Genomic DNA, 60,948 nt, shown 5'->3' on the forward strand with positions numbered 1-60,948 from the left:
GTTCATAATGCAAATAAAAATGCCAGGCTTTTCTAGGGTAGGAAATAATTTCTATTCAGATCATTGTTCAGTTTGTGCTTTGGTTGTGCCTGTTATAAGTGAGGAGCAGACATGGCTGATAGAAAGGCTAAAGACAAGGGGCAGAAGAGAGGGTGAGAACTAAAAAAATCCCACAAAGCACAGATGAGACTCCCACTGCTACTGTTGCATTTCTGTGACCCTTCAGGAATTCTACTCTCTCCCTGTGAGGAAAGATCAAAGTAAACACTGGGAAGCCTTACGTAAGAAGTACCTGAAGACAGCAAGGACAAGGTCGCCTTCATCAACAGCAAGAAGGGAAAGGGAACATCTGTGGAAGGCCCAGGTACCAGAAACCTTGTGAAACACGCAGTAAAATAGCATTTCTCTCCTCCAGAAGAGCTGAGCTTTGAAGGTCTCCAAGTCAGCATGGCATCATTGCTGCAAAATTGCAGGGCAGGTGACTCCTATCTGTCATGCTTGCCTGCTTATTACTGTAAGGGAGATGTAGTTAGAAAAAGCCAAAGGGCAAAGCCAGCAATCTGCCATGGTGAGCACATACACTGATCATCCCTCCCCCGAACTCAGACAAGCTCTGTTTCAGGTATCTGCACTTGCATTTGGACACATCTGTTCACAGTCCAATGACCTGAGCCATACCTAGACTACCTATAAGGCAGCTAGTTCTTTTATTTAGTCTTCACTGTACTGGAATGATCAGGAACATTATTCGTAATAGGAAGGCACATTTTCTGGAAGTTTAGTTTTTAACCGAAGCACTAGGATTTCCTTCCAAGCATGCTGACATTAAAAAAAGTTCTGCTTGTCTCAATGCACAAGGGATGAAGTCTTTAACTTCACTGGACAAAAAGATTTGAGAATGAGTGTTGTAAACATGCCTTTGCAGCACTACCGGCCTTCAGTGCTGATCAGTGGTATGGCCTCTGCCCACACTTCCATCTAAACTGCATGCTACTTTTTGCCCCTGGATGGTGGTAGAAACTGTATCTGTTGAGATATTATGGCTAGGTGCTGGATGAAATGGAAAGTAAAAAAGAGTTCTGCAAAACTGTGAGGGCTTTTGATTAGAAATTCCTTTAAAAAACACAAAACCACCACCAACAAAAAACAAAATCCCAACTCCTGGGGCAGGCGGAGGTCCTTCTTCTGGTTCCCCCTCTACTGCCACAGCATCCTGGCCAGAATTCACCCCGGGGATCTGTACGCTGGCAAACAGCCCTGTGTCTTTGCAGCATGCTTGTCTGAGATTCTCCCTTCCTTTGCAGAAACCCACTGTTTCTTGGGGCACCACGCAAATCCCTTCTGCCAGCATGAGGAGGAAGGTGACCAGCCCAGATCTCATAGAGGGAATGATGGGGAACTGGAAAGAGGATGGCGAATCATCCTCAGAGAAGGAGGGTGACAACTCACTGGAGATACCCCCAAAAAGGTAAGTATGGAGCAAGTCGTGCCAAGGCCTGGGGCAGCTGAGTAGCACTGACCCATCTGCAGGGTCAAGGATCCAAATCCCTGATCCATGGCTCTCCTCTGAGCTGTCAAGCCATGGGGAGACCTGGGGTCAGGAGCCCCCAACTCCAGGTGCCTTTCTGCAGCCCAAAGCAAATGCCTAAACCTCATGCTGTGGGCACCAGTGAGACTCTGTGTGCAGGGCCTGGGGAAGGTGAGAGGCAGGAAGGTTTCAGCCAGAGCGTGAGTGAGGGTTTCTTCCTGTTGTTCTAGGCCAATTTCCCCAGGGACAAGCCAGGCCCTGCTCGAGATAGTGCCGTGCATCCTGGGACAGGTTGACCGAAGTCGGAGGGGACACAGGCATGAAGAGAGGCATCGGGAAGATAAGCTGAAGTGGTAAATATATCCAGATATGGGTGGTGTTTCCCCTCAGGCAACGCCCTTGCTTCCACCCCCAGCAGCAGCAGGGGAAAGAAGGGCTGTTCCCAACACACACTTCCCCAGTAGAGCCACCTTCTGCTGCAGAGCGGGGTGCCCAGCCTGGGAGCAAAGGATGGCAATCTTCCCTGTGCTCCCACTAACTCCTCTTGCTGTGTGTCTGCAGTGAGCTGGCTGTTTTGAAGTGGAGAATGTGCAGGAAAAAGAAAAGCCAAGGCAATGACACTGCTGTGGCTGGACCCCAACCTGCACAAACTATTTGTGACAGTCATGAGAGAGCAGGACAGGTACCTGATAGACAGTGATGTAATTCTTGTCTCATAATTCATTGTAGAAAAGCACCGTTATATGGCTACAGAGTCTGAAATAGCTAATCTGTACTCATTTGAACATGAAGTGATTTCTTCTGGAGCTTCCTTTAAACCACGTATGTTCAGTTGTTTGTCTTTTTGGAGTGTGTTCTTTGCTCCCGTCATCTTATGCAACATATCAGACCGTCTTCCTTGGCACCATTCTTCATGGGGATAAAAAGGCACTGTTCATAATGCAAATAAAAATGCCAGGCTTTTCTAGGGTAGGAAGTAATTTCTATTCAGATCATTGTTCAGTTTGTGCTTTGGTTGTGCCTGTTATAAGTGAGGAGCAGACATGGCTGATAGACAGGCTAAAGACAAGGGGCAGAAGAGAGGGTGAGAACTAAAAAAATCCCACAAAGCACAGATGAGACTCCCACTGCTACTGTTGCATTTCTGTGACCCTTCAGGAATTCTACTCTCTCCCTGTGAGGAAAGATCAAAGTAAACACTGGGAAGCCTTACGTAAGAAGTACCTGAAGACAGCAAGGACAAGGTCGCCTTCATCAACAGCAAGAAGGGAAAGGGAACATCTGTGGAAGGCCCAGGTACCAGAAACCTTGTGAAACACGCAGTAAAATAGCATTTCTCTCCTCCAGAAGAGCTGAGCTTTGAAGGTCTCCAAGTCAGCATGGCATCATTGCTGCAAAATTGCAGGGCAGGTGACTCCTATCTGTCATGCTTGCCTGCTTATTACTGTAAGGGAGATGTAGTTAGAAAAAGCCAAAGGGCAAAGCCAGCAATCTGCCATGGTGAGCACATACACTGATCATCCCTCCCCCGAACTCAGACAAGCTCTGTTTCAGGTATCTGCACTTGCATTTGGACACATCTGTTCACAGTCCAATGACCTGAGCCATACCTAGACTACCTATAAGGCAGCTAGTTCTTTTATTTAGTCTTCACTGTACTGGAATGATCAGGAACATTATTCGTAATAGGAAGGCACATTTTCTGGAAGTTTAGTTTTTAACCGAAGCACTAGGATTTCCTTCCAAGCATGCTGACATTAAAAAAAGTTCTGCTTGTCTCAATGCACAAGGGATGAAGTCTTTAACTTCCCTGGACAAAAAGATTTGAGAAGGAGTGTTGTAAACATGCCTTTGCAGCACTACCGGCCTTCAGTGCTGATCAGTGGTATGGCCTCTGCCCACACTTCCATCTAAACTGCATGCTACTTTTTGCCCCTGCATAGTGGTAGAAACTGTATCTGTTGAGATATTATGGCTAGGTGCTGGATGAAATGGAAAGTAAAAAAGAGTTCTGCAAAACTGTGAGGGCTTTTGATTAGAAATTCCTTTAAAAAACACAAAACCACCACCAACAAAAAACAAAATCCCAACTCCTGGGGCAGGCGGAGGTCCTTCTTCTGGTTCCCCCTCTACTGCCACAGCATCCTGGCCAGAATTCACCCCGGGGATCTGTACGCTGGCAAACAGCCCTGTGTCTTTGCAGCATGCTTGTCTGAGATTCTCCCTTCCTTTGCAGAAACCCACTGTTTCTTGGGGCACCACGCAAATCCCTTCTGCCAGCATGAGGAGGAAGGTGACCAGCCCAGATCTCATAGAGGGAATGATGGGGAACTGGAAAGAGGATGGCGAATCATCCTCAGAGAAGGAGGGTGACAACTCACTGGAGATACCCCCAAAAAGGTAAGTATGGAGCAAGTCGTGCCAAGGCCTGGGGCAGCTGAGTAGCACTGACCCATCTGCAGGGTCAAGGATCCAAATCCCTGATCCGTGGCTCTCCTCTGAGCTGTCAAGCCATGGGGAGACCTGGGGTCAGGAGCCCCCAACTCCAGGTGCCTTTCTGCAGCCCAAAGCAAATGCCTAAACCTCATGCTGTGGGCACCAGTGAGACTCTGTGTGCAGGGCCTGGGGAAGGTGAGAGGCAGGAAGGTTTCAGCCAGAGCGTGAGTGAGGGTTTCTTCCTGTTGTTCTAGGCCAATTTCCCCAGGGACAAGCCAGGCCCTGCTCGAGATAGTGCCGTGCATCCTGGGACAGGTTGACCGAAGTCGGAGGGGACACAGGCATGAAGAGAGGCATCGGGAAGATAAGCTGCAGTGGTAAATATATCCAGATATGGGTGGTGTTTCCCCTCAGGCAACGCCCTTGCTTCCACCCCCAGCAGCAGCAGGGGAAAGAAGGGCTGTTCCCAACACACACTTCCCCAGTAGAGCCACCTTCTGCTGCAGAGCGGGGTGCCCAGCCTGGGAGCAAAGGATGGCAATCTTCCCTGTGCTCCCACTAACTCCTCTTGCTGTGTGTCTGCAGTGAGCTGGCTGTTTTGAAGTGGAGAATGTGCAGGAAAAAGAAAAGCCAAGGCAATGACACTCCTGTGGCTGGACCCCAACCTGCACAAACTATTTGTGACAGTCATGAGAGAGCAGGACAGGTACCTGATAGACAGTGATGTAATTCTTGTCTCATAATTCATTGTAGAAAAGCACCGTTATATGGCTACAGAGTCTGAAATAGCTAATCTGTACTCATTTGAACATTAAGTGATTTCTTCTGGAGCTTCCTTTAAACCACGTATCTTCAGTTGTTTGTCTTTTTGGAGTCATTTGAACATTAAGTGATTTCTTCTGGAGCTTCCTTTAAACCACGTATGTTCAGTTGTTTGTCTTTTTGGAGTGTGTTCTTTGCTCCCGTCATCTTATGCAACATATCAGACCGTCTTCCTTGGCACCATTCTTAATGGAGATAAAAAGGCACTGTTCATAATGCAAATAAAAATGCCAGGCTTTTCTAGGGTAGGAAGTAATTTCTATTCAGATCATTGTTCAGTTTGTGCTTTGGTTGTGCCTGTTATAAGTGAGGAGCAGACATGGCTGATAGACAGGCTAAAGACAAGGGGCAGAAGAGAGGGTGAGAACTAAAAAAATCCCACAAAGCACAGATGAGACTCCCACTGCTAGTGTTGCATTTCTGTGACCCTTCAGGAATTCTACTCTCTCCCTATGAGGAAAGATCAAAGTAAACACTGGGAAGCCTTACGTAAGAAGTACCTGAAGACAGCAAGGACAAGGTCGCCTTCATCAACAGCAAGAAGGGAAAGGGAACATCTGTGGAAGGCCCAGGTACCAGAAACCTTGTGAAACACGCAGTAAAATAGCATTTCTCTCCTCCAGAAGAGCTGAGCTTTGAAGGTCTCCAAGTCAGCATGGCATCATTGCTGCAAAATTGCAGGGCAGGTGACTCCTATCTGTCATGCTTGCCTGCTTATTACTGTAAGGGAGATGTAGTTAGAAAAAGCCAAAGGGCAAAGCCAGCAATCTGCCATGGTGAGCACATACACTGATCATCCCTCCCCCGAACTCAGACAAGCTCTGTTTCAGGTATCTGCACTTGCATTTGGACACATCTGTTCACAGTCCAATGACCTGAGCCATACCTAGACTACCTATAAGGCAGCTAGTTCTTTTATTTAGTCTTCACTGTACTGGAATGATCAGGAACATTATTCGTAATAGGAAGGCACATTTTCTGGAAGTTTAGTTTTTAACCGAAGCACTAGGATTTCCTTCCAAGCATGCTGACATTAAAAAAAGTTCTGCTTGTCTCAATGCACAAGGGATGAAGTCTTTAACTTCACTGGACAAAAAGATTTGAGAAGGAGTGTTGTAAACATGCCTTTGCAGCACTACAGGCCTTCAGTGCTGATCAGTGGTATGGCCTCTGCCCACACTTCCATCTAAACTGCATGCTACTTTTTGCCCCTGCATAGTGGTAGAAACTGTATCTGTTGAGATATTATGGCTAGGTGCTGGATGAAATGGAAAGTAAAAAAGAGTTCTGCAAAACTGTGAGGGCTTTTGATTAGAAATTCCTTTAAAAAACACAAAACCACCACCAACAAAAAACAAAATCCCAACTCCTGGGGCAGGCGGAGGTCCTTCTTCTGGTTCCCCCTCTACTGCCACAGCATCCTGGCCAGAATTCACCCCGGGGATCTGTACGCTGGCAAACAGCCCTGTGTCTTTGCAGCATGCTTGTCTGAGATTCTCCCTTCCTTTGCAGAAACCCCCTGTTGCTTGGGGCACCACGCAAATCCCTTCTGCCAGCATGAGGAGGAAGGTGACCAGCCCAGATCTCATAGAGGGAATGATGGGGAACTGGAAAGAGGATGGCGAATCATCCTTAGAGAAGGAGGGTGACAACTCACTGGAGATACCCCCAAAAAGGTAAGTATGGAGCAAGTCGTGCCAAGGCCTGGGGCAGCTGAGTAGCACTGACCCATCTGCAGGGTCAAGGATCCAAATCCCTGATCCATGGCTCTCCTCTGAGCTGTCAAGCCATGGGGAGACCTGGGGTCAGGAGCCCCCAACTCCAGGTGCCTTTCTGCAGCCCAAAGCAAATGCCTAAACCTCATGCTGTGGGCACCAGTGAGACTCTGTGTGCAGGGCCTGGGGAAGGTGAGAGGCAGGAAGGTTTCAGCCAGAGCGTGAGTGAGGGTTTCTTCCTGTTGTTCTAGGCCAATTTCCCCAGGGACAAGCCAGGCCCTGCTCGAGATAGTGCCGTGCATCCTGGGACAGGTTGACCGAAGTCGGAGGGGACACAGGCATGAAGAGAGGCATCGGGAAGATAAGCTGCAGTGGTAAATATATCCAGATATGGGTGGTGTTTCCCCTCAGGCAACGCCCTTGCTTCCACCCCCAGCAGCAGCAGGGGAAAGAAGGGCTGTTCCCAACACACACTTCCCCAGTAGAGCCACCTTCTGCTGCAGAGCGGGGTGCCCAGCCTGGGAGCAAAGGATGGCAATCTTCCCTGTGCTCCCACTAACTCCTCTTGCTGTGTGTCTGCAGTGAGCTGGCTGTTTTGAAGTGGAGAATGTGCAGGAAAAAGAAAAGCCAAGGCAATGACACTGCTGTGGCTGGACCCCAACCTGCACAAACTATTTGTGACAGTCATGAGAGAGCAGGACAGGTACCTGATAGACAGTGATGTAATTCTTGTCTCATAATTCATTGTAGAAAAGCACCGTTATATGGCTACAGAGTCTGAAATAGCTAATCTGTACTCATTTGAACATTAAGTGATTTCTTCTGGAGCTTCCTTTAAACCACGTATCTTCAGTTGTTTGTCTTTTTGGAGTCATTTGAACATTAAGTGATTTCTTCTGGAGCTTCCTTTAAACCACGTATGTTCAGTTGTTTGTCTTTTTGGAGTGTGTTCTTTGCTCCCGTCATCTTATGCAACATATCAGACCGTCTTCCTTGGCACCATTCTTAATGGAGATAAAAAGGCACTGTTCATAATGCAAATAAAAATGCCAGGCTTTTCTAGGGTAGGAAGTAATTTCTATTCAGATCATTGTTCAGTTTGTGCTTTGGTTGTGCCTGTTATAAGTGAGGAGCAGACATGGCTGATAGACAGGCTAAAGACAAGGGGCAGAAGAGAGGGTGAGAACTAAAAAAATCCCACAAAGCACAGATGAGACTCCCACTGCTACTGTTGCATTTCTGTGACCCTTCAGGAATTCTACTCTCTCCCTATGAGGAAAGATCAAAGTAAACACTGGGAAGCCTTACGTAAGAAGTACCTGAAGACAGCAAGGACAAGGTCGCCTTCATCAACAGCAAGAAGGGAAAGGGAACATCTGTGGAAGGCCCAGGTACCAGAAACCTTGTGAAACACGCAGTAAAATAGCATTTCTCTCCTCCAGAAGAGCTGAGCTTTGAAGGTCTCCAAGTCAGCATGGCATCATTGCTGCAAAATTGCAGGGCAGGTGACTCCTATCTGTCATGCTTGCCTGCTTATTACTGTAAGGGAGATGTAGTTAGAAAAAGCCAAAGGGCAAAGCCAGCAATCTGCCATGGTGAGCACATACACTGATCATCCCTCCCCCGAACTCAGACAAGCTCTGTTTCAGGTATCTGCACTTGCATTTGGACACATCTGTTCACAGTCCAATGACCTGAGCCATACCTAGACTACCTATAAGGCAGCTAGTTCTTTTATTTAGTCTTCACTGTACTGGAATGATCAGGAACATTATTCGTAATAGGAAGGCACATTTTCTGGAAGTTTAGTTTTTAACCGAAGCACTAGGATTTCCTGCCAAGCATGCTGACATTAAAAAAAGTTCTGCTTGTCTCAATGCACAAGGGATGAAGTCTTTAACTTCACTGGACAAAAAGATTTGAGAAGGAGTGTTGTAAACATGCCTTTGCAGCACTACAGGCCTTCAGCGCTGATCAGTGGTATGGCCTCTGCCCACACTTCCATCTAAACTGCATGCTACTTTTTGCCCCTGCATAGTGGTAGAAACTGTATCTGTTGAGATATTATGGCTAGGTGCTGGATGAAATGGAAAGTAAAAAAGAGTTCTGAAAAACTGTGAGGGCTTTTGATTAGAAATTCCTTTAAAAAACACAAACCCACCACCAACAAAAAACAAAATCCCAACTCCTGGGGCAGGCGGAGGTCCTTCTTCTGGTTCCCCCTCTACTGCCACAGCATCCTGGCCAGAATTCACCCCGGGGATCTGTACGCTGGCAAACAGCCCTGTGTCTTTGCAGCATGCTTGTCTGAGATTCTCCCTTCCTTTGCAGAAACCCACTGTTTCTTGGGGCACCACGCAAATCCCTTCTGCCAGCATGAGGAGGAAGGTGACCAGCCCAGATCTCATAGAGGGAATGATGGGGAACTGGAAAGAGGATGGCGAATCATCCTCAGAGAAGGAGGGTGACAACTCGCTGGAGATACCCCCAAAAAGGTAAGTATGGAGCAAGTCGTGCCAAGGCCTGGGGCAGCTGAGTAGCACTGACCCATCTGCAGGGTCAAGGATCCAAATCCCTGATCCGTGGCTCTCCTCTGAGCTGTCAAGCCATGGGGAGACCTGGGGTCAGGAGCCCCCAACTCCAGGTGCCTTTCTGCAGCCCAAAGCAAATGCCTAAACCTCATGCTGTGGGCACCAGTGAGACTCTGTGTGCAGGGCCTGGGGAAGGTGAGAGGCAGGAAGGTTTCAGCCAGAGCGTGAGTGAGGGTTTCTTCCTGTTGTTCTAGGCCAATTTCCCCAGGGACAAGCCAGGCCCTGCTCGAGATAGTGCCGTGCATCCTGGGACAGGTTGACCGAAGTCGGAGGGGACACAGGCATGAAGAGAGGCATCGGGAAGATAAGCTGCAGTGGTAAATATATCCAGATATGGGTGGTGTTTCCCCTCAGGCAACGCCCTTGCTTCCACCCCCAGCAGCAGCAGGGGAAAGAAGGGCTGTTCCCAACACACACTTCCCCAGTAGAGCCACCTTCTGCTGCAGAGCGGGGTGCCCAGCCTGGGAGCAAAGGATGGCAATCTTCCCTGTGCTCCCACTAACTCCTCTTGCTGTGTGTCTGCAGTGAGCTGGCTGTTTTGAAGTGGAGAATGTGCAGGAAAAAGAAAAGCCAAGGCAATGACACTGCTGTGGCTGGACCCCAACCTGCACAAACTATTTGTGACAGTCATGAGAGAGCAGGACAGGTACCTGATAGACAGTGATGTAATTCTTGTCTCATAATTCATTGTAGAAAAGCACCGTTATATGGCTACAGAGTCTGAAATAGCTAATCTGTACTCATTTGAACATTAAGTGATTTCTTCTGGAGCTTCCTTTAAACCACGTATCTTCAGTTGTTTGTCTTTTTGGAGTCATTTGAACATGAAGTGATTTCTTCTGGAGCTTCCTTTAAACCACGTATGTTCAGTTGTTTGTCTTTTTGGAGTGTGTTCTTTGCTCCCGTCATCTTATGCAACATATCAGACCGTCTTCCTTGGCACCATTCTTAATGGAGATAAAAAGGCACTGTTCATAATGCAAATAAAAATGCCAGGCTTTTCTAGGGTAGGAAGTAATTTCTATTCAGATCATTGTTCAGTTTGTGCTTTGGTTGTGCCTGTTATAAGTGAGGAGCAGACATGGCTGATAGACAGGCTAAAGACAAGGGGCAGAAGAGTGGGTGAGAACTAAAAAAATCCCACAAAGCACAGATGAGACTCCCACTGCTAGTGTTGCATTTCTGTGACCCTTCAGGAATTCTACTCTCTCCCTATGAGGAAAGATCAAAGTAAACACTGGGAAGCCTTACGTAAGAAGTACCTGAAGACAGCAAGGACAAGGTCGCCTTCATCAACAGCAAGAAGGGAAAGGGAACATCTGTGGAAGGCCCAGGTACCAGAAACCTTGTGAAACACGCAGTAAAATAGCATTTCTCTCCTCCAGAAGAGCTGAGCTTTGAAGGTCTCCAAGTCAGCATGGCATCATTGCTGCAAAATTGCAGGGCAGGTGACTCCTATCTGTCATGCTTGCCTGCTTATTACTGTAAGGGAGATGTAGTTAGAAAAAGCCAAAGGGCAAAGCCAGCAATCTGCCATGGTGAGCACATACACTGATCATCCCTCCCCCGAACTCAGACAAGCTCTGTTTCAGGTATCTGCACTTGCATTTGGACACATCTGTTCACAGTCCAATGACCTGAGCCATACCTAGACTACCTATAAGGCAGCTAGTTCTTTTATTTAGTCTTCACTGTACTGGAATGATCAGGAACATTATTCGTAATAGGAAGGCACATTTTCTGGAAGTTTAGTTTTTAACCGAAGCACTAGGATTTCCTTCCAAGCATGCTGACATTAAAAAAAGTTCTGCTTGTCTCAATGCACAAGGGATGAAGTCTTTAACTTCACTGGACAAAAAGATTTGAGAAGGAGTGTTGTAAACATGCCTTTGCAGCACTACAGGCCTTCAGTGCTGATCAGTGGTATGGCCTCTGCCCACACTTCCATCTAAACTGCATGCTACTTTTTGCCCCTGCATAGTGGTAGAAACTGTATCTGTTGAGATATTATGGCTAGGTGCTGGATGAAATGGAAAGTAAAAAAGAGTTCTGCAAAACTGTGAGGGCTTTTGATTAGAAATTCCTTTAAAAAACACAAAACCACCACCAACAAAAAACAAAATCCCAACTCCTGGGGCAGGCGGAGGTCCTTCTTCTGGTTCCCCCTCTACTGCCACAGCATCCTGGCCAGAATTCACCCCGGGGATCTGTACGCTGGCAAACAGCCCTGTGTCTTTGCAGCATGCTTGTCTGAGATTCTCCCTTCCTTTGCAGAAACCCACTGTTTCTTGGGGCACCACGCAAATCCCTTCTGCCAGCATGAGGAGGAAGGTGACCAGCCCAGATCTCATAGAGGGAATGATGGGGAACTGGAAAGAGGATGGCGAATCATCCTCAGAGAAGGAGGGTGACAACTCGCTGGAGATACCCCCAAAAAGGTAAGTATGGAGCAAGTCGTGCCAAGGCCTGGGGCAGCTGAGTAGCACTGACCCATCTGCAGGGTCAAGGATCCAAATCCCTGATCCGTGGCTCTCCTCTGAGCTGTCAAGCCATGGGGAGACCTGGGGTCAGGAGCCCCCAACTCCAGGTGCCTTTCTGCAGCCCAAAGCAAATGCCTAAACCTCATGCTGTGGGCACCAGTGAGACTCTGTGTGCAGGGCCTGGGGAAGGTGAGAGGCAGGAAGGTTTCAGCCAGAGCGTGAGTGAGGGTTTCTTCCTGTTGTTCTAGGCCAATTTCCCCAGGGACAAGCCAGGCCCTGCTCGAGATAGTGCCGTGCATCCTGGGACAGGTTGACCGAAGTCGGAGGGGACACAGGCATGAAGAGAGGCATCGGGAAGATAAGCTGCAGTGGTAAATACATCCAGATATGGGTGGTGTTTCCCCTCAGGCAACGCCCTTGCTTCCACCCCCAGCAGCAGCAGGGGAAAGAAGGGCTGTTCCCAACACACACTTCCCCAGTAGAGCCACCTTCTGCTGCAGAGCGGGGTGCCCAGCCTGGGAGCAAAGGATGGCAATCTTCCCTGTGCTCCCACTAACTCCTCTTGCTGTGTGTCTGCAGTGAGCTGGCTGTTTTGAAGTGGAGAATGTGCAGGAAAAAGAAAAGCCAAGGCAATGACACTGCTGTGGCTGGACCCCAACCTGCACAAACTATTTGTGACAGTCATGAGAGAGCAGGACAGGTACATGATAGACAGTGATGTAATTCTTGTCTCATAATTCATTGTAGAAAAGCACAGTTATATGGCTACAGAGTCTGAAATAGCTAATCTGTACTCATTTGAACATTAAGTGATTTCTTCTGGAGCTTCCTTTAAACCACGTATCTTCAGTTGTTTGTCTTTTTGGAGTCATTTGAACATTAAGTGATTTCTTCTGGAGCTTCCTTTAAACCACGTATGTTCAGTTGTTTGTCTTTTTGGAGTGTGTTCTTTGCTCCCGTCATCTTATGCAACATATCAGACCATCTTCCTTGGCACCATTCTTAATGGAGATAAAAAGGCACTGTTCATAATGCAAATAAAAATGCCAGGCTTTTCTAGGGTAGGAAATAATTTCTATTCAGATCATTGTTCAGTTTGTGCTTTGGTTGTGCCTGTTATAAGTGAGGAGCAGACATGGCTGATAGAAAGGCTAAAGACAAGGGGCAGAAGAGAGGGTGAGAACTAAAAAAATCCCACAAAGCACAGATGAGACTCCCACTGCTACTGTTGCATTTCTGTGACCCTTCAGGAATTCTACTCTCTCCCTATGAGGAAAGATCAAAGTAAACACTGGGAAGCCTTACGTAAGAAGTACCTGAAGACAGCAAGGACAAGGTCGCCTTCATCAACAGCAAGAAGGGAAAGGGAACATCTGTGGAAGGCCCAGGTACCAGAAACCTTGTGAAACACGCAGTAAAATAGCATTTCTCTCCTCCAGAAGAGCTGAGCTTTGAAGGTCTCCAAGTCAGCATGGCATCATTGCTGCAAAATTGCAGGGCAGGTGACTCCTATCTGTCATGCTTGCCTGCTTATTACTGTAAGGGAGATGTAGTTAGAAAAAGCCAAAGGGCAAAGCCAGCAATCTGCCATGGTGAGCACATACACTGATCATCCCTCCCCCGAACTCAGACAAGCTCTGTTTCAGGTATCTGCACTTGCATTTGGACACATCTGTTCACAGTCCAATGACCTGAGCCATACCTAGACTACCTATAAGGCAGCTAGTTCTTTTTATTTAGTCTTCACTGTACTGGAATGATCAGGAACATTATTCGTAATAGGAAGGCACATTTTCTGGAAGTTTAGTTTTTAACCGAAGCACTAGGATTTCCTTCCAAGCATGCTGACATTAAAAAAAGTTCTGCTTGTCTCAATGCACAAGGGATGAAGTCTTTAACTTCACTGGACAAAAAGATTTGAGAAGGAGTGTTGTAAACATGCCTTTGCAGCACTACAGGCCTTCAGTGCTGATCAGTGGTATGGCCTCTGCCCACACTTCCATCTAAACTGCATGCTACTTTTTGCCCCTGCATAGTGGTAGAAACTGTATCTGTTGAGATATTATGGCTAGGTGCTGGATGAAATGGAAAGTAAAAAAGAGTTCTGAAAAACTGTGAGGGCTTTTGATTAGAAATTCCTTTAAAAAACACAAACCCACCACCAACAAAAAACAAAATCCCAACTCCTGGGGCAGGCGGAGGTCCTTCTTCTGGTTCCCCCTCTACTGCCACAGCATCCTGGCCAGAATTCACCCCGGGGATCTGTACGCTGGCAAACAGCCCTGTGTCTTTGCAGCATGCTTGTCTGAGATTCTCCCTTCCTTTGCAGAAACCCACTGTTTCTTGGGGCACCACGCAAATCCCTTCTGCCAGCATGAGGAGGAAGGTGACCAGCCCAGATCTCATAGAGGGAATGATGGGGAACTGGAAAGAGGATGGCGAATCATCCTCAGAGAAGGAGGGTGACAACTCGCTGGAGATACCCCCAAAAAGGTAAGTATGGAGCAAGTCGTGCCAAGGCCTGGGGCAGCTGAGTAGCACTGACCCATCTGCAGGGTCAAGGATCCAAATCCCTGATCCGTGGCTCTCCTCTGAGCTGTCAAGCCATGGGGAGACCTGGGGTCAGGAGCCCCCAACTCCAGGTGCCTTTCTGCAGCCCAAAGCAAATGCCTAAACCTCCTGCTGTGGGCACCAGTGAGACTCTGTGTGCAGGGCCTGGGGAAGGTGAGAGGCAGGAAGGTTTCAGCCAGAGCGTGAGTGAGGGTTTCTTCCTGTTGTTCTAGGCCAATTTCCCCAGGGACAAGCCAGGCCCTGCTCGAGATAGTGCCGTGCATCCTGGGACAGGTTGACCGAAGTCGGAGGGGACACAGGCATGAAGAGAGGCATCGGGAAGATAAGCTGCAGTGGTAAATACATCCAGATATGGGTGGTGTTTCCCCTCAGGCAACGCCCTTGCTTCCACCCCCAGCAGCAGCAGGGGAAAGAAGGGCTGTTCCCAACACACACTTCCCCAGTAGAGCCACCTTCTGCTGCAGAGCGGGGTGCCCAGCCTGGGAGCAAAGGATGGCAATCTTCCCTGTGCTCCCACTAACTCCTCTTGCTGTGTGTCTGCAGTGAGCTGGCTGTTTTGAAGTGGAGAATGTGCAGGAAAAAGAAAAGCCAAGGCAATGACACTGCTGTGGCTGGACCCCAACCTGCACAAACTATTTGTGACAGTCATGAGAGAGCAGGACAGGTACATGATGGACAGTGATGTAATTCTTGTCTCATAATTCATTGTAGAAAAGCACCGTTATATGGCTACAGAGTCTGAAATAGCTAATCTGTACTCATTTGAACATTAAGTGATTTCTTCTGGAGCTTCCTTTAAACCACGTATCTTCAGTTGTTTGTCTTTTTGGAGTGTGTTCTTTGCTCCCGTCATCTTATGCAACATATCAGACCGTCTTCCTTGGCACCATTCTTAATGGAGATAAAAAGGCACTGTTCATAATGCAAATAAAAATGCCAGGCTTTTCTAGGGTAGGAAATAATTTCTATTCAGATCATTGTTCAGTTTGTGCTTTGGTTGTGCCTGTTATAACTGAGGAGCAGACATGGCTGATAGAAAGGCTAAAGACAAGGGGCAGAAGAGAGGGTGAGAACTAAAAAAATCCCACAAAGCACAGATGAGACTCCCACTGCTACTGTTGCATTTCTGTGACCCTTCAGGAATTCTACTCTCTCCCTGTGAGGAAAGATCAAAGTAAACACTGGGAAGCCTTACGTAAGAAGTACCTGAAGACAACAAGGACAAGGTCGCCTTCATCAACAGCAAGAAGGGAAAGGGAACATCTGTGGAAGGCCCAGGTACCAGAAACCTTGTGAAACACGCAGTAAAATAGCATTTCTCTCCTCCAGAAGAGCTGAGCTTTGAAGGTCTCCAAGTCAGCATGGCATCATTGCTGCAAAATTGCAGGGCAGGTGACTCCTATCTGTCATGCTTGCCTGCTTATTACTGTAAGGGAGATGTAGTTAGAAAAAGCCAAAGGGCAAAGCCAGCAATCTGCCATGGTGCGCACATACACTGCTCATCCCTCCCCCGAACTCAGACAAGCTCTGTTTCAGGTATCTGCACTTGCATTTGGACACATCTGTTCACAGTCCAATGACCTGAGCCATATCTAGACTACCTATAAGGCAGCTAGTTCTTTTTATTTAGTCTTCACTGTACTGGAATGATCAGGAACATTATTCGTAATAGGAAGGCACATTTTCTGGAAGTTTAGTTTTTAACCGAAGCACTAGGATTTCCTTCCAAGCATGCTGACATTAAAAAAAGTTCTGCTTGTCTCAATGCACAAGGGATGAAGTCTTTAACTTCACTGGACAAAAAGATTTGAGAAGGAGTGTTGTAAACATGCCTTTGCAGCACTACAGGCCTTCAGTGCTGATCAGTGGTATGGCCTCTGCCCACACTTCCATCTAAACTGCATGCTACTTTTTGCCCCTGCATAGTGGTAGAAACTGTATCTGTTGAGATATTATGGCTAGGTGCTGGATGAAATGGAAAGTAAAAAAGAGTTCTGAAAAACTGTGAGGGCTTTTGATTAGAAATTCCTTTAAAAAACACAAAACCACCACCAACAAAAAACAAAATCCCAACTCCTGGGGCAGGCGGAGGTCCTTCTTCTGGTTCCCCCTCTACTGCCACAGCATCCTGGCCAGAATTCACCCCGGGGATCTGTACGCTGGCAAACAGCCCTGTGTCTTTGCAGCATGCTTGTCTGAGATTCTCCCTTCCTTTGCAGAAACCCACTGTTTCTTGGGGCACCACGCAAATCCCTTCTGCCAGCATGAGGAGGAAGGTGACCAGCCCAGATCTCATAGAGGGAATGATGGGGAACTGGAAAGAGGATGGCGAATCATCCTCAGAGAAGGAGGGTGACAACTCGCTGGAGATACCCCCAAAAAGGTAAGTATGGAGCAAGTCGTGCCAAGGCCTGGGGCAGCTGAGTAGCACTGACCCATCTGCAGGGTCAAGGATCCAAATCCCTGATCCGTGGCTCTCCTCTGAGCTGTCACGCCATGGGGAGACCTGGGGTCAGGAGCCCCCAACTCCAGGTGCCTTTCTGCAGCCCAAAGCAAATGCCTAAACCACATCCTGCGTTGAAGAGTGCTGTGGGCTCCAGTGAGACTCTGTGTGCAGGGCCTGGGGAAGGTGAGAGGCAGGAAGGTTTCAACCAGAGCATGAGAGAGGGTGTCTCCCTGCTTTTGCAGGCACATTTCTCCTAGGAAAACGCAGGCATTGCTCACAGCAGTGACATCTCTGGTGGAGCAGGTCACGCAGGGACAGACAAGAGAGATCAGTAGACAGAGGGATCATGAAGAGGAGGCTCAAGTGAGTAAAGAGCTATCTGCTGCAATGGGGTGTCCCTCTCTCCTTCCACTTCCAGCAGCACCTAGAGGGACTTCTCCTGGCACCTCCCGTGGGAGGGACAGCAGCACACTTTTGAGTCTGTGGCCTTGGTCAGACAGTCCTTAACTGAAGGGGAAGTTGCTGATGACTCAGAATAAGATTTCCACTTTGGACATAGGTGGCTGAAGACATATTTGTCCAACGTTCGCCTCTCCATTTTCAGACTGGCAAGCCTGTCCTACCCTCTCAGAGTACAGACACCAAGACCCTTTGCCCTGGGAGTTGATACCTATTCACTCCATCGCAGGTACTGCCTGACTCAGTTCCCACTTGACTCAGCCCCCGACTGATTAGTTGCACTGGGGACTTCTCACAGGCTTGGGCAGGAGTGCCTGTGCCGTATCACAGAGACCACTGAAATGCTGCTCAAAGCGGCTCCATTAATACCTGGCCTGCATTAGGCCTGCTGTATTTCCTTGCTTTCTTTCTGTACCTAAAACTGAACTTCTTTTCACTTCTCAGGGCTAGAGAGCCAGTCCAGCACAATGTGAACCAGCAACTGCCAGCTGTGCTGCCAAAGCGTTCTTGTGTTGAATAAAACCAAATCTCCAAATTGTTGTGCATCTGTCCTTGGCAAGGTGTGCATTGCTCTGCACTGAGCAATATGCGAGCTTTGCAGGGTCAGGAAAAGGACAGCTCAGAGACAGGGAATGTGTTTCAGTCCCTGCTCTGGGGGCAGTTTAAAGGGTCATTACATAATTCTTCTGCTGGAGCCACATTCTTCGTGGTTAAGGAAACTCCCTCTCTTTCCTGCTCCTTTGCCCCAGAGAGGGGAGGAGTCGAGAGCTGCAACTGCAGTAGTGCAGGAGGGACTGTGAGGTTGGCATGAAGAGTGTGTGCGTGGAGGTTTCTTCTCCCCATACCTTCCTCAGCAAGTGAGCTCAAAGCGGAGCGGTGTCACTCGAGCTTGTGCAGGATGGGGCTTTCAGACCCAATGAAAAGGGTCTCTCCTCATGGCCTGTTCTGTGCCCCAGGAGAGAGCTGGAAGAAACATGAGCTTCTAATGGGAGTCAAGGCAATACAGATTGCCCTGCTCGGGGGCTAAAGTCCAGCTTCAGGAAGATAACCCAGGCTTGGAAAGGCTCTGGCCTCAAATAGCATGTCTTGTTTGACTGCAGCATCTACTTTGTCCCTAACATGACAGTCCTCGTGTAGCATCACATGGCAAAGTGTGGACATAGCTTTCCACAGCCTTATGGGTTCCCTTTTCTGGACAGCCAGCTGTGGAGCCTCCTCTGCTTGCCTCAATGCCTCTCTGCCTTGGGAGCGAAACAGAGGAACTGAGGGTGCCTCAGACTAACACCATGGAGTGCTGAGGAACACAAACATACCACTACCATAGGGAAGCTGCTTAACTAAATCAGCAGGTGTGTTACTGACACCACTGATCTGCAACTTCTCCGTGTTTGAAAGATGACGGAGCATCACTGGTATTCATCCTAGAAAGAGGTAAACTTAAGATTCGTGCAAGGCCAATAAACCTGCTGTTTTCATTCATCACCTGCCCAGCGTGCCGGGAGATGGTCTAGACAGTCAGAACAACAATCTAGAGGTAGAGATGGACATTACCAAACCGGATATACCTTTCACCATCAAATCATGCAGTGAAAGATCAGCTAACTTGTCAGCACTAACATCAGGAGCAATATGGATTTCCAGGTGGCAAGTGAGCTTAGTAGAACTCCCAAGGGGTAGGAGTGCACTACAGGCAGACTTGAGCGGCTGATTTCTGAGCAACAACCAGAAAAGTTGGAAGGTAATCTGGCAGAGCGATGGCCGCCCCAGGGGGCCTTCGGTTACCAGGAGCTAACTTTCCTGCGTCATCATTTGGAGGATAGGTTCCCCAGACAAATGGATTACTGGTATGTATGGGACGACTGGGCATTTGCTAGACGAAAAGAGGCGCCTAGGAAAGAGAGACTCTTTCCTCAGAATGCTGTAAGTACCGCAGCTGCTGAAACGCCTGTGGCAGTTATTCCACCCCATGCGCCACCCCCTGCTTCAGCTTCCCTATACGCCCCCTTGCCTTCCGCCCCCGCCCTTCAAGCTCCTCTGGAAGTCGTTCCTGTGCCAGGAGCGGCCCCACCCGATCCGGAAGGGGTACCTCGGGTCGCCACTACACGAGTCTACCGTCCCTGGAGACCCCAAGATTGAATTATATGGAGTCAAGGGCTCCCCAGACTTAGGGACGATCCAGGGAGAGTGTTACAAATCCTAAGGGGAATTGTGCGGGCGTATGACCCTACCTGGGGAGATGTACAAACGCTCCTTGAATCTGCGTTCACTCCAGATGAAAGGTGCTCAATTTTGGATGCAAACCGCCGTTGGGCAGCAGAGAGGGGTGTCGGGGCTGCTCGAACAGCCTGGCCAGCTGTGGACCCCGGGTGGAATCATAATGTAGATGCAGATTACAGGCAGTTGCAATTAGCCAGAGAGGGCTTAGAAGAAGCTATACATTTGGCAGGACAAAAGACTGCAAATTGGTCTAAAGTAAGGGAGTGTCAGCAACAGGCAGAGGAACACCCCTCGGCTTTCTTTGCTAGGCTAATTAAGCAAGTCAGAGTGTATGGGGGAGGACTAGACCCAGAAGCCGAGGCTAACAGGCCGCTAATGATTTCTACATTTGTAGACCAGGCAGCCCCGGACATTAAAAAGTATTTTTCCAAACATGTTCCTGACTGGCCAGGAAAGCGGATGGACGAAATATTACGTTTAGCCACATTTGTGTATAATAGTCGAGAGGAGGAGAGGGCAAAAGAAAAGAGACAGCAAAAAAGAGAGGAAGTTAGTGTGTTAGCAGCTGTGTTAAGAGACGGATTTAAAGGACCCAGGGGGAGGGGACGTGGAAGAGCCCGGAGAGATAGATGGAGTCAAGGTGAACGTGCTGTACAATCAGGAGTTAATGATGTTTGTTATTATTGCGGGGAACAAGGACACTGGCAGCGGGAATGCCCAGTGAGGCCCTGTGTAGTTAGGAACAGAGGAACCGGCTTGAGACTATCAAACACTAAGGAGGAGACCAGGCGATTCCCAGTCAATCCACAATGACAGGAAACAGGAGACTCAGAAAATACTGTGGAAATTGGAGTAAATTTATGGGATGTAGATTTGGATTTTGAGGGCCACGTAATGGCAAATATAGACGGTTTAGAAGTTCCCTTTCTAGTGGATACTGGAGCCACCCTTTCCCTTTTAAATTTTGAGCCTAAAGCATGCAAGTCATCAGATAAAATAGTGATGCAAGGAGTGACGGGAAAGGGCGAACGAATGTTATCTAAGCCCTTATTGCTCACTATTGGGGGTAAAACAGTGTGGGGACGTTTTATAATTTCCACAGACACACCTATATGCCTTTTGGGGAGAGATCTTCTGCAAGCCTTGGATACTCAAATCTGCTTACAGCCGGAAGGGATAAAGCTAATAATTATGGGTTCACGTGTTCTGGCTAAGACACCAGAACCAGAGTCAACTAATCTGCAAATTCCAACAGGTTTAGAATCAGTTTCTAAAAAATTATGGAGCTCTTCAGGGATGGATGTGGGACTACTGAAATCAGCTAGTCCAGTCTCGATAAAAACAAAGGGGGGATTGCCTCCTGCAGTTAAACAATACCCTGTCCCAAAGGAAGCAGAGAAGAGTATCCAAAAACAAATTGATCATTATCTGAAACTGGGTATCCTTAGAGTCTGTGAATCCCCGTATAACACCCCAATTCTGCCAGTTAAAAAGAACAGGCAAGATGCTGATGGTGATCCAGAGTATCGCTTTGTACAAGACTTAAGGGCTATAAACCAACATGTAGTTGCTCCACATCCAGTAGTCCCCGACCCATCAACCATTTTACTACAAATACCCCATTGGGCAACTTGTTTTACTGTGACTGACCTAACAGCAGCCTTTTTTAGTATACCGATAGCTGAAGATAGCCAAGATCTCTTTGCTTTCACTTGGAAGGGACAACAATTAACTTGGACGAGGCTGCCACAGGGATTTACTGGGTCTCCGACTATTTTTTCGCGTATACTTAAAAATGACCTCTCAGATATCGAACTTCCAGGACATTCTGTATTAATACAATATGTAGATGATTTGTTATTAGCAAGTAAAGATGATGAGACATGTTTAAAAGATACTGTTTTTCTATGTAACGCTCTTGCAGAAAAAGGGCATTGAGCATCTCTGTCTAAACTCCAGCTGTGTCAAAGAGAGGTAAAATATTTGGGTTTTATCTTAAAAGAAGGACACAGGTTAGTTGATCCAGAACGAGTAAAGACAATTCTTGATATGCCTCGTCCTGTAACAAAAAAACAGCTTAGGGGATTTTTAGGAGCTGTAGGATTCTGCCGACCGTGGATTCCTGGGTTAGCAGAATTTACTAAGTCTCTGGTACAGGCAACAAAAAAGGAGGAGATAGAGCCTTTGGCCTGGGGCCCAGAGAGGGAGAAAGCTTTTACCTCTGTGAAAAAAGCGTTGGTTTCAGCCCCTGCTCTAGGGTTACCAGATTACAGCAAACTATTTGCATTATTTGTCCATGAGCGACAGGGAGTAGCAAGTGGGGTACTCACCCAAAAACTAGGCCCTCACCGTAGACCAGTGGCCTATTACTCCACGCAGCTAGATGAGGTAGCTAAAGGCACTCCAGGATACATCAGAGCAATAGCAGCTACTGCAGTTCTTATTGAAAAAACACCACCTGTAGTTTTGGGTCACTCATTAACTGTGTATGTGCCACATGAAGTAGAACTGTTAATGAAACAATATGCAACTCAAGCACTATCCCCACAGAGAGCTCACCGCTATGAACTGATAATACTGCATGCAGATAATGTGACTTTAAAAAGATGCAATATTTTGAATCCAGCAACGCTATTGCCTCTACCGGAGGACGGAGAGCCACATCGTTCCTGTGAGCAGGTGGTCGTCAGCTCGAGCAAGCCCCAGAAGGACCTTAAAGATGAACCTTTGGAGAACCCGGACTTAGTTCTGTTTACAGATGGATCATCCTATTATTTGGACAGAAGATGTCACTCCAGCTATGCTGTCACTAACGTCTTTGAGGTACTCGAGGCCAATCCTTTGTCTCTGTCTGTAAGTGCTCAAGGAGCAGAATGAATACCATTGACCCAAGCAGCAAAAATAGGTAAGAGCTTGCGGGTAAATATCTATACCGACTCTAAATATGCATTTGGAGTATGTCATGCAACAGGGATGTTATGGAAAGAACGAGGATTCTTTTCGTCATCAGGAAAGAAATTAGCTAATGGAGAAGAAATACGTAATTTGCTGGAAGCAGTTCAACTGCCCAAAGAAATTGCTGTAATACACTGCCCAGCCCATACTAAAGACACTACAGACATTAGCAGAGGAAATGCTTTAGCCGACGCTGCTGCGAGGGCTGCAGCTCGACAACCTCTGAGAGAATGTATGGGGGCAGTTCCAAGGATGGACCAAAGTGAGTGGCCAAACTTAATAGACCCCAAAACTATGTATGAAAAAGACTGCTCAGTGGAAGAGAAAAAACAATGGGAGCAGTGGGAAGCAAAACAAAATGATGATGGAATATGGACAATTGGGGAAAAACCAATTCTACCAAAAAAATATTTAATTACTATAGCTAGGTGGTTTCACGATAAAGCTCACGGGGGAGCCGAGGCAATAGCTAAGCAGGTACAGAAAGTATGGGCTGCTCCAGGAATTTATGCAGCTGCTAAAAGAATAACGAATAGCTGCCCGACCTGCCAGAAGTTTTCAAATAACAAGCCAAGCTCAGATTTGGGGGGGGGCGACCATGGGCTTACTTCCCTTTCCAGAAGCTGCAAATAGATTATGCGGATATGCCATCTGTCTATGGGTACAAACACTTGTTAGTGACAGTAGATCAGTTATCAGGCTGGGTAGAAGCTTTCCCAACAAGAAAGGCCGACACAGGGGGAGTGGTAAAAGCCTTACTGAAAGAAATCATACCCAGGTATGGGGTCCCAGAAACCATTGATTCAGATAGGGGTGCCCATTTTACAGCAAGCATAATCAATCAGTTATATAAATCATTAGGAATAAAAAGAAACCTACATACTCCTTATCACCCACAATCTTCAGGACAAGTAGAAAGAATGAATAGAATATTAAAAGAGAAAATAGCAAGAATATGCACACATGCTAGCCTGAAATGGCCAGAGGCATTAAACTTAGCTCTATGGGCTGTTCGAAATTCTCCACGGCAACCCATAGGACTAACACCAGCAGAAATTCTTTTTGGGAGACATTTAGCGATACCAGGGACTTATATCCCTGCTAAGACCAGCCTATTAGATGGAGATGAACGAGTAACACAATATGTACTAGCCTTACAAGAACGGTTTCAGACTTTGCAAAATCAGGCTCAGTGGTTTCAGCCGGTGCCGTCAGACATTCAGGCACATGATATACAGCCTGCAGATAAAGTGTTGATAAAGGTATTCTCGCAAAAAACAAAATTAGAACCAAAATGGGAAGGACCCTATACTGTATTGTTAAGTTCTTACTACGCTGTTAACATTCCAGAAAAAGAGAATTGGATTCACTGCTCTCACGTGAAACGAGTGGCAGTCCAAGAAGCAAGCACAGCAGAGGTTGCAGCAGAACAATGAAGACAACCACGTAAAGCTCGATGGGATACACCACTTCCCCAGGGTAATCTGTCCGGACTCGCCTCACTAACACAAATCTCTTTTCCTTTACTGCGCCCTGCAGGATGGCAGGCAGAAGTGCCGTGCTCATGTTGCTGTTTCAAACCCTGGCAATACTACTTTCCCTAACCTGTGGTCAAAGAACCTCAGAGTGGCCGTGGTCCCAGGCCCGTGTTAAGTATACTGGAAGTATGGGATTAAATTCTGCTAAAAACTTAAACCTCTTAACCCTGGTCATGCATGGAACTGAAGTATACTCAGAAAATGAATGGAGCTGGGATAATACTAACCAACTTCCCCAACTCCTGGGAAGGACAGGAAAGGAAATAAAGATAGGGTGTCGAGTGATCAACGGGTCCACCCATGAGAAGGCGACTCAAATCTCTCTCACTAAAATCAAATCAAACGAAAAAGAAAGGAAAATTTGTGCCACTGAAAAACTGGATTGTTGGTACAATTTTACCTTAGAACAGCCTGTTCTTATAGTTTGCCTGTGGGCTCACCACAATGTGGGACTATCATTTAAATTTAAAATAGACATTATTGAGTCCAGTACAGCAATACCTACCCTGACTACAATTATTTTCACCAATATAAATAACTCTGTTACCATGAAGAGCAAGAAAACCTTATCCCCACAAATCTTTGAAATTGGACCGTATGTGATTAGAAATACAGGCCAACAACAAGTATTATTTAATCCATCACGGTCTCTCAAACGAGTAGAGCTATTAATGCAAATTAGTATCTCTACAATCAAACCGACCTGTTCACCATTCTTCGGTACATCCTATGTGGGATGGACGGCGTGGTTATATAGGTGAACCCTCACCTCTCCAAAACGAACAAAGAGAGATGTGACAGGATTGGGAGTCCTAAACAGTATAGATGCTGAAGTACTCGTAAATAAACTGAGCACAACAACAAGTGACTTATACAGATTAAAACATCCATTGAGGTCTTCTCTATTAGCACTAGGAACTAACCAGTGGCTTTCATCCGAGATATTACCTCAGGGGGAAAAAATGAATGAAAAAGATCACCAATTGATAGTGGATGCACTTGGGGAAGCCCAAATTAATATTTCCCTGGCCCTCAGTTGCATCCAAGCTCAACTGTGGATGCAATCTATGGTAGCAGCGATTATAAGGGAAGGGGAAGAGGGCACTTTACCCACTGAAATTCGAAAGGTAATTTGGGATAATGCGACTGAATTTGAAAAGGAATTCCAATCCTGGTGGTATCTGGTCAATTTTACTTATGATCCTATCAACACTAAGGCCACAGCCTTTGTTTTAACAATACGTAATGCTTCAACATACACAATATATCCAATCATTGCGTTAGGATTAAATCGCAATGGAGCTATACTCTATCCACTGGAACATAGAGTATGGGCCCAACGAAATAGAAATAAATGGCAAACTGTGGACGTTAGCGCATGTATTGTACAGGAACAGCAAGGGTTTATTTGTGAAAGTAATACTATCAAAGCCCAAGACATTTGTCTTGACACTGAGCAAAATGTTTGTCATTTTGAAATACACCCTGATGAAACAGCTGAAACTATACTTGTATATATTGGGAGAGGATGTGTATGTATGAGAACCTTTTGCAGTCTTGTAGTTATAGATGGCATTGTAGTAGATATAAGTAATCATTCAAATATCTGTAATTTTAACTTTACCAAAATCATGGGATGTGATTTTAATTATTCAGCTCCAATCACGTCTTATCAATTGTTACAATCTAATTATACATTAATTCAAAATTTACTACCTACCCCCATTGGGATGAATCTCACCCTGGTAAGGAAACTACTACAACAGGATGGTTTGCATCGACTGCTAGACCGCATCCGGAACAGTGGACAGATGATGATGGAATATGGACAATTAGGGGAAAACCAATTCTGCCTCTCCCCAAAATGCAGTTCCTACAGCTAGGTGGTTTCACGAGAAAGCTCATGGGGGAGCAGAGGTGGTAGCTAGGCAAGTACAGAAAGTCTGGGCCAGTGCAGGAATTTACCTGGCTGCAAAAAGAAGAACAGGACATTAGACGAAAGAATCACAAAGATATGCACACACAGTGGCCTAACATGGCCAGAAGCCCTAAACTTTGCTCTGTGGGACGTACGAAATGCTCCACAACAACCCGCAGGACTATCACCAGCTGAAATTCTCTGTGGTAGACCTTTAGGGACTTCTATTCCAGCTAAGAGCAGCCTGTTAGACGGAAATGAACGACTAAGCCAGTGTGATCTAAGTATGCAAAAAAGGTTTGAAAATCTTAAAAAATATGCTCAGTGGTATCAATCCCCACCACCTGAAATACAAGTGCCTGTTACACAGCCTGGGGATGAAGTTTTAGTTAAAGTATTTTTATGAAAATCCAAGTTAAAACCCAAATGGGACAGGCCATATACTGTCATACTATGTTCCAAGTTTGCTGTTAAAGTTAGACTGTACTTGTATATATTGGGAAAGGCTGTGTATGTATGAGAACCCTTTGTAGTCTTACATTCGTAGAGAACATTGCTGTAAAGACAAGTAATCACTCAAATAGTTGTGTTGGTAACTTAGTTCTTCAGCTCCTGGTACGTCTTATCCATTGTTACAATCTAATTACACACTGAGTCAAGCTTGACTGCTTACCCCCATCGGAATGGATCTTACATTGGTGGAGAAACTACCGCAACGTGATGAGCTGCATCAGCTGCTCGAATGCATCCGAAACAATGGACAAAAAGCTCTAATCACCACTCATCATGATACAGAGGAGATACAGGACGTCTTGGAAAGGGTGAAGCAGGACGGAGCACATCATGGTTGGGAAACTCCTCTGGGATGATCACCAACTGCAACAGGGATTCATACTCACGTGTTGTACCCAGGAGTAGTTGTGTTAAGTTTAACCATGTTATGCCTATTACTTATGATCATATTATACATAAGATTATGGAAAGTGATAGCATGCCTTGACAGCCTTTGAGAACTCTTGTCTAAAGGATTAGCAGGGATGCTTACCAGAAACAAAGGGAGGCCTGTTAAAGAATATTGAGCTGGAACTGTCTAGAGGTAACAGCTTAGCACAACTTCTATAAACCTTGCTTAGCATGAGTAGCTAAATGTGCTGAAGCCTTAGGCTGCACTCAGATAACGTGAGGAACTGTCAGCTAGTCCAGTAAGGAAGGGCGCCAGGGCCGGTGCAAGGTGGAAAGATAAGGAAGCTTACAAGGAAGCTAAGGCCATCAGCAGAAGCCACCACAATAAAGATAAGGCAAACCAGGCTGCCTAGAGACAGCAGTGGGAGCCACCGAAGAACACGAAGCCCCCAGAGCCAGATATGGTGATTGGTCTGAAGCTTTGCATGGGGTGTGGGGAGCTTAGCTTGTGAGGGTATAATTGCCCAGGGATTTCTTTGTTTGGGGTGCCTCTTGGGAGGCAGCCAGCTCGAGCTGTAATTCCTGCAGGTGCATCATTAAATTGTATTGAATTTACTTTGATTTGGCTCTGAACTTCTCAGCGGGAACCCAGGGTCGCACCCTGTTATGGTGGCTGGCAAGCGTAATTTTCCATAGCACTGTGTGCTTTGAAGAGGTGGGACACCTGTGGTTTAGTTAAGTGATGGCTTGGCTCTTGGCAAGAAGGTATTGGCCTGGACATGTCTGTCTGAGAGAGGAGTGAGTGTTGGTGGCCCTGGTGACACCCTTGGGAAGTGCAGGAAAGAGAATGGAAGGGCAGGGAGCTTCCTCCATTTTTCCTGTCCTCTGGTAGGTTTGGGATTCGTGGGCTGTGGTGGAGCAGCAGATCACTTCCCCCTGTGTTTCCCAGCAGAAGCACTGACCCTGTGTCTCAAGCACAAGCTCTTCTGTTCCAAGTCCATGGGCTCCATTTCCTCCTGTCCATTCAAGGTGATGTTGAGTGATTCCCGAGTCGCAAAAGCTTGGGTGCAGGGGAGGCAGGAAAGGTCTGCGAGGAAAGAGTCGGTGGCCCAGAAGAACGTGCACAGGCAGGGAGGCAGCTTTATGCAAACGGCATTTCTGTCTTTACTCATGTTTTGGCTTGTGTGTCCCCCGACTTCTACAATGACGTCACGGGAGCGTGAAGGGCTCAGTTGTGCAAGCCTGGCCATAACTAGCACGCAGGGGGGTTCTGTCGGTTCCCAGGCTCTGACCTGAATTGTCCTCCTGAACACGAGTTTAATATGCCCGAGGTGCAAATACTTCTCTTCCTGCAGGACCGAAGCTTCCAATGGCAGGGAGGTGGCTTTGGAAGAAAGCGTGGACGTGCAGGCGCTGGCACAGTGTTTGTTTCTTCTTGGAGCTTGTTGCCTCCTTCTTTGCAGAGGCCAAGGCTGCTCTTCAGCTCTGAGGTACTTTGCTGTGGGCTCTGTTAGACCTGAGGAGGCAAAGAACGCCTCTGCCTCTGGAGGTGGCTGGGAAGGAGGCTCCTGTGCAGTGGGCTGGTCTGTGGGACTTCGTGGCATGACTCCGTTTCCTTCCTCTTCCTGGGAAATGCCATTTCCTTTCCTGTCATTTCCCTGTCCCCAGTGAGCGCTCCTCTGACTCCAAGCCAGTGTTCTTGGGTGTTCTCCCTTGCGGACTCCTTTGAGACGAGGGGGCAGGCGACCGGTTTAATTTTCCTCGCCCCAGAGTTTTCAAGCTGGAACCATCTCCCATTGTTAGGGACTTGTTTTTCCTCAGAAGGCAGTTTGGTCTGTGTTCCTATTTCCCCCTTGCCGGCAGGCATTTCTTCTGCTTTGCCGCGGAGCAGTTGTTTGTAGATAACAGCTGCGTTGCTCACTGCCTTCTGTTTTGGCTGCACGTTCAACAGCACGGGGGGTTAGGATGCTGGCCGGGCCCCTGTAGCTCTTGCTGGCCGAAGGAGGCCAGCGTGGGCTTCTCTGGGTGTGTGCCCCCGAGAAAGGGGAGTGTGTGGGCAAAGACATGTGCTGCCTTGCAGGAAAGCGCAGAATTGCTTCAGTAGCAGTCTCAGTGCTCGCCTAGAGTGGCACAGTCACCTTGGCAGCTGTCCAGAGAGAGGACTTCCTCTCCCCAGACATCTGCCTACTTCCAGAACGTTGACTATCTGCATACCAGAGAATTAGGCCGTTGATGGTTATCTTGACACTACCCTTCTGCAACAAAGACATCCCCTTCTGTAGGTGAGCAAAGAGACAGAGTCACGAATGCCCCAGTCCCGTCACACCTGCCCTCCAACTTGGTCTCTGCAGCCCCCGACTTTCTCAGAACAGCCGCTCAAACTCCGTCTAAAACCATTTCAGTTCAACAGTCCTGTGTTCTGTATCCCTACTGCTTGTCCGTGGGAAGTATGGTGCTGGAGGGAGGCTCACCTGCTGGGTTACCCGGAGATTTCCTTAACAGTTGCTGTCTTCCTAGGAAGAATGTGAGAACAACTCCTGCAGCTTGGCCTTTGAAAGGAGTCAGGTCATTAGCGCACCTTGAATAGTCTCGTGCTGCACAGGCGCTGAGCGGACTGAGAGCTGCAATAGCAGAGGCTTTGTGTTGGGCTTGCTCTGGCTTGGCGTGTGTGAACACGGTGGTTTAGGCAGGGGCCTCCCTGGGCCCAGCGAGTCTCTTGCATCATGTGACGCTGCTGCTCTTCCTCCTTTGGTCTCTGTGTAGGGCCAAGGGGTGTAAGTGCATCCCAAGAGGAAGAGGCGAGCAGGAGGAGGAAAGCATGTCAAGAACCCATCCTCTGCATGTGCACAAAGCTGCCAATACCTGCTCACTTGTGCCAGCTGCCCCTTAGAAATTATCACCGGGTTCGCAGCACCCACCGCCCCCCTCTGCTGTTCTGCGGTGCTAGTTGCTGCTGTAGGAGCGGCCCAGCACAAACAGGTCCTTTGGAAGCAAGCAGTGGTTTCAGGCTGGTTTGGCCGGCCTTGTTCCTGCAGCCTGGGACCATGTTGAGGTGTCCTGCTTGCGTGGCTTGGGTCCTGAGCGGTCTCCAAAGTCTTACGGGGTGGCCCGGCAGGTTTGGGGCAGTGGCGCAGGGGCAGTTCCCCTGCAGTCCCATCCTGGGAGCCCTAGGACAGGCTGGGGAGTCCCAGCAGGGCAAGGGCACCGCTCTGCTTAAAAGGCTGAGCTGGGTGTGCTGGAGACGCTGCAGTGTGTGAGCGACTGGTTTCTGCAGCTGCCTTCTCTGCTGTGGAGCTCTTTGGCAAGGGGGTGAAAACAACGATTTAGTACTTCCTCTCCTCCTGCAGTCACGTCTGTCATGCTGCGTTTTCTCCCCCCAGCTTTTCTGTACTCATTCCCTGCCTTGCTGGTTCTCAAATCCCTGCCAGCTCCCCTTAGCCCTTGGGGGAGGGAAAGCCCTGCCTCTGGAAACCTCCCTGCTTCTTCAGAAGCTTGGGCAGTCTCATCATTCTTTAAACCCCAGCAGTGCACAGCTCTACTCCTTACAGCTTGGGGATGGAGGAAACAGAGGCTCAAAGCAAACAAAAGTAACACAGGTAGCAGTATTTGGGTTTGAATTTAACTTTGCCAAAAGAAGAAAAGAAAACTGGTGTCCCTTCTGCTGCAGCAGGGTAGTTTCTAAATATTTATTGTTATATAATCCTTGGCTGCCTCAGCAACTGCACCAAAGTCCCTACCGGGGTCTTGGCCAGAGCCAGCTGCTTCCAGGGGGGCAGGAGGGAAATGCAGGCAGGGGGCTGGGGGGCCGGGGAGGCGGTTTGGGAGGGCGCCGGGCAGCACCAGGCACAGCGGGTGGCAGCGGCTGCATCTGGGCTGCAGCCACGGTCTGCTGGTGCCCAGGTGCTGGGGCAGTGCTGGGGGGCCGCGAGGGCCGTGGGGGGGGCGGGCGGGGCGGGCGGCTGCCCGCGCGTGAGGGCTCCGGGTCTCTGGGGCGCCAGGGTGGGCGGGCCGGTCTTCCAGGTGCGCGTGGCGGCCGCTGGTGTTGCGTCCGGCTCTCCGGAGCACCGGGGCGGGTGGGCCGGTTGTCCTGGCGCGAGAGGCGGCCGCCGGCATCTGGTCTGGATCTCTGGGCTGCGCGGAGGTTCCTGCGGGGAGAGGTGGCTGTTCAGGACAGGCGGGCTGTGGGTCCCAGGGCAGAGGAGAGCCTGGACCTGCCAGGGCTGCAGCAGCCCCGCGGCGTGGACGGGCTCCGAGGGCCGCAGCTCTGGGCCCCGTCGGCCGCCTGGCTGGGCCGGGCCGCAGCTGACGCGGGGGTGCCGGGGGAGCGGCGTGCAGCCCCCGTGGGGCCTGGCACCCTGCCCCTGAGTAGCAGCAGCGTGGTACGGAAAGCTACAAGTAGCAAACAGGGCACACTTGCACCCGCACAGCTTTGGTTTTGCTTCTCTGCACCAGCCACCCAAGCCCAGGGGCCTCTCAAGTCCTTCTTGGCCCATACCACATTGACCTGCCTTCTCTGCACATGCTGGGAAGGGGATCTACGTTTGAGAAACAGCAGACACTGAAGTACGTGCACAGTCTGCCAGAATCTAGGAGAGCTGCAGAGTCTCACTTCGCAGTGTGCCTGACAAAGACCAACACTCAACTTATAGTATTTGACTGACAGCGACTACTCAGGGGATCCTCGAGGAAACAAGATCACAACTTCTTCTGCCATGAATGCCCTTAACACGCTCTTTGCAATATGTATCCAAAGTACAAAATCACTGCCCGCACTGAAAACACACTCGTTGGGAGTGTCCAGGTTCAGATGTTACAGCGTCCTTTCCCAGAGCCATGCCTAGAGCTGGGAAGAAGTCATCACCATCACCTGAGTTGCTCCGACAGCTAGGCTGAGGAGCACATTTGGAATTAATGGCATTAGATAACAAGGTGATTTCTCTTCCCAAATTCCCTCAGAGTGGACTGTAGCTACTGCAGTTCTTACTTGCTATGGCAATCTCGCCCTTCTTTGTTTCTCTTCCTGACTTGGCTTTGCCTTCGTCTATGGCTGGGTCTTCTCTTTTAGCAACAGTGTCAGTATTAGGTAATACTGGCAACAGTAAGAATGGCTTTCAGAAAAGAATACTCATTGCTATGAACTAAGGGCTCAAATAGAAATTCTTACACCAGAAATCTCAACAGAGTACTGTCAGCAGCTAACTTTGCCCTCCAGAAGACTACATCTGTAAACTCTTCCTTACTAATAGCAGCTGTCTAATACAGAATTTTGGGGAAAAAAACAGTGAACTCACCGTTTCCTCCTCCTCATCAGCCAAATAACTAGGCAACACAACGCTGCTCCAGCCAAGAGGATACCCAAGACCGTTGCAGTGCGTACCGTGCAATGCTTTTGTATGTCTTTTGGCTCTGCGGCAGCTGCACTTCTCCCACTAGCCAAACCTGGAGGAAATTACACAAGGCCATATGTTACTGTGTTCTGCACTGCTGATAATCTCACAGTCTGTTTGACATTCCCAGGAAATTTTCTTTTTCCCTTTCTTAGCATCTCTGAAGGAGGGAAATCTCGGGGACGGCAACACTTGCTTGGTTTCAGTAGCAGCAAAGTCCCCAGGTCATTGCAAATCAGCACGCTTTGGAGTCTCTCTTTAGCCTCTCAGCCTTGTTTACCTTCTGGGATGGCCATAATCCAGGTTTCCCAATTGGAGGGGTTTGCTCTCCCTTTCTGGCAATCCTTCACATCCCACAATCCCTTTGGTGCTCCCTCGCCCTTCTGAGGCTCAAAAGGGCTGTTTCACGGAGGCATCCTCTTGACACTTTGAGACAAGTCAGCCCACTGAACAAAACTCATCAGGCCAGAAGGAGAGCACACAGGGGTGCTCATCTGGTTTACCAGTAACTCCTCTGAGCGACGTGGACAAAAGCCATCCCGGGTCCAGGGAGTGCCACCCTGACTCTTCCCTCCCAGGTCAGCACACTTGCCCCAAGGGAAAAGAGTCCGGCTCTCTTGGGCTCCTGCTTCCATAGCCAGTGACACTGCTATTCCGGGCTACACCACGTCCCGGCTCCAACCGAAATGGTGGGTGCTGGCTGCGCCGCTCAGCCCAGCAGCCAGGGTGGGCACCTCTGCGGCAGCCTGCGGCAAAGACGACACCTGAACCTGGCTCTCTCCCTTTGCCTTTTCTCCAGCACAGGCACCACCTCCCCTTCCTTCGCCCTCTGGTCTTCCAAACACCACTCGTATGCTCCCAGTCTTCAGGACTCCTCTCTCACTTAGGCATCCCTGCAAGACTGCTCAGTACCTCGGTGCTTTGGAAAAAAGGCGTATTTCCTGTCGTGCAGGGCTTCTCCGGGCTGTGACACACTTGGAAGCGCTGTCAAGAATCAGAGAGAGGTAAAGCCTCAGCACTGCTCAGGCACACAGCATGCAGAAGGAGGCATGAGGTTCCCTCCAAACCCCTGCCCGGCCTGTGAATCAGGGCATCATTTAGGACCTCCTTTCACAGCAGGGATCCCACTTGGTACTCCTTTTGTGCCTAGGGCCTCTGGGGACTCCCTGCAAGTTCTGAGATGCAGGTGGGGCAGGAGGTCTAGTCGATTAAGAGTCGTGTTTCCTAACTTGCGCTCAATGTGGTTAAAACTGCCTCCTTCCCCAAACGGCAAAGCTCCGAAATCCCGGGGAGCTGCATGGTGTGGGAAATGAGGCTATCTCATAGGACCCACAAAGGTTTATATGCACATGTCTGGCACACTAATTGCAATCATCTCCACACACCAGAGGCAAAAAACATCTTCAGAAAGCCGCTCCTGGCTTGCTTTAGAACACTTCCAATGCCCTAAGACTTTAACATTTGGCCGCTGACATGCTGTGCAGTAGCAGGCCCCAAGGGAAGAGCCTGCAGACACACAGGGCTTTTGATTTCCTACAGCGGATGACAATGGACAGCAAGTACCTGGCATGCCTGTTGCTTGAGTTGCCTCTCTCTCTTCATCAGAGGCTGGCAGGCTGTGACTGCCTCCTGCCAGAAAGGTCTCCTTCTCCAGGCTCTCCTGATGATTCTCTTTGGAAAGAAAGCCAGACAGCTTGATCAGAAGGAACTGATCCTCATCACTTCCGCATGGTATCTTCAGGAGGCAATCCTTTTCAAAAGGCTTCAGTAAAAAGCTCAGAAACAAAACCTGGCATTTCGGGGTGGGCACCTGCTCACTAGCCCAATGTGTCCTTTGTAGAGAAAAATCAAAGCGCACAAAATCTTCCAGATAACCAATACAGGCAGCAACACCTGCTGTACGGGTGAGGAGACGAGACAATTGCATGGGAACCTCTCATTCTCATGCCACTTGGTGCCTTTTTGAGAATTGGCAAGTTGACATTGAATCCTTTCCTTCAAAGAGGGCAGGAAAAACCTGTAGCCGGTTCAGCTGGGGAAAAAGGCCTCCTGAGGACCAAGGCTCATCATGCCAACTCCACCACACAGTACGCGTAACAGTCACATACGGTACACTGAGCCCCAAGCTCTTGCCACTGTGTTCAGGGCGCATTCACAAACGTGCTGCAGCCTCGGCATTTTTGTCACCAGCAAGGCCTGGAGGAAAGGAGACAATCCCATACATCCCTGGCTTCTGCAGGACTGATAATCTCACTGCGTGTTTGGGACTCCCAGGCAATTTTACATGCCGTGGTGTTACTATGGCTGATTCTGGTCTCTTGGCACCAGCGGACAAGAAAGCTCATTGACACTTCTCAGGGGCAAGAGCCCACCGGCCAGTGAAAGCCTGAACCAGCGCTGCCCCTACCTGTGCCCCTGGGCTTCAGGGAGGGCATGTGTGCTGGGCACCTTGGATTCCCCAGGAGGGCAATAAAAGAGGAAAAAAGAGAAAATACTAATAGAAGAATCAAAAGGAAAGGAAGACAGACTACTTACCCCTGAGATCTCCCTGAGGCTCGAGCAGAGGCTCCAGCCCCTGAGAAGCTGCAGAAGCTTCAGTGACTTGAGGGACATCTGTAATTACACACGGAGGAGAAAAGGGTAGAATACCTGGGGCAATACACGTGTTTGTAAAGGAACTCCAGTGCACTGAAAGGGATGTTGCCATGCCCTGGGTAGGTCTAGATTCGCACAGCGGCCGAGGGGCCTGCCTGACCTTTGGCTAGGCACACGGCGCCTCTCACAGTAAACCAATAGTCACGCCTCACCTCTGGGATTCCCCAGAGACTAATTGCAAGCATCTCCACACACCAGAGACAAAGGTCATCTTCAGAAAGCCGCTCCCGCCTTGCTTTAGGACACTTCCCACACTCTAGCACCTTAACGTTAACAAACGCGGCGAAGAACACGCTTGTAGAAGAGACCCTCAACAAGCTCGCGGCTTGCCAATGCCTGCAAGGTGTGACGTGGTGCGTCACTGCGGCGAGGCTCTGATCCATCCCTTTCTCCTGCGTAAGCCACAGCTTATCCATAGCTGTTTCTAAAACCTCACGTTTACAATGATCTCCCTTAACACAGAGTGAAATCTACCCACCAGCTGCTCTCTCCAAGTCCTTCAAGATGTCCTGAAGGAGTTTAGAATATTTCTCAGACGACTTTCTGCTCTGGGCCTTGTACTTTCTGCGCTGAGGACCTAAACAGAAAGTATTAAGTTAAATTGCACATGAACAACATCCGCACAAGTAAATGCTGCTTCTTTCAAATAACCCAAAAGAGTAGGCAAAGAGTCACGACTCACCTGTACGACTCCCCACAGACACTGCCTGGCCATCCAGACGAGAGGCTGCATAGCCATCTCCTGCGGCCACATCTGCAACCAAAGAGATGAGCAGAGCTCTCGTTACCTATTTCCATATGCTGCTTCAGATTTGAATGGTAGCGAATGAGCATGGAATGTCTCATTACAGCAAGGCACTCGTCTTGCCCTTCCGCTCCTGAGTCTTTGGCAAACACTTATCGGGTGCCTGCACAGGCACCACGTGGCTACAAATCCAAGCATGCTGGGAAAGGATGCCCTGGAGTTCACCTGAGCTCTAAGCTCAACCCCAACAAGCCTGCTGGCTTTGCTGTAGGCACTGGAAAAGCACAAGGCTGGAGCAGCCAGGCAAAGCACCCACCGCAGATCTCTGAAGCCCTCCCAAAGCCCGCTCTGCTCTTTTGCAGGCATGAGCCTCGGCCAAGGACTGAAGCTACACGGCCCACGAACACAACTCTGAAACCACAGGCTCCTCCCAGGAAGGGAATACATCTCCACCACTTACTCCTGGCATGCTGCTGAGGCTCAGAAGTGGGATCCAGCTGAGAAGCTGGAAGGCCCCTGCCTGCAGGAAGGCCTGTAAGCAAACACAGACAAGACAAGTTTTCATTATGTGCTGCAACATACTTCCACAGAAGCGCTTGAACCACCTGCAGAGGAAGCAGGAAGTACAAGTTCACAGGAACAAAATAGTACATAGGAAGTTCTTATTCTTCCAGGGACATAAAAATTGATTACATACCCCTGGGAAGACCTGCAGGCTCAAGAACGGGATGCAGCTGAGAAACTGGAGAACCCTCAACTACAGCCACATCTGTAACCAAACACAGATGGGAGCAGTTCTCATCATGTATTTCCATAGACAACTTCGAATTTGAAGGGTGGTGAATGACGGGGAACATATAATTACACCATACTTCTGCTCATGTGCACCTTGCAAACGCTTAGCGGGTGTCTGCAGTGGCACCGTACGGCCATAAATCTAAGCAGGCACAGAGCTGCTGCGGGAGAGCACACCCCGGAGTTCACACAAGCTGTAAACTCAACCCCAGCAAGCCCGCTGGCTTTGCAGCAGGCTTTGGAAGCAGCACAAAGACCCTGCAAGGCAAAGCACCCCGGGACACATCTCTCAAGGCCTCCCGAGTCCCACTCTGCTCTTCTGTGCCTCTGAGCATCAGCCAACGACTTATTCAGTTACACTCACCACCAGGAAAAGCTGGAAACGTAAAAGCTTCTTCTACAAAGCAAATACATATTCAGTACTTACCCTGGGGATCGTCCCGAGGGTCAGGAAGAGGAAACAGCCAAAATGCTGGATCACCAAAGCCTACAGGCAGAGCAGAAACCCAACACAGAGGTGGCAAGTTTTCCTTAGAAGCTGCTACCAACTTCTTCACAAAGCAGTTGTAATGAATGGAAGGGGGGTCACGTCATCACATGGGACATATATGTAGGTCAATAGTCCCAAAGCTGTGGAGGGGCAGAGAGGACCTTTTGCCTGGCAGCTCTCAAAGGAAAGAAATGCTCACAACTTACCCCTGGGACTCCCCTGCGGCTGTAAAGCCCTTGGACCCCAGAGGAAGTATGAAGCACAATTTCATGGGAGCAAAATAGCACAAGGAAAGTTCTTGTTCTTTCAGGGAAGTAAAAACTGACTACGTACCCCTGGGAAGACCTGGAGGCTCGGCAACGGGATGCAGCTGAGAAGCTGGATAATCCTCAACTTCAGCCACATCTGTAAGCAACCACCGATGGGAGCAGTTCTCATCATGTATTGCCACAGACAGCCCCCAAGCACCCCCAAGACAAACAAACACGCGACCCCTCGGCCCCTTCTTCCGCGGAGCTCTCTAACCTCCACCAAGGAAGCCAGCGCCCTGCAAAGGGGCAACCCTCAGCACCGGAGGACACGAAGCAGCATTCGCGCTGCGGGGGCACGAGAGCTCCCCGGCCAGCGCCAGGCCAAAGCGGCGCCAGGAAAGGCACGCTTCTGCTCTTGCCAGGGAAGCTCAGGTCCCCCGAGGACTCACCTCCAGCCTGTCCGCGAGGCTCGGCGCCGGCGTCCGGCCACGCAGCTGGATCGCCATCGCCGCCGGGCACCGCTGCAACCGCCCGCGGGGACAACAGCTCCCGTCAGCCAGCGCCAGGCGCCGCTCCAGGCACAGCTCTCGCCCCCGGCCCCCGCCGCCCCCCAGCGCACCCCCCTCCCCGCGGCCCCACGAGCCTCGCCCAGCCGCTCCCGGCCCCCGACGCCGCCTCCCGCCGCCCCGGCCGCTCGCCAGCCGGCCCCGCCGCCCCCAGCCTGCCGCGCCGCCTCCGCCTCCGCCTCCGCCTCCGGCGCCGCCCGCCCGCCCGCCCGCCCTACCTGGGCCCGGCGCTGCCCGCGGAGCAGCCCGGCTGTCCCGGGCACGCAGCGCCGCCAGGAGCCCGAGCAGCAGCAGCAGGCGCCGCCCGGCGCCGGACGCCCCCCGCGCTCGCACCATGCTGCCCGGCGCCAGCAGCCGCCCCCCGCCGGCGCCCTCGAGCAACGCGCGCGCGGAGCGGCGTCTGCGGGGCGCGGCGCGGCACAGCCCCGCGCAAAACCCCGCCCTGCAGCACCCCGCCCTGCACCGCCCCGCAGCACGACGCAGCGCAGAGCCCCGCACTGCACCGCAGCGCAGCGCAGCGCAGCGCAGCGCAACACCGCGCAGCACGACGCAGCGCAGCGCAGCGCGGGGCCCCTCTGTGAGCTCAGGGCGCGGCGCGGCGCAGCGCGGGGCCCCTCTGTGAGCTCAGGGGCGCCCTCCGCGCGCCTCCGCGGCGGCGCAGGGGGCCGCGCACCCCCGCCGCGGCCCGCGCTCCCTCCGCGCGCCGGCGCCGGCGCCGCCCTGTGCGGGCAGCCCGGGCATGCTGGCGGCCGGGGGTGCTGCTGCCGCCCTCGAGGAGCCCCTCGGGGGCAGCCCGGCTCTCTGCCCACACGCTCGCGCCCCTGCGCTCGCCTCGCTGCTCGGCAGCTCCGCGCCAGCGCCTGCTCCGGCCTCGCTCGCTGCTCTCCTTCGCGCCCCGCTGCCGCCGCTCTGCCCCAGCGCCGGCGCCAGCTCTGCGCTTCTGGAGCTGGCCCGGGGGCAGCTGCTGACAGGCGGGGGGGCTCCAGGGCCAAGCCTGTGCCCCAGCTCTCCTCCCCCGCCCCGCTGGGACTCTGCCTGCTAAAGCCCTAAAGAAACACTACATCAAAATGCTGTATTTCTCCGTACGTGTTGCCAGTTTGGCAAAAGAATTGGAGGTGCATCTATCCCTAACTGAACTGTCCTCCATAAAACACAAAAAATCACTCCCACAGGTCAAAAAGCCCCACGCCCGGGTGAAGACCCCTCCCCGAGCATGTGTAGTAGTAAATTGGTGTGTAAGCAGTAGTATAATTGTCTGTACATTACTCTCCAATCAGTGTAAACGGGAAAGTTGCAAACCTTGCAATGTGTTTGCAAAAATGTTACTTGAAAAGGCCGGGGGTGTGCTTGATTTGTGGGAAACTCTTACAAGACAGCCCTGGGAAGCTCAGAAAGAATGTTCAAACTAGGTAGTTTAGGATAACTTCTATTTTCTGAAAAGAAGCATTCTTTAATCAAGGGCATCCTAGAACTGCTAAAGCCCTAAAAGAAACATTAAATCAAAATGTTTTATTTCTAGGTACGTATTGCCAATTTGGCAAAAGAACTGGCGGTCCACGTATCCCTAACTGAAGACCTTGGGACCTGGACTGTCAGTTATTGAACTCAAGCTGTCTAGAGGTAGCCGCTTCGCACAACTTGTATAAAACTTGCTTAGCATGACTAGCTGAATTTGCTGGAGCCTTAGGCCGCACTCCTAGTCCAGTGAGAAAGGGCCCCGGAGCTGGTGGAGGCTGGAAAAATGAGGGAGTTACAAGCAGGTTGCATTCCTGCGCTTCACACTCCGAAAGGGAGGATGTCAAGGCTTTGAAATAAGGCCTGCTTGGGCGCCAGGAGCCTGGGAGACAAAGCCTCCTCTCACTGCGGGAGCAGTGTTCATTAGGAGGTCTGGACTATCTCCTCCTCGTCAGGACCTTGGGAGATAACACCTGCTGTCCCTGCTGGGGCAGTGTCAATTGCTGGAATGACCATCTCCTCCTCAGGACCTTGAGAGACAGGGGCGGGACCCGGGCAATGAAGAAATCCCTGACCAACCAGTGCAAAAGGGAAAGTTGCAAACCTGGCAATGTGTTTGTCTTGATGCTACTTGAAAAGCTGGAGGCGGGTGCTTGATTTGTGGGAAACCACCGAGCACCCAGGCTTGCGCAGCTCTGAGCTAAATAAGCCAATGTCTCTGCTGAGCGTGTAATTATTGGCTTATTGCACACCGGGCAACGAATCCGCGTTTTGGACAACACTTCTGGTGGCTTTGGGTGCTCTCTCTCTCAGCAAGGAGGAGGTGCTGACGCCCTCACATGTATCCTGGCCCCGGAGGCTGGACTTTGTGAGCATGGCTTGTGTGTCTTGCCAGCCTCCCCTCTTTATGTTGATGCCCATTCCCAAACCGTATGAACACCCGGGATTGTAATGCTTTAAAGGAGTAATGGCAGGCAGTAAAGTCAAGCTTGCTCTTTTCCTATCAGTAACCTGAAGAAGGAATGCAAACGCTTCCTGGTCACCAATGTTAAGGAATTTCTGCTCTTTGGCAAACGCTGGTGCAGGCGAAACACTCCTCTTTGTGCTGTAGTTAAAGAATATTGAACCAAAGGTGTCTAGAGTAAACCACTTAACACAACTTACATAAACCTTGCTTAGCATGAGTAGCTGAATTTGCTGAAATCTTAGGCCGATAACGCAGATAATGTGATGAACCACATTGGCCAAATGTTTCCCTGTAATTGACCTAACTGCCGCTTCCTTGAGTGGATTCGAGTCCCGTCTCGATCCGGCCGGAACGGGGAGTGCGCAGCCGGGTCAGCGTAAGGCGCACCGCCAGACTGTAGAGACAGAAATCTGGAGTCGCTGTGACTGGTGTGAGTGTGAACAGTCCTGTGAGTGTGTGAGTGCGTATAACCTGGGAAGCGAAGGGGGCACCCGTCGGCTGCTAAAGCTGCCCACTGCGACGGGACTGCAGTCCTAGCAGTCAAAGCCTCGGGTGGTGTGAGTGCGGTTCCCAGAGAGAGAGAGAAAGTGTGATCACAGCAGCTGCAGGCAGGTATTGTGGGGGGGAGAGGAAAGAAAAAGAAAAAAAAGGCATATCTGATCACCATAGGATGCACTTTTCAGGAACTCAATGTGGGAAATAATTCTGGCCTAGAGAAGGGGTGGCCCTTGGCTGAAATTTTGCAAAACTGGAGTAAGACTGATGGTAGTAAGAATCAAAGGAAAAAAGGGTTGATCCAAGTATGTCAGGAGGATTGGCCGTTGGTGACTAAGGAGGGTAACCCGGCAGAAGGATGGCCGCCGCAGGGAGCCTTTGATCATCAGGAGTGAACAGTGAATCCTGTGGAAATTGGGGTAAATTCCTGGGATATAGATTTGGATGTCAGGGGGCAGATAGTGGCAAGTCTAGAAGGTCTAGAAGTGCCCTATCTAGTGGATACCGGAGCTACTCTTTCCCTTTTGAGTTTTGAGCCTAAAGGATGCAAATCGTCAGATGAAATAATAGTACAAGGAGAGATGGGAAAAGGCAAATGAGCGTTAACTAAGCCCTTATTGCTCACTGTTGGAGGTAAAGGAGTGTGGGGACATTTCATGATTTCCACAGATTCACCCTCTTGCCTTTTAGGGAGAGATCTCCCGCAAGCCTTGGATACTCAGATCTGCTTACAGCCAGGAGGGATAAAATATACAGCCGGGAGGGATAAAATTAGTACTAATGGGCTCATGTGTTGTGGCTGAGACACCAGAGCCAGAGACAACTAATCTGCAAATTCCCATAGGTTTAGAATCAGTTCCTGGGAAGTTATGGAGCTCTTGAGGAATGGATGGTGGACTGTTGAAATCAACTAGCTGAGTCTCGATAAAAGCAAAGGGGGGATTGCCTGCCACGGTTAAACGATACCCTACCCCCAAAGAAGCCAAGAAGAGTATCTGAAAGCAAACGGATCACGATGTAAAACTGGGTCTCCTTAGGGTCTGTGAATCCCCATACAACACTCCGATTGTGCCAGTTAAAAAGCACAGGCGGGATTCTGATGGTGATCCAGAATACCAGTTTGTCCAAGATTTGCGAGCAATCGATCAACGTGTGGTGACCCCTCCCCCAGTAGTGCCTGATCCTTCCACAGTGCTTTTACAAATGCCACGTTGGGCAAAATGTTTCCCTGTAATTGACCTAACTGCTGCTTTCTTTAGGATCCCGCTTGAGGAAAGTAGTCAACCCTTGTTCGCCTTTACATGGAAAGGGCAACAGCGGACGTGGACACACCTCCCACCCCCCACAAGGGTTCACTGGCTCTCCCACCCTTTCCTCACAAGTGTTAAGGAATGATTTAAAAGATGTAGAATTACCGGGTGGGTCAACTCTCAGGCAATATGTAGATGGTTTACTGATAGCGAGTAAGGATGAGGATACCTGTATAATGGACTCTGCATATCTGTGTCCTACTTTAACAGAAAAAGGGTCACCGGGCATCTCCGTCTAAACTCCAGCTGTGTCAAAAAGAGGTAGAGTACTTGGGGTTCATTCTAAGAGAAGGGCAACGACTCCCAGAGACCCAGAGAGAGTAAATGCTATCATAAAACTCCCCCGTGCAGTAACACAGAAACAGTTAGGAGGATTCCTTGGAGCTGTGGGATGTTGCAGACCATGGGTTCCTGGGTTGGGAGAATTAGCAAAACCCCTGACAGAGGCCACTAGAAATGAAGCAGCAGAACCCATTGCGTGGGGCCTCGAAAGAGAGCAAGCTTTTAGAACTATGAAAGGAGCTTTGGCATCCGCGCCTGCTCTCGGGCTCCCAGAATATACAAAGCCCTTCAATTTATAGGTACATGAACGTAAGGGGATTGCCAGCAGAGTAATGAGGCAAAAAGTAGGACCCCCACCAGAGACCGGTAGCATATTCTGCTCAGCTAGATTTGGTTGCAGCAGGGGCGCCATCCTGCACCAAATCGGTGGCAGCAACAGCGGCAATAGGGAGAGAGAAGCCGCCCTCTCATTCTGGGGCACCCTGTCACAGTTTATGTGCCGCACAAAGTGGAGATACTATTAAACGATATGCGACCCAGGCATTATGGCCACAACGGGCACACAGATACGAACTGATCCTCCTCATGGCAGATAATGTAGTCCTAAAAAGATGCAATACCCTGAATCCAGCAACTCTAATACCTCTGCCTGATGATGGAGAAAAACATCACCAATGTGAGCAGGTAATGCACACTTCCAGTAAGCCGAGAACCCATTTAACTGATGTTCCTTTGCAAAAACCGGATCTGGTTCTATTTGTAAACAGCTCATCCTGCTACCCACATGGACAACGTCAAACTGGGTGTGCTGTAGTCAGCCAAAAACGAGTAATGGAGGCCGAACTGCTTCCCACATGAATGAGTGTGCAAGGCGCAGAACTAGTAGCCTTGACACGTGCAGGGCACCTAGGAAAAGGAAGCAAGTTGACATCTACAGTGCCTCTCGATATGCCTTTGGGATATGTGAGGCAACTGGGATGTTATGGAAAAAACGAGGATTTTTTTTTTTTTTTACATGATCAGGAAAGAAAACAGCTAGTGCAGAAGAAATACGTAATTGGCTGGAAGCAGTCCAAAGGCCCAAAGAAATTGCTGTAATACACTGCCCAGCCCATCCTAAAGACACTACAGAAATCAGTAAAGGAAATGCTTTAGCTGACGCCGCTGCAAAGGCTGCAGCCCATGAACCTCTGAGAGGCCGTGTGGTGGCACTTCCAAGGATGAACCAAAGTGAATGGCCAAATGTCATAGACCCCAGAACCATGTATGAGAAGGCCTGCTCCGTGGAAGAGAAGAAACAATGGGAACAAAGGGAAGTAGAACAAGATGATGATGGAATATTGTTATGGAAATTAGGCTTGTCGGCCACCATAACAGGGCTCGACCCTAGGTTCCCGCAGAAAAATTTTGGAGCCAAATCAAAACAAATTAAATATTAATGACGCGCGTGCAGTAATTACAGCTCGAGCTGGGTGCCTCCAAAGAGGGACCCTAACATAAACAAATCCTGGGCAATTATAGTTTTTTCAACTTACATTTCCCACCCCTCACATGGTAGTTAGACCAATAGTAATTTTTTGGTCTGGGGTCTCCTGCTCCTCATTGGGTCTCATCATCATTCTGAGGTAAGCTGTTTTTCTCCTTATTTTTGTTTTTTGCAGTCTCTGCTGACGGTTGTACCTCTGTTTTTGTGGGGTCTTACTGTTGTGTCTCAAGGTCCTGAGGAGGAGGTGATTCTAAATCATAACAATTAACACTGCCCCAGCAGTGAGCTAAGGCTTTGTCCCTCAAGGTCCTAATGCCCTGCACTGGTCTTACTTCAAAGCCTTGACGCCCTCCCTTTCGGAGTGTGAGACGCATTCCTGCAGACACCCTCCCTTTCGGAGTGTGAGACGCAGGAATGCAGACTGCTTGTAACTTCCTTATCTTCCTAGCTTGAACCAGCTTTTTCTTACTGGACTAAGTAAAAGTTCATTATTTTATCTAAGTGCGGCCTAAGGCTTCAGCAAATTTAGCTACTCATGCTAAGCAAGTTTTATATAAGTTGTGCTAAGCGGCTACCTCTAGACAGTTTCAGTTCGCTATTCTTTAACAAATATGGACAATTAGGGGGAAAACCAGTTCTGCCTCTCCCCAAAATGCAGTTCCTACAGCTAGGTGGTTTCACGAGAAAGCTCATGGGGGAGCAGAGGCGGTAGCTAGGCAAGTACAGAAAGTCTGGGCCAGTGCAGGAATATACGTGGCTGCAAAAAGAACAGGACATTAGACGAAAGAATCGCAAAGGTATGCACACACAGTGGCCTAAAATGGCCAGAAGCCCTAAACTTTGCTCTGTGGGACGTACGAAATGCTCCAGAACAACCCGTAGGACTACCACCAGCTGAAATTCTCTGTGGGAGACCTTTAGCTATACGAGGGACTTCTATTCCAGCTAAGAGCAGCCTGTTAGACGGAAATGAACGACTAAGCCAGTGTGATCTAAGTATGCAAAAAAGGTTTGAAAATCTTAAAAAATATGCTCAGTGGTATCAGTCCCCACCACCTGAAATACAAGTGCCTGTTACACAGCCTGGGGATGAAGTTTTAGTTAAAGTATTTTTATGAAAATCCAAGTTAAAACCCAAATGGGACAGGCCATATACTGTCATACTATGTTCCAATTTTGCTGTTAAAGTTAGACTGTACTTGTATATATTGGGAAAGGCTGTGTATGTATGAGAACCATTTGTAGTCTTATATTCGTAGAGAACATTGCTGTAAAGACAAGTAATCACTCAAATAGTTGCGTTGGTAACTTAGTTCTTCAGCTCCTGGTACGTCTTATCCATTGTTACAATCTAATTACACACTGAGTCAAGCGTGACTGCTTACCCCCATCGGAATGAATCTTACATTGGTGGAGAAACTACCGCAACGTGATGAGCTGCGTCAGCTGCTAGAGCGCATCCAAAACAATGGACAAAAAGCTCTAATCGCCACTCATCATGATACAGAGGAGATACAGGACGTCTTGGAAAGGGTGAAGCAGGACGGAGCACATCATGGTTGGGAAACTCCTCTGGGATGATCACCAACTGCAACAGGGATTCATACTCACGTGTTGTACCCAGGAGTAGTTGTGTTAAGTTTAACCATGTTATGCCTATTACTTACGATCCTATTGTACATTAGATTATGGAAAGTGATGGTATGCCTTGACAGCCTTTGAGAACTCTTGTCTAAAGGATTAGCAGGGATGCTTACCAGAAACAAAGGGAGGACTGTTAAAGAATATTGAGCTGGAACTGTCTAGAGGTAACAGCTTAGCACAACTTATATAAACCTTGCTTAGCATGAGTAGCTAAATGTGCTGAAGCCTTAGGCTGCACTCAGATAACGTGAGGAACTGTCAGCTAGTCCAGTAAGGAAGGGCCCTAGGGCTGGTTCAAGGTGGAAAGATAAGGAAGCTTACGAGGAAGCTAAGTCCATCAGCAGAAGCCACCACAATAAAGATAAGGCAAACCAGGCTGCCTAGAGACAGCAGTGGGAGCCACCGAAGAACACGAAGCCCCCAGAGCCAGATATGGTGATTGGTCTGAAGCTTTGCATGGGGTGTGGGGAGCTTAGCTTGTGAGGGTATAATTGCCCAGGGATTTCTTTGTTTGGGGTGCCTCTTGGGAGGCACCTAGCTCCAGCTGCAATTGCTGCACATGCATCATTAAATTGTATTAAATATGCTTTGATTTGGCTCTGAACTTCTCAGCGGGAACCTAGGGTCGGACCCTGTTATGGTGGCTGGCGAGCATAATTTTCCATAGCACTGTGTGCTTTGAAGAACTGGGACACCTGTGGTTTAGTTAAGTGATGGCTTGTAGTCCTGGCAAGAAGGTATTGGCCTGGACGTGTCTCTCTGAGAGAGGGGTGAGTGCTGGTGGCCCTGGTGATGAGGGCAACATCACCCTTGGGAAGGACAGGAAGGAGAAAGGAAGGGCAGGGAGCTTCCTCCATTTTTCCTGTCCTCTGGTAGGTTTGGGATTTGTGGGCTGTGGTGGAGCAGCAGAGCTGAGTCTGCCCAGCTGCCCCTCCGGGTTTTCTAGCAGAAGCACTGACCCTGTCAAGCTGATGTTGAGTGATTCCCGAGTCGCAAAAGCTTGGGTGCAGGGGAGGCAGGAAAGGTCTGCGAGGAAAGAGTCGGTGGCCCAGAAGAACGTGCACAGGCAGGGAGGCAGCTTTATGCAAATGGTATTTCTGTCTTTCCTCATGTTTTGGCTTGTGCGTCCCCTGACTTCTACAATGACATCACGGGAGCGTGAAGGGCTCAGTTGTGCAAGCCTGGCCATAACTAGCACGCAGGGGGATTCTGTCGGTTCCCAGGCTCTGACGTGAATTGTCCTCCTGGAGACGAGTTTAATATGCCCGAGGTGCAAATACTTCTCTTCCTGCAGGACTGAAGCTTCCAATGGCAGGGAGGTGGCTTTGGAAGAAAGCGTGGACGTGCAGGCGCTGGCACAGTGTTTGTTTCTTCTCGGAGCTTGTTGCCTCCTTCTTTGCAGAGGCCAAGGCTGCTCTTCAGCTCTGAGGTACTTTGCTGTGGGCTCTGTTAGACTTGAGGAGGCAAAGAACGCCTCTGCCTCTGGAGGTGGCTGGGAAGGAGGCTCCTGTGCAGTGGGCTGGTCTGAGGGACTTCGTGGCATGACTCCGTTTCCTTCCTCTTCCTGGGAAATGCCATTTCCTTTCCTGTCATTTCCCTGTCCCCAGTGAGCGCTCCTCTGACTCCAAGCCAGTGTTCTTGGGTGTTCTCCCTTGCGGACTCCTTTGAGACGAGGGGGCAGGTGACCGGTTTAATTTTCCCCACCCCAGAGTTTTCAAGCTGGAACCATCTCCCATTGTTAGGGACTTGTTTTTCCTCAGAAGGCAGTTTGGTCTGTGTTCCTATTTCCCCCTTGCCGGGAGGCATTTCTTCTGCTTTGCCGCGGAGCAGTTGTTTGCAGATAAAAGCTGCGTTGCTCACTGCCTTCTGTTTTGGCTGCACGTTCAACAGCATGGGGGTTTAGGATGCTGGCCAGGCCCCTGTAGCTCTTGCTGACCAAAGGAGGCCAGCGTGGGCTTCTCTGGGTGTGTGCCCCCAAGAAAGGGGAGTGTGTGGGCAAAGACATGTGCTGCCTTGCAGGAAAGCGCAGAATTGCTTCAGTAGCAGTCTCAGTGCTCGCCTAGAGTGGCACAGTCACCTCGGCAGCTGTCCGGAGAGAGGACTTCCTCTCCCCAGACATCTGCCTACTTCCAGAACGTTGACTATCTGCATACCAGAGAATTAGGCCGTTGATGGTTATCTTGACACTACCCTTCTGCAACAAAGACATCCCCTTCTGTAGGTGAGCAGAAGGGACGGAGTCACGAATGCCCCAGTCCCGTCACACCTGCCCTCCAACTTGGCCTCTGGGCTTTCTCAGGACAGCCGCTCAAACTCCGTCTAAAACCATTTCAGTTCAACAGTCCTGTGTTCTGTATCCCTACTGCTTGTCCGTGGGAAGTATGGTGCTGGAGGGAGGCTCACCTGCTGGGTTAGCCTCACATTGCTGTCTTCCTAGGAAGAATGTGAGAACAACTCCTGCAACTTGGCTTTGAAAGGCTTTGTAAAGGTCATTAACGCACCTTGGCTGGTCTCACGTGCTGCACAGGTGCCGAGCGGACTGAGAGCTGCAATAGCAGAGGCTTTGTGTCGGGCTTGCTCTGGCGATGCTTGGCTTGTGTGAACATGGTGGTTTAGGCAGGGGCCTCCCTGGGCCCAGCGAGTCTCTTGCATCATGTGACGCTGCTGCTCTTCCTCCTTTGGTCTCTGTGTAGGGCCAAGGGGTGTAAGTGCATCCCAAGAGGAAGAGGCGAGCAGGAGGAGGAAAGCATGTCAAGAACCCATCCTCTGCATGTGCACAGAGCTGCCAAAACTTGCTCACTTGTGCCAGCTGCCCCTTAGAAATGTCACCGGGTTCGCAGCACCCACTGCCCCCCTCTGCTGTTCTGCGGTGCTAGTTGCTGCTGTAGGAGCGGCCCAGCGCAAACAGGTCCTTTGGAAGCAAGCAGTGGTTTCAGGCTGGTTTGGCCGGCCTTGTTCCTGCAGCCTGGGACCATGTTGAGGTGTCCTGCTTGCGTGGCTTGGGTCCTGAGCGGTTTCCAAAGTCTTACGGGGTGGCCCGGCAGGTTTGGGGCAGTGGCGCAGGGGCAGTTCCCCTGCAGTCCCATCCTGGGAGCCCTAGGACAGGCTGGGGAGTCCCAGCAGGGCAAGGGCACCGCTCTGCTTAAAAGGCTGAGCTGGGTGTGCTGGAGACGCTGCAGTGTGTGAGCGACTGGTTTCTGCAGCTGCCTTCTCTGCTGTGGAGCTCTCTGGCAAGGGGGTGAAAACAACGATTTAGTACTTCCCTCTCCTCCTGCAGTCACTTCTCTCATGCTGCGTTTTCTCCCCCCAGCTTTTCTGTACTCATTCCCTGCCTTGCTGGTTCTCAAATCCCTGCCAGCTCCCCTTAGCCCTTGGGGGAGGGAAAGCCCTGCCTCTGGAAACCTCCCTGCTTCTTCAGAAGCTTGGGCAGTCTCATCATTCTTTAAACCCCAGCAGTGCACAGCTCTACTCCTTACAGCTTGGGGATGGAGGAAACAGAGGCTCAAAGCAAACAAAAGTAACACAGGTAGCAGTATTTGGGTTTGAATTTAACTTTGCCAAAAGAAGAAAAGAAAACTGGTGTCCCTTCTGCTGCAGCAGGGTAGTTTCTAAATATTTATTGTTATATAATCCTTGGCTGCCTCAGCAACTGCACCAAAGTCCCTACCGGGGTCTTGACCAGAGCCAGCTGCTTCCAGGGGGGCAGGAGGGAAATGCAGGCAGGGGGCTGGGGGGCCGGGGAGGCGGTTTGGGAGGGCGCCGGGCAGCACCAGGCACAGTGGGTGGCAGCGGCTGCATCTGGGCTGCAGCCACGGTCTGCTGGTGCCCAGGTGCTGGGGCAGTGCTGGGGGGCCGCGAGGGCCGTGGGGGGGGCGGGCGGGGCGGGCGGCTGCCCGCGCGTGAGGGCTCCGGGTCTCTGGGGCGCCAGGGTGGGCGGGCCGGTCTTCCAGGTGCGCGTGGCGGCCGCTGGTGTTGCGTCCGGCTCTCCGGAGCACCGGGGCGGGTGGGCCGGTTGTCCTGGCGCGAGAGGCGGCCGCCGGCATCTGGTCTGGATCTCTGGGCTGCGCGGAGGTTCCTGCGGGGAGAGGTGGCTGTTCAGGACAGGCGGGCTGTGGGTCCCAGGGCAGAGGAGAGCCTGGACCTGCCAGGGCTGCAGCAGCCCCGCGGCGTGGACGGGCTCCGAGGGCCGCAGCTCTGGGCCCCGTCGGCCGCCTGGCTGGGCCGGGCCGCAGCTGACGCGGGGGTGCCGGGGGAGCGGCGTGCAGCCCCCGTGGGGCCTGGCACCCTGCCTCTGAGTAGCAGCAGCGTGGTACTGAAAGCTACAAGTAGCAAACAGGGCACACTTGCACCCGCACAGCTTTGGTTTTGCTTCTCTGCACCAGCCACCCAAGCCCAGGGGCCTCTCAAGTCCTTCTTGGCCCATACCACATTGACCTGCCTTCTCTGCACATGCTGGGAAGGGGATCTACGTTTGAGAAACAGCAGACACTGAAGTACGTGCACAGTCTGCCAGAATCTAGGAGAGCTGCAGAGTCTCACTTCGCAGTGTGCCTGACAAAGACCAACACTCAACTTATAGTATTTGACTGACAGCGACTACTCAGGGGATCCTCGAGGAAACAAGATCACAACTTCTTCTGCCATGAATGCCCTTAACACGCTCTTTGCAATATGTATCCAAAGTACAAAATCACTGCCCGCACTGAAAACACACTCGTTGGGAGTGTCCAGGTTCAGATGTTACAGCGTCCTTTCCCAGAGCCATGCCTAGAGCTGGGAAGAAGTCATCACCATCACCTGAGTTGCTCCGACAGCTAGGCTGAGGAGCACATTTGGAATTAATGGCATTAGATAACAAGGTGATTTCTCTTCCCAAATTCCCTCAGAGTGGACTGTAGCTACTGCAGTTCTTACTTGCTATGGCAATCTCGCCCTTCTTTGTTTCTCTTCCTGACTTGGCTTTGCCTTCGTCTATGGCTGGGTCTTCTCTTTTAGCAACAGTGTCAGTATTAGGTAATACTGGCAACAGTAAGAATGGCTTTCAGAAAAGAATACTCATTGCTATGAACTAAGGGCTCAAATAGAAATTCTTACACCAGAAATCTCAACAGAGTACTGTCAGCAGCTAACTTTGCCCTCCAGAAGACTACATCTGTAAACTCTTCCTTACTAATAGCAGCTGTCTAATACAGAATTTTGGGGAAAAAAACAGTGAACTCACCGTTTCCTCCTCCTCATCAGCCAAATAACTAGGCAACACAACGCTGCTCCAGCCAAGAGGATACCCAAGACCGTTGCAGTGCGTACCGTGCAATGCTTTTGTATGTCTTTTGGCTCTGCGGCAGCTGCACTTCTCCCACTAGCCAAACCTGGAGGAAATTACACAAGGCCATATGTTACTGTGTTCTGCACTGCTGATAATCTCACAGTCTGTTTGACATTCCCAGGAAATTTTCTTTTTCCCTTTCTTAGCATCTCTGAAGGAGGGAAATCTCGGGGACGGCAACACTTGCTTGGTTTCAGTAGCAGCAAAGTCCCCAGGTCATTGCAAATCAGCACGCTTTGGAGTCTCTCTTTAGCCTCTCAGCCTTGTTTACCTTCTGGGATGGCCATAATCCAGGTTTCCCAATTGGAGGGGTTTGCTCTCCCTTTCTGGCAATCCTTCACATCCCACAATCCCTTTGGTGCTCCCTCGCCCTTCTGAGGCTCAAAAGGGCTGTTTCACGGAGGCATCCTCTTGACACTTTGAGACAAGTCAGCCCACTGAACAAAACTCATCAGGCCAGAAGGAGAGCACACAGGGGTGCTCATCTGGTTTACCAGTAACTCCTCTGAGCGACGTGGACAAAAGCCATCCCGGGTCCAGGGAGTGCCACCCTGACTCTTCCCTCCCAGGTCAGCACACTTGCCCCAAGGGAAAAGAGTCCGGCTCTCTTGGGCTCCTGCTTCCATAGCCAGTGACACTGCTATTCCGGGCTACACCACGTCCCGGCTCCAACCGAAATGGTGGGTGCTGGCTGCGCTGCTCAGCCCAGCAGCCAGGGTGGGCACCTCTGCGGCAGCCTGCGGCAAAGACGACACCTGAACCTGGCTCTCTCCCTTTGCCTTTTCTCCAGCACAGGCACCACCTCCCCTTCCTTCGCCCTCTGGTCTTCCAAACACCACTCGTATGCTCCCAGTCTTCAGGACTCCTCTCTCACTTAGGCATCCCTGCAAGACTGCTCAGTACCTCGGTGCTTTGGAAAAAAGGCGTATTTCCTGTCGTGCAGGGCTTCTCCGGGCTGTGACACACTTGGAAGCGCTGTCAAGAATCAGAGAGAGGTAAAGCCTCAGCACTGCTCAGGCACACAGCATGCAGAAGGAGGCATGAGGTTCCCTCCAAACCCCTGCCCGGCCTGTGAATCAGGGCATCATTTAGGACCTCCTTTCACAGCAGGGATCCCACTTGGTACTCCTTTTGTGCCTAGGGCCTCTGGGGACTCCCTGCAAGTTCTGAGATGCAGGTGGGGCAGGAGGTCTAGTCGATTAAGAGTCGTGTTTCCTAACTTGCGCTCAATGTGGTTAAAACTGCCTCCTTCCCCAAACGGCAAAGCTCCGAAATCCCGGGGAGCTGCATGGTGTGGGAAATGAGGCTATCTCATAGGACCCACAAAGGTTTATATGCACATGTCTGGCACACTAATTGCAATCATCTCCACACACCAGAGGCAAAAAACATCTTCAGAAAGCCGCTCCTGGCTTGCTTTAGAACACTTCCAATGCCCTAAGACTTTAACATTTGGCCGCTGACATGCTGTGCAGTAGCAGGCCCCAAGGGAAGAGCCTGCAGACACACAGGGCTTTTGATTTCCTACAGCGGATGACAATGGACAGCAAGTACCTGGCATGCCTGTTGCTTGAGTTGCCTCTCTCTCTTCATCAGAGGCTGGCAGGCTGTGACTGCCTCCTGCCGGAAAGGTCTCCTTCTCCAGGCTCTCCTGATGATTCTCTTTGGAAAGAAAGCCAGACAGCTTGATCAGAAGGAACTGATCCTCATCACTTCCGCATGGTATCTTCAGGAGGCAATCCTTTTCAAAAGGCTTCAGTAAAAAGCTCAGAAACAAAACCTGGCATTTCGGGGTGGGCACCTGCTCACTAGCCCAATGTGTCCTTTGTAGAGAAAAATCAAAGCGCACAAAATCTTCCAGATAACCAATACAGGCAGCAACACCTGCTGTACGGGTGAGGAGACGAGACAATTGCATGGGAACCTCTCATTCTCATGCCACTTGGTGCCTTTTTGAGAATTGGCAAGTTGACATTGAATCCTTTCCTTCAAAGAGGGCAGGAAAAACCTGTAGCCGGTTCAGCTGGGGAAAAAGGCCTCCTGAGGACCAAGGCTCATCATGCCAACTCCACCACACAGTACGCGTAACAGTCACATACGGTACACTGAGCCCCAAGCTCTTGCCACTGTGTTCAGGGCGCATTCACAAACGTGCTGCAGCCTCGGCATTTTTGTCACCAGCAAGGCCTGGAGGAAAGGAGACAATCCCATACATCCCTGGCTTCTGCAGGACTGATAATCTCACTGCGTGTTTGGGACTCCCAGGCAATTTTACATGCCGTGGTGTTACTATGGCTGATTCTGGTCTCTTGGCACCAGCGGACAAGAAAGCTCATTGACACTTCTCAGGGGCAAGAGCCCACCGGCCAGTGAAAGCCTGAACCAGCGCTGCCCCTACCTGTGCCCCTGGGCTTCAGGGAGGGCATGTGTGCTGGGCACCTTGGATTCCCCAGGAGGGCAATAAAAGAGGAAAAAAGAGAAAATACTAATAGAAGAATCAAAAGGAAAGGAAGACAGACTACTTACCCCTGAGATCTCCCTGAGGCTCGAGCAGAGGCTCCAGCCCCTGAGAAGCTGCAGAAGCTTCAGTGACTTGAGGGACATCTGTAATTACACACGGAGGAGAAAAGGGTAGAATACCTGGGGCAATACACGTGTTTGTAAAGGAACTCCAGTGCACTGAAAGGGATGTTGCCATGCCCTGGGTAGGTCTAGATTCGCACAGCGGCCGAGGGGCCTGCCTGACCTTTGGCTAGGCACACGGCGCCTCTCACAGTAAACCAATAGTCACGCCTCACCTCTGGGATTCCCCAGAGACTAATTGCAAGCATCTCCACACACCAGAGACAAAGGTCATCTTCAGAAAGCCGCTCCCGCCTTGCTTTAGGACACTTCCCACACTCTAGCACCTTAACGTTAACAAACGCGGCGAAGAACACGCTTGTAGAAGAGACCCTCAACAAGCTCGCGGCTTGCCAATGCCTGCAAGGTGTGACGTGGTGCGTCACTGCGGCGAGGCTCTGATCCATCCCTTTCTCCTGCGTAAGCCACAGCTTATCCATAGCTGTTTCTAAAACCTCACGTTTACAATGATCTCCCTTAACACAGAGTGAAATCTACCCACCAGCTGCTCTCTCCAAGTCCTTCAAGATGTCCTGAAGGAGTTTAGAATATTTCTCAGACGACTTTCTGCTCTGGGCCTTGTACTTTCTGCGCTGAGGACCTAAACAGAAAGTATTAAGTTAAATTGCACATGAACAACATCCGCACAAGTAAATGCTGCTTCTTTCAAATAACCCAAAAGAGTAGGCAAAGAGTCACGACTCACCTGTACGACTCCCCACAGACTCTGCCTGGCCATCCAGACGAGAGGCTGCATAGCCATCTCCTGCGGCCACATCTGCAACCAAAGGGACGAGCAGAGCTCTCGTTACCTATTTCCATATGCTGCTTCAGATTTGAATGGTAGCGAATGAGCATGGAATGTCTCATTACAGCAAGGCACTCGTCTTGCCCTTCCGCTCCTGAGTCTTTGGCAAACACTTATCGGGTGCCTGCACAGGCACCACGTGGCTACAAATCCAAGCATGCTGGGAAAGGATGCCCTGGAGTTCACCTGAGCTCTAAGCTCAACCCCAACAAGCCTGCTGGCTTTGCTGTAGGCACTGGAAAAGCACAAGGCTGGAGCAGCCAGGCAAAGCACCCACCGCAGATCTCTGAAGCCCTCCCAAAGCCCGCTCTGCTCTTTTGCAGGCATGAGCCTCGGCCAAGGACTGAAGCTACACGGCCCACGAACACAACTCTGAAACCACAGGCTCCTCCCAGGAAGGGAATACATCTCCACCACTTACTCCTGGCATGCTGCTGAGGCTCAGAAGTGGGATCCAGCTGAGAAGCTGGAAGGCCCCTGCCTGCAGGAAGGCCTGTAAGCAAACACAGACAAGACAAGTTTTCATTATGTGCTGCAACATACTTCCACAGAAGCGCTTGAACCACCTGCAGAGGAAGCAGGAAGTACAAGTTCACAGGAACAAAATAGTACATAGGAAGTTCTTATTCTTCCAGGGACATAAAAATTGATTACATACCCCTGGGAAGACCTGCAGGCTCAAGAACGGGATGCAGCTGAGAAACTGGAGAACCCTCAACTACAGCCACATCTGTAACCAAACACAGATGGGAGCAGTTCTCATCATGTATTTCCATAGACAACTTCGGATTTGAAGGGTGGTGAATGACGGGGAACATATAATTACACCATACTTCTGCTCATGTGCACCTTGCAAACGCTTAGCGGGTCTCTGCAGTGGCATCGTATGGCCATAAATCTAAGCAGGCACAGAGCTGCTGCGGGAAAGCACACCCCGGAGTTCACACAAGCTGTAAACTCAACCCCAGCAAGCCCGCTGGCTTTGCAGCAGGCTTTGGAAGCAGCACAAAGACCCTGCAAGGCAAAGCACCCCGGGACACATCTCTCAAGGCCTCCCGAGTCCCACTCTGCTCTTCTGTGCCTCTGAGCATCAGCCAACGACTTATTCAGTTACACTCACCACCAGGAAAAGCTGGAAACGTAAAAGCTTCTTCTACAAAGCAAATACATATTCAGTACTTACCCTGGGGATCGTCCCGAGGGTCAGGAAGAGGAAACAGCCAAAATGCTGGATCACCAAAGCCTACAGGCAGAGCAGAAACCCAACACAGAGGTGGCAAGTTTTCCTTAGAAGCTGCTACCAACTTCTTCACAAAGCAGTTGTAATGAATGGAAGGGGGGTCACGTCATCACATGGGACATATATGTAGGTCAATAGTCCCAAAGCTGTGGAGGGGCAGAGAGGACCTTTTGCCTGGCAGCTCTCAAAGGAAAGAAATGCTCACAACTTACCCCTGGGACTCCCCTGCGGCTGTAAAGCCCTTGGACCCCAGAGGAAGTATGAAGCACAATTTCATGGGAGCAAAATAGCACAAGGAAAGTTCTTGTTCTTTCAGGGAAGTAAAAACTGACTACGTACCCCTGGGAAGACCTGGAGGCTCGGCAACGGGATGCAGCTGAGAAGCTGGATAATCCTCAACTTCAGCCACATCTGTAAGCAACCACCGATGGGAGCAGTTCTCATCATGTATTGCCACAGACAGCCCCCAAGCACCCCCAAGACAAACAAACACGCGACCCCTCGGCCCCTTCTTCCGCGGAGCTCTCTAACCTCCACCAAGGAAGCCAGCGCCCTGCAAAGGGGCAACCCTCAGCACCGGAGGACACGAAGCAGCATTCGCGCTGCGGGGGCACGAGAGCTCCCCGGCCAGCGCCAGGCCAAAGCGGCGCCAGGAAAGGCACGCTTCTGCTCTTGCCAGGGAAGCTCAGGTCCCCCGAGGACTCACCTCCAGCCTGTCCGCGAGGCTCGGCGCCGGCGTCCGGCCACGCAGCTGGATCGCCATCGCCGCCGGGCACCGCTGCAACCGCCCGCGGGGACAACAGCTCCCGTCAGCCAGCGCCAGGCGCCGCTCCAGGCACAGCTCTCGCCCCCGGCCCCCGCCGCCCCCCAGCGCACCCCCCTCCCCGCGGCCCCACGAGCCTCGCCCAGCCGCTCCCGGCCCCCGACGCCGCCTCCCGCCGCCCCGGCCGCTCGCCAGCCGGCCCCGCCGCCCCCAGCCTGCCGCGCCGCCTCCGCCTCCGCCTCCGCCTCCGGCGCCGCCCGCCCGCCCGCCCTACCTGGGCCCGGCGCTGCCCGCGGAGCAGCCCGGCTGTCCCGGGCACGCAGCGCCGCCAGGAGCCCGAGCAGCAGCAGCAGGCGCCGCCCGGCGCCGGACGCCCCCCGCGCTCGCACCATGCTGCCCGGCGCCAGCAGCCGCCCCCCGCCGGCGCCCTCGAGCAACGCGCGCGCGGAGCGGCGTCTGCGGGGCGCGGCGCGGCACAGCCCCGCGCAAAACCCCGCCCTGCAGCACCCCGCCCTGCACCGCCCCGCAGCACGACGCAGCGCAGAGCCCCGCACTGCACCGCAGCGCAGCGCAGCGCAGCGCAGCGCAACACCGCGCAGCACGACGCAGCGCAGCGCAGCGCGGGGCCCCTCTGTGAGCTCAGGGCGCGGCGCGGCGCAGCGCGGGGCCCCTCTGTGAGCTCAGGGGCGCCCTCCGCGCGCCTCCGCGGCGGCGCAGGGGGCCGCGCACCCCCGCCGCGGCCCGCGCTCCCTCCGCGCGCCGGCGCCGGCGCCGCCCTGTGCGGGCAGCCCGGGCATGCTGGCGGCCGGGGGTGCTGCTGCCGCCCTCGAGGAGCCCCTCGGGGGCAGCCCGGCTCTCTGCCCACACGCTCGCGCCCCTGCGCTCGCCTCGCTGCTCGGCAGCTCCGCGCCAGCGCCTGCTCCGGCCTCGCTCGCTGCTCTCCTTCGCGCCCCGCTGCCGCCGCTCTGCCCCAGCGCCGGCGCCAGCTCTGCGCTTCTGGAGCTGGCCCGGGGGCAGCTGCTGACAGGCGGGGGGGCTCCAGGGCCAAGCCTGTGCCCCAGCTCTCCTCCCCCGCCCCGCTGGGACTCTGCCTGCTAAAGCCCTAAAGAAACACTACATCAAAATGCTGTATTTCTCCGTACGTGTTGCCAGTTTGGCAAAAGAATTGGAGGTGCATCTATCCCTAACTGAACTGTCCTCCATAAAACACAAAAAATCACTCCCACAGGTCAAAAAGCCCCACGCCCGGGTGAAGACCCCTCCCCGAGCATGTGTAGTAGTAAATTGGTGTGTAAGCAGTAGTATAATTGTCTGTACATTACTCTCCAATCAGTGTAAACGGGAAAGTTGCAAACCTTGCAATGTGTTTGCAAAAATGTTACTTGAAAAGGCCGGGGGTGTGCTTGATTTGTGGGAAACTCTTACAAGACAGCCCTGGGAAGCTCAGAAAGAATGTTCAAACTAGGTAGTTTAGGATAACTTCTATTTTCTGAAAAGAAGCATTCTTTAATCAAGGGCATCCTAGAACTGCTAAAGCCCTAAAAGAAACATTAAATCAAAATGTTTTATTTCTAGGTACGTATTGCCAATTTGGCAAAAGAACTGGCGGTCCACGTATCCCTAACTGAAGACCTTGGGACCTGGACTGTCAGTTATTGAACTCAAGCTGTCTAGAGGTAGCCGCTTCGCACAACTTGTATAAAACTTGCTTAGCATGACTAGCTGAATTTGCTGGAGCCTTAGGCCGCACTCCTAGTCCAGTGAGAAAGGGCCCCGGAGCTGGTGGAGGCTGGAAAAATGAGGGAGTTACAAGCAGGTTGCATTCCTGCGCTTCACACTCCGAAAGGGAGGATGTCAAGGCTTTGAAATAAGGCCTGCTTGGGCGCCAGGAGCCTGGGAGACAAAGCCTCCTCTCACTGCGGGAGCAGTGTTCATTAGGAGGTCTGGACTATCTCCTCCTCGTCAGGACCTTGGGAGATAACACCTGCTGTCCCTGCTGGGGCAGTGTCAATTGCTGGAATGACCATCTCCTCCTCAGGACCTTGAGAGACAGGGGCGGGACCCGGGCAATGAAGAAATCCCTGACCAACCAGTGCAAAAGGGAAAGTTGCAAACCTGGCAATGTGTTTGTCTTGATGCTACTTGAAAAGCTGGAGGCGGGTGCTTGATTTGTGGGAAACCACCGAGCACCCAGGCTTGCGCAGCTCTGAGCTAAATAAGCCAATGTCTCTGCTGAGCGTGTAATTATTGGCTTATTGCACACCGGGCAACGAATCCGCGTTTTGGACAACACTCCTGGTGGCTTTGGGTGCTCTCTCTCTCAGCAAGGAGGAGGTGCTGACGCCCTCACATGTATCCTGGCCCCGGAGGCTGGACTTTGTGAGCATGGCTTGTGTGTCTTGCCAGCCTCCCCTCTTTATGTTGATGCCCATTCCCAAACCGTATGAACACCCGGGATTGTAATGCTTTAAAGGAGTAATGGCAGGCAGTAAAGTCAAGCTTGCTCTTTTCCTATCAGTAACCTGAAGAAGGAATGCAAACGCTTCCTGGTCACCAATGTTAAGGAATTTCTGCTCTTTGGCAAACGCTGGTGCAGGCGAAACACTCCTCTTTGTGCTGTAGTTAAAGAATATTGAACCAAAGGTGTCTAGAGTAAACCACTTAACACAACTTACATAAACCTTGCTTAGCATGAGTAGCTGAATTTGCTGAAATCTTAGGCCGATAACGCAGATAATGTGATGAACCACATTGGCCAAATGTTTCCCTGTAATTGACCTAACTGCCGCTTCCTTGAGTGGATTCGAGTCCCGTCTCGATCCGGCCGGAACGGGGAGTGCGCAGCCGGGTCAGCGTAAGGCGCACCGCCAGACTGTAGAGACAGAAATCTGGAGTCGCTGTGACTGGTGTGAGTGTGAACAGTCCTGTGAGTGTGTGAGTGCGTATAACCTGGGAAGCGAAGGGGGCACCCGTCGGCTGCTAAAGCTGCCCACTGCGACGGGACTGCAGTCCTAGCAGTCAAAGCCTCGGGTGGTGTGAGTGCGGTTCCCAGAGAGAGAGAGAAAGTGTGATCACAGCAGCTGCAGGCAGGTATTGTGGGGGGGAGAGGAAAGAAAAAGAAAAAAAAGGCATATCTGATCACCATAGGATGCACTTTTCAGGAACTCAATGTGGGAAATAATTCTGGCCTAGAGAAGGGGTGGCCCTTGGCTGAAATTTTGCAAAACTGGAGTAAGACTGATGGTAGTAAGAATCAAAGGAAAAAAGGGTTGATCCAAGTATGTCAGGAGGATTGGCCGTTGGTGACTAAGGAGGGTAACCCGGCAGAAGGATGGCCGCCGCAGGGAGCCTTTGATCATCAGGAGTGAACAGTGAATCCTGTGGAAATTGGGGTAAATTCCTGGGATATAGATTTGGATGTCAGGGGGCAGATAGTGGCAAGTCTAGAAGGTCTAGAAGTGCCCTATCTAGTGGATACCGGAGCTACTCTTTCCCTTTTGAGTTTTGAGCCTAAAGGATGCAAATCGTCAGATGAAATAATAGTACAAGGAGAGATGGGAAAAGGCAAATGAGCGTTAACTAAGCCCTTATTGCTCACTGTTGGAGGTAAAGGAGTGTGGGGACATTTCATGATTTCCACAGATTCACCCTCTTGCCTTTTAGGGAGAGATCTCCCGCAAGCCTTGGATACTCAGATCTGCTTACAGCCAGGAGGGATAAAATATACAGCCGGGAGGGATAAAATTAGTACTAATGGGCTCATGTGTTGTGGCTGAGACACCAGAGCCAGAGACAACTAATCTGCAAATTCCCATAGGTTTAGAATCAGTTCCTGGGAAGTTATGGAGCTCTTGAGGAATGGATGGTGGACTGTTGAAATCAGCTAGCTGAGTCTCGATAAAAGCAAAGGGGGGATTGCCTGCCACGGTTAAACGATACCCTACCCCCAAAGAAGCCAAGAAGAGTATCTGAAAGCAAACGGATCACGATGTAAAACTGGGTCTCCTTAGGGTCTGTGAATCCCCATACAACACTCCGATTGTGCCAGTTAAAAAGCACAGGCGGGATTCTGATGGTGATCCAGAATACCAGTTTGTCCAAGATTTGCGAGCAATCGATCAACGTGTGGTGACCCCTCCCCCAGTAGTGCCTGATCCTTCCACAGTGCTTTTACAAATGCCACGTTGGGCAAAATGTTTCCCTGTAATTGACCTAACTGCTGCTTTCTTTAGGATCCCGCTTGAGGAAAGTAGTCAACCCTTGTTCGCCTTTACATGGAAAGGGCAACAGCGGACGTGGACACACCTCCCACCCCCCACAAGGGTTCACTGGCTCTCCCACCCTTTCCTCACAAGTGTTAAGGAATGATTTAAAAGATGTAGAATTACCGGGTGGGTCAACTCTCAGGCAATATGTAGATGGTTTACTGATAGCGAGTAAGGATGAGGATACCTGTATAATGGACTCTGCATATCTGTGTCCTACTTTAACAGAAAAAGGGTCACCGGGCATCTCCGTCTAAACTCCAGCTGTGTCAAAAAGAGGTAGAGTACTTGGGGTTCATTCTAAGAGAAGGGCAACGACTCCCAGAGACCCAGAGAGAGTAAATGCTATCATAAAACTCCCCCGTGCAGTAACACAGAAACAGTTAGGAGGATTCCTTGGAGCTGTGGGATGTTGCAGACCATGGGTTCCTGGGTTGGGAGAATTAGCAAAACCCCTGACAGAGGCCACTAGAAATGAAGCAGCAGAACCCATTGCGTGGGGCCTCGAAAGAGAGCAAGCTTTTAGAACTATGAAAGGAGCTTTGGCATCCGCGCCTGCTCTCGGGCTCCCAGAATATACAAAGCCCTTCAATTTATAGGTACATGAACGTAAGGGGATTGCCAGCAGAGTAATGAGGCAAAAAGTAGGACCCCCACCAGAGACCGGTAGCATATTCTGCTCAGCTAGATTTGGTTGCAGCAGGGGCGCCATCCTGCACCAAATCGGTGGCAGCAACAGCGGCAATAGGGAGAGAGAAGCCGCCCTCTCATTCTGGGGCACCCTGTCACAGTTTATGTGCCGCACAAAGTGGAGATA

At 50.7% G+C, this 60,948-nt stretch overlaps 2 long non-coding RNA genes across 2 annotated transcripts; both read right to left on the minus strand.

Moving 5' to 3' along the window:
- Positions 1-31,962: 31,962 nt before the first annotated feature.
- On the minus strand, positions 31,963-33,592 carry LOC135326508 (uncharacterized). Its single transcript, XR_010386882.1, has 3 exons — positions 33,530-33,592; positions 32,879-32,950; positions 31,963-32,018 (listed from the first exon to the last, which is right to left on the minus strand). It is a non-coding gene; the product is annotated as an uncharacterized LOC135326508 (long non-coding RNA).
- Positions 33,593-50,420: 16,828 nt separating this feature from the next.
- Positions 50,421-53,032, minus strand: LOC135326510 (uncharacterized). Its single transcript, XR_010386884.1, has 4 exons — positions 52,960-53,032; positions 51,988-52,095; positions 51,337-51,408; positions 50,421-50,476 (listed from the first exon to the last, which is right to left on the minus strand). It is a non-coding gene; the product is annotated as an uncharacterized LOC135326510 (long non-coding RNA).
- Between the last annotated feature and the right edge of the window lie 7,916 nt (positions 53,033-60,948).

The sequence above is a fragment of the Dromaius novaehollandiae genome, unplaced genomic scaffold (assembly GCF_036370855.1).
Source record: "Dromaius novaehollandiae isolate bDroNov1 unplaced genomic scaffold, bDroNov1.hap1 HAP1_SCAFFOLD_48, whole genome shotgun sequence".
NCBI classification, from domain to species: domain Eukaryota; kingdom Metazoa; phylum Chordata; class Aves; order Casuariiformes; family Dromaiidae; genus Dromaius; species Dromaius novaehollandiae.